At 34.8% G+C, this 72,089-nt stretch overlaps 3 protein-coding genes across 4 annotated transcripts; 1 reads left to right on the top strand and 2 right to left on the bottom strand.

The window, feature by feature from the left end:
- Positions 1–6,102: 6,102 nt before the first annotated feature.
- LOC137826312 (serine/threonine-protein kinase OXI1-like) lies at positions 6,103–8,192 on the bottom strand. The gene is made up of 2 exons (XM_068632240.1): positions 7,562–8,192; positions 6,103–7,203 (listed from the first exon to the last, which is right to left on the bottom strand). The coding sequence occupies exons 1-2, from the start codon at positions 7,966–7,968 to the stop codon at positions 6,318–6,320; spliced, it is 1,293 nt and encodes a 430-aa protein (XP_068488341.1). The 5' UTR covers positions 7,969–8,192; the 3' UTR covers positions 6,103–6,317.
- Positions 8,193–32,983: 24,791 nt separating this feature from the next.
- On the top strand, positions 32,984–37,950 carry LOC137824200 (adenylylsulfatase HINT3). Of its 2 annotated transcripts, none has more exons than XM_068629721.1 (7): positions 32,984–33,407; positions 34,038–34,093; positions 36,069–36,126; positions 36,472–36,556; positions 37,151–37,206; positions 37,327–37,380; positions 37,483–37,950. In XM_068629721.1, the coding sequence occupies exons 1-7, from the start codon at positions 33,219–33,221 to the stop codon at positions 37,615–37,617; spliced, it is 633 nt and encodes a 210-aa protein (XP_068485822.1). In that variant the 5' UTR covers positions 32,984–33,218; the 3' UTR covers positions 37,618–37,950. The 2 variants fall into 2 exon arrangements, with proteins under 2 accessions (XP_068485822.1, XP_068485823.1); XM_068629722.1 differs by having other exon boundaries at positions 32,993–33,407; positions 36,472–36,538.
- A 1,382-nt stretch (positions 37,951–39,332) lies between these two features.
- On the bottom strand, positions 39,333–43,965 carry LOC137824199 (pentatricopeptide repeat-containing protein At1g74600, chloroplastic). The gene is made up of 3 exons (XM_068629720.1): positions 40,681–43,965; positions 40,353–40,508; positions 39,333–40,132 (listed from the first exon to the last, which is right to left on the bottom strand). Exon 1 carries the CDS (start codon positions 43,787–43,789, stop codon positions 41,075–41,077), a length of 2,715 nt encoding a protein of 904 aa, XP_068485821.1. The 5' UTR covers positions 43,790–43,965; the 3' UTR covers positions 39,333–40,132; positions 40,353–40,508; positions 40,681–41,074.
- Positions 43,966–72,089: the final 28,124 nt, after the last annotated feature.

The raw sequence follows: 72,089 nt of genomic DNA, 5'->3' as shown, positions 1-72,089 counted from the left end.
TTCCTAATCCAGGTAATACATAAGAATAACGTATGTTTCCATGTGATAGTTATAGACTTATCCTTATGTTAATTGTATAATTAAGTGGTTAATTTGATATTATTATAGTACCTAAGTATTCATTTTAATTAATGGGATTAGTATATCAATACTTCATCTTAGTATAGGGATTCTATAATATCTAAAAAATAGTTAAATGTTACTTACCTATAAATAATTAACAACTGACTTTAAAGGTAAAAAAATATTTAATAATAAAATTATTTTTAAATAGTTTGAGGTATTATGATCTCTAATTGGTCACACGAATTATATGTACGTTGGTCATAAACTACCTAGGAATACCCAATCTCCAAACTCAAATTGACTATACAAGGAGACTTAAATCCTAAGTTCAAACTCATCCACTATCTTATAGGAATAAATGTTTCATCCATGGTCGATTAAATAAGTTAATTTAGGTTGATTGAGATTCGTCTGAGGTTCCTAAGATAGTCTATGTTCTATTGGTTTTACCTTTCTCAAATTTCCTATCACTAGCATTCACTTTGTTTTGATTATTCAAACATTCAATTATGACATGTCCTTATTTTCTACGATCAAAGCATGTAAAAATAGAAAAATTTGAATGAAAATTACACACATTTTTGCGTGAAGGTTTGTCCTTACTTCTCTTCCTCAGAAACTTTATGACAAGCAGGTTCAGGTTTTCTAAGTAGTTGCATTCCTCTGGTTCTCATTCACTTACGTATTTCTTTTGAACAACAAATTTTTAAGGCAATGCTTTTGCTCTTTCTTTCATTGCTTTCTTACTCGTTGAGTTTTTTCATATCTAGCTCATGCTCTCTTAACTTTCCTGTTCATGTCGATTGACTCAATTGCCTTCGTAGCTCTAACGACGATCACACACCCAATTCTCTGCCTTGGTTCGTGCTTTCCTTGGATCAAACACTCTGTACCTGCAAAGACAAAGGGGTGCCTTAGAGGTCATTTGCACTCCGACACTCAAGTCAATACTGGGGCAAAGAAATAGAAAAGTGTGTAATAATTCTAGTGTCAAGAATTGCGTACCTTTGTGAGGTTTCTTACTACCCTTTATATAGTCTAGGGTTTCCGCTATTTTCATTACCCGCATTTAGGGTTTCTGAGGGCATGCCTTAGCGTCGTTATTACCCAATCTTAGAGCAATCTAGCGTGTAAGGCTCCCTTACTGGAGTGCAACCTCTAACGGAATGGCCACTTGTGTACCAACTTGTGCACCTAATCTCTGGGGTCATCCGTTCTGGGGTGACCTAACTGTTCACATGCCATGCATGCAGCCTGCCCCTGGGAGACGTAACCCTAATGGGCCTTAGCGCCTCCAGCGGTTCTTTACTTGTGTCGTGCCTGAATGCGCTATTCACACCACACGCATGGACTCTTTGTAACCTAGGGCTTCTCCTTTAACTCTAGATGATTTTATTGATAACCGGTGTGTTTTCTAAGACCCACCTCTCGTGGTTCAGTTCTGTTTTTTGAATCACCGATGCCCGATGTCACATCCCTCACTCTGTTGTCGAGGACACATCGGCACACCCTGGTGATCGACGTCTGACAACTCATCGGCACCCTAGCGCACGCCGCTTGTGAGACATTGGCGCATGCCGCTTGTGGGACCTAACTTACGTGGCCCACCGTCACTAGCAGTCAATGACGTCTGAGGACTGGTCGGTACATTTCCAAACAGAGAAGCAATTGTCATGGTTGACAAATCCTTAGACTCTAATATTGTTGTTACCTTAGGCGGTCAACTTCTGCCTAGAAATTTCAAAATTTTGATATTTAGCTCCCCCTTATCAAATGTCTTTCCTAAGCCTAATAAGATGTTTTACAATATGTGTAAATCATTTATGCACATCACTTATGATTTCTCCCTATTGCATCCTGAAGAGCTCATACTCTTAGATCAATGCATGTTTCTTAGTTGATGGAGGACCATCCAACCACCACACATTTGGCTAAGATTAAAGGAGAAGATAACACATCACAGAGAAAGGATTTACATTGAAGAGTATAAATGAAAGGATTTTATTCATTTTTCTTAGTCTTAATATCCGACAACAAATATCACTTAATTGGATATTTTAGCGGCCCAAAATCCTAAGAATATAACTTCAGAGAATACTAAATTAAACTCAATACTTTTTTACTCATTTAATCACACTCTCATATCTCTTTAAGTTCTTACTAACTTGAGCATCAAATAATTTTTTACAAGTGGTCACTACTCAATCTTCATCAAGAACGTTTGTCAACCCTTCCACGAATAGGTCAATTAACTCATACAGCTTGGGCAGCTCGAACAATTCCAACTACAATAAAAACATATAAAAATATAACTTAATTCATTTTTATGTTCCCATGAATGTACTATTTAAAATTGCTGGAAGAAAAGTGAAGCCTTAACATTCCTTAAAAGAAAAAAACTCAAATTTAATCTGATTCTCTTCAAATTAATTTTCTAAATGAATACTTATTATCCTAAATTAAAATTAACTTATACATGATAATTTATTAAAATGTTCTCATATATATACTATTAAAAAATCATAAAATAAAAACCAATTTTAGATAAAAAAATAATTAGTTGTTATATTGACTAAATTAGATACTATTTTAGAGACTAAATTAGTTTATATTATCGATAAATAGTTTTTAAATTGGTATCTAATTAGCTACCAATTATTTTGATTCTAACACTACAAGAAAATTGTTAAATAGAAACTAATTTTAGAGAGCAAAATAATTAGTCACTATATTGACTAAAAAACTATTGGTATCTAAAGTAGTTTTTATTATTAATAAAAATTTACAAAATAGTTTCTAAATTTGTTTCTAACTATTAGCTACCAAGGTTTTAGCTACTACCTTCTTATGTTCTAAATTAGTCTCTATTAGTCTTTTAGAGACTAATTTAGAATCTAAAATATTAGTAGTTAAAATTTTGATAGCTAATTTAGATATCAATTTAAAAATTATTTTATAATATTTTATTAATAATAGAAATCACATTAGATGCTAATAATTTTTTAGTCTCTAAATTAGTATCTAATTTAGTTAATATAGTGACTAATTATATTTTGTTTCTAAATTTGGTTACTATTTAATGATTTTTTTCGTAGTGTAAAGTTGGTAGGTAAAACATTGGTAGCTAATTAGATACTAATTTAGAAATTATTTATCCATAATAGAAACTAATTTATATACCAATAATTTTTTTTAGTCTTTAAAATAGTATCTAATTTAGTCAATTTAGCAACTAATTATGTTTTGTCTCTAAAATTAATTTTTATTTAATCATTTTCTTATAGTGATATAAATTAATTATTTTTTAGCATTTAAAATACAAGAAGGTAAAATGTTAAGTCAAACATTTTTTAGAATTCTAAAATATATTAAGAAAGTTTAGACAATTTTTCAAGAAGCTCGTATGTCTTTCTTACAAATACTCTCTTAAGTTTTATTCTTTTTAGAAAGTTAGTTCTTTTTACAAGGCCTTTCCTTCCACATCATTTACACTATTTTCATGTTTCATATATACTAATAAGATTATATTAGATAATGGGAAATGACAATTGATGTTTTTATCTTTTATAAATGCTTAATCTATGTTAATCTTTGGATTTGTTGGTGTTTGTTGCAAATTTATATACTACTTTTACAAATCTTCTTTTAGAAATTGCCCTGGACCAAGGTACACTCTCTCAAACTTATTTTTTTTGGAATTTTATATTTTAAGTGGTAATTTTAGAAATGTTATCATTAGGGGTGACAATGCAGGATGGTATGTCCGTACTAGCCTACCCCGCATTGACTTGCAAAATACGGGTTGGGTTAATTCGCTTCGCTTAAATAAAACAAACTCAGTCTATTAGCCCGCCCCGCATAAGAGTGACCCATTGCTCTACGGACCAACCCGCATAAAAAATTAAAATTTTATCAAAGATAAACAAATATTAATTCACTTGTAATATATATAGAAAATAAAATTTGGATGAGGCAATGTTTTTTATTAAGATGTTTCTTCTTGCACCCCATCAAATTTCTGCATCTTATCAATTTTGAAATTTATTTCCATAACATAAAAGTTAATACCTTAAATGAATTTTTAAAAGAGAAAAAAAGATATTCATAGATAACATTTCCATAACCACAACCTTTTCGAATCTAGAACAATTATACTGGCTTTTGAAATTCGATTTTTGAAATTGATAGGGTGTAATAAGAAACATCTTTTTTAATATTATGTGGACTGCTCTGACCCGTTATTGACCTGCACGAATTGTGGGTTATGCTTCATAGATATAAGCAGGTTAGCATACCAAAATAATGAGTTTTTTCCCCATTACCACCCGCTAGTTATCACGTCTAATAAAACTATACGCTTCCTAAGCTTTCTACCAATATAAACTTTATTAATTCTGGAAATCATAAACTATGTTAAATTGAATATTCCTTTAAAGTCAAAATCTAAAACATTAAGAGTGTGTTTGGATTGGGAAGAGGATGTGTGGGGATTTGAGGCAATGGATGTGTGAAGATTTGAGAGGAAAGTGTGAAGAAAATGAGTGTGTTTAGATTAGGATATGTTAAAGTGGATGTATGAGGAAAATTTATTGAAATTTGTAAGTAATGTGATGGTTGTGAAGAAATTTTAATTTTTTTAAAATATGTAAAATGTAAGTTTACAAATTTACCCTTGTTTATAAAAATATTTGAATGATGAAATCTGAAATATTTTTGTGTAATTTGTGTGATTAAAATTTTAATTTTTTAATTAATAAAAGATTAAGATTACAATTTTTTTTTTTATATTTTAAAAAAATAATTAATTTATTTTTTTAATTAATAATAATAATAAAAATTTATATAAATAACTATATTTAATTTTATTATATTATAATTTATTTTTATCATTACTAAATAAATAATTATTATTAATAGTATTATTAAATATTTGATATAAATAGAATAAAATAAAATAATTTATTTATTTAATAATTTTATTTAATTTATATTATTAGCATTATTTTAATTAATATTATTATTTATAATTTTATCATTATTTTATAAATTATTTTTATATATCATTATTTAAATATTTATGTTATTAATTTTTATAATATTTTTTATTATTATAAATATATAATAGTTTTATATTATTATTATTATTATTTATTTTATTATCATATATAATCAAATTTATATACTAAACTATACATAATCAATTATGTATTTAATTTTTTATAATATTATTATTTTACTTTTATTAATATATATAATATTTTTAATTTTATTATAAATATAGAGAATATTTATATTTTATTTATAAATATACTTAATATTTTTATTTTATAATATAATCTTATAATATTTTTCTGCAACATTGTGTATTTGAGAAGGACATAGTTTTCACTGTTCGTAAAGATTGTCTTCCTCACACATATCTCTGGATTCAAATAACTTATGTTACTGTTCATCCTCTTTTATTAGTGTTCATTCTCTTTTATGAACAATTTTTCCATTATTGAAACAAAGAGTTTCCTCTAATGTATGATTTGTTTTATTATGTTTGTATAATATGGACTAGGATGGAAGAAGACTACTTTCCTCTAATGCATGATTTGTTTTATTATGTTTGTATAATATGATGTTATATCTTCTAGTACTAACTTATTGAATATTGAAAACATTTAAAATTAATTTTAATATAGTTTTAATTTGCTTAAAAAGTCATATTCTTTAGTTTTCATCTAAAGTAAGTTTTAAATGAATATTACACTGAGGCAATTTTAATAGACTTCTTATTTTGAGTTGTTTACTTCAATTTGTTTCTTTATTCATGTGGTGAGTATTGTGTAATTATTCCTCTATAAACATTTCTTTATAATTTTTATTATGATTTTACTTTTGTAATATATTCCTTGTTAAAAAAGATATAGATAAAAACTATTTATGAAGAGGAGTTGAATATTTTTATGAGACATAAAAATAAATGATTTAACTATAGTAATTGAGACATAATTATTTTTTTAACGAGATGTAAGAATTTAAGGATTGGTGTCTCACAAAGATACTAATAATTTGATTGATATAAACAAGAGATACCTTCAATTGATGAAGAGAGTATTTTTGCAACTAACTATAGTTTATCTAAATAATAATCTTATTTTGAATAGAAGGTAGAGAGAGAGGGGGGAGAAACAGCAATGTTTACAGAAGTTTTACATAAGATATAGATGTAGGATGAGGAAAATGAGGTGAAGAAAAAGATGAAATCAAAAAATTAAAAAGTTTTCATCTTTGGCAGAATTTTGATTTAACTTGTCAACCCAGGCATTTTTATTAGTTTCCTCCTTTGGGGTTTGGTTTTCATTGTTTTTTGGTTCCTCTTTACTCTTGGGGAAAAAGATTCCATGAACAAATGATTCTACATCCTTTTGAGAAAACCCTACTGAATCCTTTATCTCATTTTGAGGAATATGAGGTGGACGTGAAATTTCCAAGATTGTGTCCCACATCACGCCTTTAAAGAAATGGTGGTTCTTGATCTCATTTACCTGGATCCTACGGTTAGGATCCTTGTGAAGCAAGCTTTGAATCAAGTCCCTCAAAGGCGTTGTTGCACCTGATAAATCGGCCTCCTTCGTTATGATACGATGAAACGTTTCTTTCCTATTCGCACCCTTAAACGGCGTCGCTCCGTAAATCATCTCGTACATAACAACGCCTAATGACCACCAATCAACGGCGAAGTCGTGTCCTTCTCCGGAGATGACCTCCGGTGCCACGTAATCTTCCGTTCCCACAAAGGAGTTGGACTTCTCCACCGAGTCCGACATGCTTCGACGCGTTGGGATGCTGCTGAGTTGGTTCGACATATCTGACTCGTACAAGGATATCCCTGAATGACAGTAACAGTTGAATCGTGATAATCGCCGCTTCCTCCGATCCTTCTCCCTCGACGACTCAGAACCAGAACCCGGTGATGAGTTGCAACTCGACTCGGTTGACCTAATATTTAACTTCTTGGAAAGATCAAAATCCACTAACATTATGTGACCTGATTCTTGGATCATGATATTCTCTGGCTTTAAATCCCTATACACTACTCCAAACTTGTGCAAATACTCCAATACTAGAACCAATTCTACTGCATAAAACCTTTTACAAAAGTTCACGTGTTATCATCATCATCATAATAATATTATAATCATAAATAAGATAATATAATCGTCATAAAAACATTATTTAAAACTGTTTCCGATGGTTAATTAAGTTAAGTTTATAGTCATTTTTATATGATATAAAAATATATTTTTTAGTTAAAAGTAATTCCAAATTATTTCTTACAAAAGCACAAAACTGTTTTTTTCTTCGATTGAAAATATAAAAAAAAAATTTCAATTAAGTCTGCAACCCAGATTAAAATAATTGTTGCATTTTCTTGCAGAGGGTGAAGGTTGGAGAAGGAGGTGGATTGAAGATGAAAAGTAAAAATAGAAAAAGACGTGGGTTGTACCTTACGGTTTCTTCGGAGAAACACTTCTCCGATTGCTTCATCCGGAGCGAATGGAGGTTTCCGCCGTGGCAATAATCGATTGCGAAACCGGTGAGTTGGTCGGTGTCGAAAGCGCCTCGGAATCTGGGCAATAGCGGGTGATGCAGACGACGGAGTATGTGCCTCTCGAACGACACCCTCTTGCACCTTCCCCCGTTCCTGTTCTTCACCCTCAGCAGCTCCCTCGACACCACCTTCAGCGCTATCCACTCCCCGCTCCCTTCACCCTCCACCCGCGCCAGGAACACCACGCCCTTCGCGCCGCGTCCCACCGCCGACACCACCTTCAGGTTCTGGAAGTCCAGGGTCTCCCTTCGCCGCCCCCGCTCTCCGTTGTCGCTGCTGCTGTCGCTCTCACAGCTGGACATCGTGAGCGGGCACGCCGAGAGAAACCACCCGCTGCGGTGTCTCTCGGGTGACCTTGATTCTGGTTTCTGCTCATGGGAGGTTTTTATAGGGTGCGCTTCTGTGTTCCCTTCTTCTGCTGACGTGGCGGGTTTTTATTGGGTGTTAAACCGGTTTGTTTGCTAGGGTGGACCCGACGTGGCTGCTCTAGAAGGGTGAATGAGGATTACGCGTGAATCATCTAAAAGTGACGTTCGAAGTTGAACACCAGAGGAGGCTATTTTAAGAAAATGGTTTACCCAAACAAGGAAAATGCAAAAAGGAACACTCTCAACAACGTCACATTCCTTAAAATGCATTTTTCAAATAAGTACTTTTTTCAAAAGCATTTTTATTTTATTCTGCTTAAATATCATTCATTCAATTCTACTATGATTCTTTAGATAAATACAATAATTTTTTTTACAAAGACTAATTACTGATAAATATCCTATGTTTCGCACAAATGTCCTAGTTTTATTAACTTATTTTACTATAAAAGTCATTAATTATTTTCGCATTTGCTTTGCTTTTACCCACCAATATTTTGCATCTCCATCAACTTTTTTATTTAGCTTACCAAGATATATGATACATTAATTTATGCCTTTTTCAGTCCATTATTGGATGAAAGAAGTGGCTCACGGAGAGCTGGGTTTAGTGCAACTAAATTTACATGCATTCACAAAGTCATTATATTTGTAATTTCCTCATCAAAAATTATATTTGTAATATACACCATATTATTTAAATTTTAAATCTTTGTCTTAACCTTCTTTTAGTAAGAGAAACCAAATGAGTTATCTCATTTGAAATTTTTTAGTAGTTATTGAATGTAAACTATATAGATTTATCATTAAAAAAACTTTCTAAATATTATTTTTTTACTTTATGTCGATTAAAGAATTTATATAAATGTCACCTATATAAAAAAAAGTAGTAACCGTTTATCTTATATCTTAATTGATGTAAAAAGTTATTTATATAAGATCCCTATCTCCTAAAATATACACATTAATATTACCCTCAAAACTTTTCTATATAAGTTAAAACTTCAACAAACATAGAAAAAACTCGATTATGTGAAACATTGATTATGTGAAAAAACCGATGTTATATGTACCTTCTTATATTGGTTCAAGTTTTAATCAATGTAGTATATGATTTTCTTAAAAGAAATTGTTTTCCTTTGTTTCCTAACATGTGATTAAAATCAATTTGAACCAATCTTAACAACTATATTTTGCCAGAAAAATTAATTTTTAATATCTAAAATTTACTAATCAATACCTAAGTATGACAATTAAATAATAAAATTTATAATTGAAATAATAATTAACATTGATCTAATCTATAAAATAAAAAATAAATATTATAATTACTTGAAAGTTATGATAGGAGAATGGTGGTGACAATAACTCCTTCTTGTAGGTGGTAGCGAAGGTGCAATGGGACTTCGGGGTGGTGATCACGACGCAACTCCTTGCATGTAGGCGACGATGTAACAATTTGAAGGTGAAAATGTGACGAATATAAATTCTTGAAAGTAGCAACGACACACAACTTGCAAGTGGCAGTTACGACGACAGAGTATGGAGAAACAAAAGAAGTGGGAAAAAAAAGGCAACAATAGAATGATAGAGATGCGAAAAAGTGAAACGCTAGAAAAAAAGAGAATGATGTAAAATGAAAAGGAAGTAAAGGGAGTGTACGCTAACAATGAGACATATTACATTGATTGCTTTAAAATTGATGTAGTATCTAACTTATTGCATCAATTGTTAAATGAATAGATGTAATAGAGATATAATACATCAATTTTAAAGAAGGGTTATAGTATTTGACATACATATTACATCATTGCTTAAGAACTAATGCAATATGCCCCTATTACATCAATTCATTTAACAACCAAAGTAATATGTGACATCATAATTACAAAATTACCACAGTGCTTTATTTTACAACATGTTAACTTATTTATGAAATTTTTATATTTAAACTTTATTGTTTTAAGTGCCATAAAAATGATGAGATTTTTAGAGTAAGGTCCAAGAGGTCCTTATTGATTTTAATTAAGTTTTGTTAAAAAAAAATATAAACACGAACATGTTTCGTATGTAAAATGATAGTTTTTAAATAGATCATGTAAGACACAATGTGATTCGTATGACAAAGCTTTTGCTTCATCTAATGTGATTCGTTTGACAGATCATGTAAGACACATGCTCTTTTGCTTCATCTAATAGGTAAAGCTTTTGCTAGACGATATGCACACAATTTATAAGCTAAAGTTGCACCTGTGAAAAATAGGGAAGTCACAAGAAGAGATGGTTGAATTATGATTTAATTTAAATTTAAAAACCTTTCACAAATATCATTTGAATATATGATTTAGATTATCAAGCAGTCAGATTGTGACCCATCTTTTAAAAATGTCATATCATCTCACTAGCTCCACTAAATTACTTATATGTAATATTTAGTTACTGATGATCATATTGTAATTCTAGCATTTGATAGATTGCACTTGATGAGTGTTTAACTTAAGCCGATTTGTTGAAAGATAGATTCAAAAAGATATATATCTTCATAAATATTTTTCAAGAAGTTTTTTCTGATAAAATATCCTCAAGATCTCATAACAATTATGGTTAAACAAACATATTTGAAGGATTGTTGTATCCTTAACTTTTAAAGTCTAACCAGTCACACTAGACACAAATTTTGTAACACAACTGAATAACATGATTAGCATACTTGCATGTTTGCTTTACCAGTGACCATATCATAATTCTTACATTTTACCAATCAAATGCAGATGCAAATCAAATACTTAGTTTAAAACACACTTTGATAAAAATTCTTAGATTCATATTCTCACAATAACTCTCTTTCTTAGGGGATATGACCCAATTTTATAAGAAGCTAACCACGAGCTCAAAGGAATATTCAAGGCTAGGTCAAACATCTCAGGCGGAGACACAGGGCCCCACCATCTATCAGAAGATCCTCAGGAGAAGAACAATTAGGCATGGACCAGATATCAATTATTTTTCCTTCTAGTCTTTCTAAGACAACTTTAATTTGTAATCAGTTGGGCTCACATTTGCCCAACTAGAAGAAGAATAAGCTAGTTTAGGCTTCTAGAAACCCTAGTTTTTAGAAGATCACCCATGTGCCACCCATGTGCTCACATTTGACCTAGATTTTAAAAGACTCTCTCATGTGCTCACATTTGACCTAATTTTTAGAAGCTTTACGCCCATACCCTTCCTCTTTTCCTCTCCAAGGCACTCATATCTATAAATAAGGTGTCTCCCCTCTTGTAAATCACATTGAAATTTGAGTAAAAAAACATTGTCATGGTGATTTCTTGAGTGTTTTCCAACTTCTCTCTGAGTCTTATCTTGAGCAGAGATTGCTTCAGGTGGCGACTCACCCCTCACTCATCTTGGAGCTCCCTCCCCGAAGTGGCGTGGTTCACCACCATCTTTATCCATATCCATAAGCTTCTTTTTCTTTTTACTCTTTTCCTTTGTCTTCTTTTCCATTCTGCCATTATTATTTATTGCTTTGTCTATTTCTTTTATTTGTATTTCGTCAATTATCTCTTCCTTACCTTGCTTTTATTTTCGTGTTCATCATCATTCATCCTTTTAATTGTGTTTCCTCCTTACTCTTTTGAAGAAAACCTTCACACTTACTTAACCAAGTGTTCATGTCCATTGACAATCTTCATTGAGTTTCACCTATTATTGTTAATCAAAATCATAATCCAAGTGAAAATTCTAAAAACATGTGCAATTATAGAATCAACTCACATCATTAGGTTAGTAAGATGATAGTAAAATGCAAAAATAAATTAGATAAGGAAGAGTTAAAATACTCATAAAAATTTATATTGGTTTGTCTGTCACAATAAACTACATACATAAATCTTTACCAACAAGCTAAGTTCAACTAGGCAGATTAATGTTGCAAAGTTACACTGGAATATTCTCAAATCCACGTCTACACTTCACATCTACTAAGAAGATCTCACAAAACACATGTTAAATTTGTTTCATGCCAACGTGCATTCTAACACGCCTCATGTTAACTCTAGAAAGACAATCTATCTTACACGGTCATATGCTTTACTCCAATTTAGTTGAAAGCTCTCTAACATAGGTATGCTAAGTCATTCAAAGATTTCGGTGTAGGCCAATTTTGAATGGCCATCACCTTTGTTTTGTCCACATGGACCCCTTTGCAACTCACAACAAACCCTAGGAATTCTATATGATCAAGAGCAAACATACATTTAGAAATATTAGCATACAAATGTTCCTTCCTAAGGGTTTCTAAAACTTGCCTAACATGCAACCTATGTTCATCCAAAGATAAGCTATAAATGAGAATGTCATCAAAGTAAACAACAACAAACTTACCAATGAATGGTCTAAGAACATGATGCATGAGGCGCATGAAGGTACTTGGTGCATTAGTTAGACCAAAAGGCATAACTAACCACTCATATAAACCAAAGTTGGACTTAAAAGCCGTCTTCCATTCATCACCCGGTTTGATACGGATTTGATTGTAGCCGCTTTTAAGATCAATCTTTGAAAAGATTTTAGAACCATGTAATTCATCCAACAAATCATCTAGTCTAGGGATGGGATGCCTATACTTAATTGTGATGTTATTGATGGCCCTACAATCGGAACACATTCGCCATGTGCCATCCTTTTTTGGCACTAAGATGATAGGCATAGCACAAGGACTCATGCTATCTTGAACCCACCCTTTCTCAATCAAAGCATCAACTTGTTGGCGAATTTCCTTGGTTTCACTTGGATTGGTCCTATATGCTGGACGGTTTGGTAAAGAAGAGCCCGGTATTAAATCAATTTGGTGCTCAATCCCTCTCAAAGGTGGAAGTCCATTTGGAGGATCTTGAAACACATCTTGAAACTCTTCTACCAAATTTTCCAAGCAATGAGGACTATCAACAAGTGCTTCTATATTAAGAGTTCTAGGGATGGCTAAAAAAAGAGGATGATGAGCCACTATTTCCCTTTCAATCTCACGCCTAGACACAAGGAGTGTAGGCTTAGAACTCTTATCTTTTTTTATCTTTTTTATCTTTTTCACTCTCCCTCTTTTTCTTCATGATAACTTGGTCCTCATGGACTTCTCTTGGAGAGAGATTTTAAAGTAACCTTGTGACCATGGAATTCAAAAGAGAGTTTTTTGGTAAAGCCATCATGTAAAACTTTTCTATCAAATTGCCAAGGCCTTCCCAAAAGAACATGAGTGGCTTCCATGGGCACAACATCACATAATACCTCATCTTTGTATTTTCCAATTGAGAAATGGATGAGGACTTGTTTATTAACAACTATTTCTCCTACCTCACTAAGCCATTGTAATTTGTAGGGCTTTGTATGAGAGATAGTAGGCAATCCAAGCTTATCTACTACTCTTGTACTAGCCACATTTGCACAACTACCCCCATCCACTATCAAAGAGCAAATGTTGTTTTGAATAAGACATCTTGTATGGAAAATATTTTCCCTTTGACTTTCATCAAAAGGTTGTGAAACTTGTCCAAGAAGTCTTCTCACAACTAACAAATCCCCTTCAAGTGGACATTTGCTCTCTTCCTCACTAGATGCATGAGAATGCAATGAATGCTTAGGAGAATCCGAATCATGCTCACTAACTACAATGCCCTCATGCATGTACATACTTCGTTTAGAAGGACAATTTGCAGCTATATGACCATAACCCATACATTTAAAGCATTTAGTATTAGACGTTCTAGTGGGAGATTTAGGCCTAGAAGTAGATGACTTAGTTTCCTTGGGTTTGAAAGAAGAGTCTTTGGAAGGAAATTTAGAAAAAGAATTTTTGTTTCTCCAAGACTTGGAGTAGTATCCATCATTGGAAGTATTTTTGAAAGAGTTTTTCTTAGCAAGTTGGGCTTCCACCTTCATTGCAAGATGAACTAAAGAGCCCAATGATGAATACTCTTGTAACTCAACAATGTCTTGAATATCCTTCCTAAGACCACTCACAAACCTAGCAATCATAGCTTCCTCACTTTCTTCTAATTCAATTTTAAGCACAAGCGTCTCTAGTTCCTTGTAATATTCATCCACATTTAGCGTGCCTTGTTGAAACCGTTGGAGTCTCAACATGAGGTCTTTCCTAAAATGTGGGGGCACAAACCTAGCGCGCATATGATCCTTTAAAGAGTTCCAAGAGTCCACGGGAGGACCCTTGTGATAGATAATGTCCTTTACAATTCCATGCCACCATTTCATGGCATAATCACTAAACTCTAGGGTGGCTAGCTTAAGCTTATGCTCATCTTGGATCTCATGGATCTCAAATATTTGTTCACACTTAGCCTCCCAATCTAAATATACATTAGGATCACTAGAGCCATTAAAACAAGGAAGCTTGATCGAAGGAAGCCTAGACTTTGCATCTTGATAGAAGCCATTGTCGTAGTGATGTCTTTCCCCTTGATGATGATGTCTTTGTCCATGGAATTGGGGTGGAGGTCTCCTTCTCCTATGCTCATCTTCACGGCCAAAATCATTTGAAGAGGCTCTTGTTGAAGGTCTATGTGAATGATGCTCATCATGGATTGAAGGAGATGGTCTAGCTTGTTGCACCTCCATCTTTTGCAATTTCTCTTCCAAGCGTCTAATGGTTCTTTGTGCTTCATGTAATTCACCAAGGATTGAAGCTTTGGAAGGAGAATTCTGCTTGTAGGATGCATCACTTGAAAAGCCAGCCATTTGTAATTCAAAAACAGCAAACACACAAAAACAGTAAACAAGTCAAGAAACAAAAAAATTAGCAAAAACAGTGAGTGTTTCAATGCAAACTGCCGAAGTGAATTTAGGCAGAAAAATTTAGGTCACTCTCAAAGAAATAATGTCCTTGCACCAATCTGATCTTGAGGCCTTGGAATCCTCAAATGAAAGATGTCAAAGCAAGCACACCAATCTCAAAGTCAACCACCACAAAACCAATGAAGCAATAAAGACAAACAAGAAAAAGTATAAGCAAAGAAAGGCTAGAACAAAAGGAATACTAGATGTTTGACAAACTCAAAGATTAATGAACAAAAGACAAGCAAGAAAATTAAAGAACTCAATGAGAAAGTAGGCACACAAAAGAATACTTAAAGAAAAGCACTAGAGTAGATGAAGAAAACAAAAATTAGCTACTGGAATTTTATTTTTTTTATGCAAACTGTGCTTGATGTTCACTGATTTAACTGGAATGATATAGAGCGAACTGGATTATGAAATTTAAACCACAGAAACTTCAAGATGTTAACTCAATAATGGAACTGGAATTACTTAAAAATAGTAAGCCAATTAATTGAGATAAATTTTTCAAAATCGCTGCCAGATTACCGTATTCTTTTCGGCAGAATTGTACACTTTTTTTATTTTATTTATCATTTTTTGTGTACTTTGAATTTTTGAGTACTTCTTTTTTCTATGCTTTTATAACACTTTGAATAACACAAATCCAGAATTTCAGAATTTTCCAGTGAGTAAATCAATTGCAATAAGGAAAAACAGTAAGCACGTTTTCAGAAACAGAGGAATCCTAATAGGAATGAAAAACAGAATTATGAACTAGCAAAGACATAATGGAAAATGATGTATAGGAACTTGTATAGGTCTAGAATACAAGTATGAACTCAATCTAAAACAGAAAATGCACAAAGGATCAATATCAAATTCAGAAAATTATATGACACTAAAGCAAGAAACAACAAAAGCAATAAAAGTACTACAAGAAGTGATGACAATTATGGAAAAACAAGACTAAGACAAAACTTGTATGTGATTCCAAAAAGGAAAATACTCAAACATATGATAGGCACAAAAATTAAAACAGCAAGCAATACTCAAATAAGCCTAAAACAGAACCTTAAATTGCAAGAAAATGAAAGAGCTCTTGAAATTAAAGTGCTACACAACTCAAAAATTAAACAAGAACACACCTAAACTCTTGATACCACATGATGTGATTCCAATAGAAAAGAAGAGAATGATTCTTGACATTCTTAGGAATCAACTTGAGTTGGACAATAGTTAGACACTTTTTCTTAGAATTGGATCAATGTTCTAAGTCCAGAACTCACCAAAACTAGCACCAAATCCAAACTCACATGGAAGTTCCTCATATTGTCAAATTGAACCAACAAAAAGAGGTAAAAATCAAAAGCACCGAATAGAAATGGCTAAGAACAGAATTGAACCGATTAAAAATGAATTAAAAGGCAAGTGAACTGAAAAGGAGTGCTGGAAACAGAAATGCACCGAACCAAAAACAGAGAAAAGAAGAACAGCTGTTGGAAACATAAAATAACCGAACCAAAACTCAAGAACACAAGCTAAACTTGAACAATTGAAAGAGAAGGAAGGAAGGAGAAAAGAATGCTCATGAAGATGGATGTAAGGTTGGATGATCACGCCACTAGAAGGATGGTTGCTTCTAGATGAGTGTGCTGCCGCCACTTGAGGACACCATGGATCCTTCAAGATAAGACTAGAGAAGAAGGCTCAAAAGCTCTCCAATGCTCTCTCAAAAATTGAGTATAGTTTCTTTAATCTAAATTCAAATTTGAAAAATACAAAGGGAGCACCTCTATTTATAGCCTAAGGTGCTGAAATGCAAGCTACACAAATTCAAAAACTCCCTCCTAAAAGCTACTAGAATCGGCGCCTAAAACAATGCATGAGGAAGGCGTGACCTCTTCCTTCACTTTGGCACCTCCTATTCTACTCCTACACCTATCTACTAACACACCCCCTGATGAGAATCAAATAAAGGAGGCTTTTATTAATGAAGGGAGAGGTCATTCACCTACACATTTGAAGTTCTTCCTTCTAGTCTTTTCAAAATTAAAAGAAGACATAAAATAAAGAGAGGATCAAGCCTAAAGCCAAAGAAGTCTACAAGTTTTCAAGAATAGGCTTCATTTAAATATCTCTCTTTATAGTTTCTTTTATAAATTTGTAAATAATATAGAATGTTTAAATACATAGTTTTTAGGAAAGGTGCTTAGAGGGAAACCTTAGATACCTCTTTTGTAAAAGCATCTTTAGGCATTAGTTTAGAATTTTCTAGAAGAGTACTCTTCATGCTTCATTTAGGCGCTATTAGTAAGTAGCATATGAAGAGTCTTTTGGTTAGCTTATGTTGTAAGCTTCATGACCAGCCCTTGCTCCTATAAAAGGAGGGCTTAGGTCATTCACAATTCAGATTTGGAATTTGTAGTAAAGAAACTCTCCCAATTTGTTGATTGAGTGAGTGAGATTTGATTTCTCCTCTTCCTAGTCTCATCTTGAGAGCCTTGGTTCCCTCAAGTGGCGGCAATTCACACTTATCTTGGAGCAATCACACTTCAAGTGGCGTGTTCATCAATCAAGTTCTTCATCCACATAAGTTTCCTCTCTTCTCCATTTAGTTCTTCCATTTCCATGTCCATATGAACTCTAAAACAAGTGTAGTTTCTTTTATTCGGTTCATCTTCCTTTTCTTGCATTTTTGTTCGGTTCTTTTCAATTTCTTACTGTTTTAATTTAGTTCAGTAGCTCCTTTTCATATTTTGTTCGGTTCAATTGCTTTCTTTAGAGTTTCAATCGGTTCATTTACTTTCTTGTTCAATTTAATCGGTTCAATTGGCAAGAAATGGGTCTTCCATGTGAGTTTGGTGTTTGGTGCAAGTTTTGGTGAGTTCTTGAAACATAGAACATTGATCCATTTCTATTAAAAGTGCCTATTCATTCTCCAACTCAAGTTGATTCCATAAAATGTCAAAGAATCATCTATATCTTGCTATTGGAAGCATAAACAATGCATGAGGAAGGTGTGACCTCTTCCTTCACTTTGGCACCTCCTATTCTACTCCTACACCTATCTACTAACACACCCCCCCTAAGACTCCTAACTAAAGACTAAAAGATGCTATAACAATAGAGGTTTCTAATGTTTCCCTCTAAGCACCTTCAACCAAAGAAATTACAAAAAGAGAAAATAATTGTCCCCTAGCTCCTAAAGCTTTGAACATGCTTCTTGTAAGCCTTTGAGGTGGGCTTTGACCTCCATGGGCGTCCTCTATTTGCGCCTCTACCTCTTCTTGATCTTGTTGATTGGCCTCCATGTCCACTTGAGCTTGATCTCCATCATCATCCTACCTGTAGATGAACCTCTTCATAATTGGGATTCAAACCCCTCTTGCTCATCCTTCAAAAGTACTCATATACAATTTCAAAACAACATTATTTACATACTATCAAATAAAAACAAATGGAACTTTTATAAATTATTAATTTATTTACATGTTAAAGCGTGGAATAACCACCCAACTACTTCATTTAAGAAAAAAATGACATCTCCTAGCTAGTCATATGTGTGGGTCAATGTTGTAGCTCCTGATAAATGTCATATTTCAATAATATTTCATATTAAAAGACAAACACTTATGGATGTTTATTGATAAAATAGCTATAATTCAACTCTTAATTTATTAATATAAACCTTTTTTTATATATATTTTGTGATTATAATACGAATAAGAACGATTTATTTCCAAATTTGTGTTAAATTCAAGATTCTAGGGCAAAATGGAGATGAAAGGGCTAAAGGATAATAAACAAGATGAAAAGGGAAATTTGGAACATTGGAAACTCACTCAAAACTCGCCCAAACTTTTCCAAGCAAGATCACTCCATAGGAACTCTCCTAGGCGAGTTTACTCCAGCGAAGTTGGGCTTTTTTCTCGTCAAACTAACCCAAGCAAGTATTAACTTGCCTAGGCAAGAAGTCATTTAGCCCAAGCCCAACTATGTTAAATATGAGTCATGAGGCATAATCTTAGACAATTATTGGGAGAATAGAAAGAGATAGAAAATTCTAAAGGAGGCAATCGTCAAGGAGAAACATCTTGGATCTTCTTTTCTTTCTTTCCATGCTTGTAATTGCCAACATGAGTGGCTAATTCTTCCATTTAGTATTGGGAGTAATCTTTTCAAACTCTTATGTATTGATGTGATATTTATCTGTAATATTTCATTTATTGATTGATGATTGGTATTATCATTTTATTCTCAAAGCTTGAATTATTCATGATTTTGGTCCTTAGATATGATTGGAAAGTATTTCTTGTTGATCAAGAGTTATCAAGAGCTTTGAAGAATCCAAATCCAAGGTGTTTGATGAAAGGCTGGTGTTGCTGTTGTGTGTGGGTGGGATTTGGGTAGATTAAAGTGTGATCCACTCTTTTGTTGAATCTAAAACTGATGTGAATTGAAACCTTTTTTGAATTAGATGTTTTTCCAACTAAGTGAAAAACAACCTTTTATTTTGTTGAATCAACCGGTTGTTTTGCTCTTAGAGGTTTTGAAAATGGTTGAAAGCTGTTTGACTTGGTTGACTTAATTGTCAAACCCAATCAATCGGTTGTTTCGTGTTTTCAACCGATTGTTTCTTTGAAAATCCTAACATAATTCAGTTTTGAATGGTGAATCTGTCTTAAATGTTTTCTAACTTAATACGCTCCTTCATTAAATGTTTTAACCAATCTTTAGAAAATATAAATAGTTTGTTATATGTTTTTGAAAGGTAAGAAACAGTTTTGAGAAATTCAGTTTGACAAATTTGATCTCAAGTTTTCAAGATTCACATTAAGCTTTGGATTTTCAAGTGAGAGTGAAATAGGATTGCAATTGTATTCGTTTCAGTTGTACTTTGATCAGGTGTAATCCTTTTCTCAATCTTCTGTATTTCTGTTGTTGTTTTGCCAATGAGTGTTGTGTGTTCTTGAGATGTTCAAGATCAATACTCTTGGTGTTGTTTGCCAAAGGTAGTGTATTTCTTGAGGGGTTCAAGGTCACTACTTTGGTGTGTGGTGTTTGTAATCTAGTTTGATTGCTTAGTGGATTACCCAGTGGATTTTGGGAACTAGATGTAGCTCTTGTTGTAAGAGTGAACCAGTATAAACTGCTTGTGTGCATTTCTCTTTTTCTGATCTCTTTTAAATTCTGTCTTTAAGTTGTTTATAATTTTACGGGTACAAACAACAGATTGAATCGAAGAAACAACCGATTGTTTTTCTGTGTTTCTCTTTAAAACAAATTGTGTTCTTGGCTAACTTTGTTCCTCTTCTGGATTTCTTCACTGAGTTTCATTAAACCTTCAAAAGTTTTCGAAAATCTCTTATAAACAATTCACCCCCCCTCTTGTTTAAGGTCATATATTATAACATTTCTAAGAATCTGACCTAAATGTAATGATTAACATATTTGAATGCTATTTGAAACATTAATTGGTTTATAACATCTGTTTGTAATGATAAGGAGTTTTTATAAATATATGAGGAATCGATATTTAGGAGACTCTCTTAATTTTGTATGCGAGGAATCAATATAATGATTTTTATATGTGCATCAATATCAATCAAGACTGAATATTATAATCTTTTGTAAATACAAATGAGTGAGAAGGATGAACCCCAATCCCAATTTTTCCAATTGAATCACACAAATATTTTTACTTTGCTTTATTTACATTATTGCAAATTCAAACAACCTTTTCCAACAAACTTTTACATATTGTTTTCTATTTACTAAATATTATACTTGAGAATTCAACTACTCCTTATGGGTTCGATATCCGTCTTTAGGGAGAAATTTATTACTTATGACACGATACACTTTCCGTAAAATAGTCACTAGCTCCCTATGAATATCCACCACACATTCATAAATCACCGAAGAGTTGCAAGTACAACACACTTATTGATGTTACCCTTTTGGCAGCAAAATTATGCATCCCACAAGATGCAACAAATAAGTCATTGCATCACAATCCCATATCCGGTGGACACAACACTCTTCATACACCTCATAGAGCTAACTAAGCCTTACGTATGCGTCATGACACTACCTCATCTCTACCATGACATCACTCATGTCCAAACCTATCAACTCAACCAATGTTATTGTAGTTGCAATGGAATCCAATGTTACATATGTGCATAACTGTCCCACAAATGAAGTAGTGTCGAGACATCATCCAGGGTGATCGTCATCTCACAAACATGAAGGTGGAAATTGTTGGTGTCTTGGTGCCACCTCTCCAAAAAGTAATATATCAATTCGTTATTAATCATCCCATAACTAATGTTGCACGTAAACAACAAGCCAAAGTTAGACACCTCAACCTCGATCTACCAATAAGGGATCCCAAGTTTATTTAACTTCCGACCATAGGAGACCAACTTCAATTTCCTTCAATCCTAACATAAAAAATATATGGGTGAATGAGCATATATTTATTCACACTCAATAGCCTTAATCATAAATTATTGGACTATAATAATAAATAAATCCATTGTTTTAATTAATATTCTTATAATTGGGTTTATTTGGGCCATATATATTATTATTGTTAATTTTGTGTTTTTAGGGTAAATGATCTGAAGCATCTACCCTTGTGAATGGGCCAAATATGCAAAAGTCCAAGTTGCTTCTTTGAATCAAAACAGAAAACAAATTCTGAGGAGAAGAAAGAGAAAATAAAAGCTACAAGATTCCAGAAACAGAATTGGAAGCAAATCTTCTGCAAAATAAAAAGAATTAAGGAAAGTGGAAACTGTTTACAAAATATAAACTGCAATATTTTCCCAAGATCCTTGGAGCAGAAAAGCCTATAAAAGGACACAAGCATCAAGGAGAAAAGAGGGGGCTTCATAGGGTTTTCTTAGTTTCTTTTCTTATTTGTAATTCTTTTGCCTCCGCATGGAAAGCTAAACCTTTTGGTTAATTCCTTTGTGATTCCCCATTGAGTTCTGAGGTTTTGATCAATAAAAGTTTCTATTTTAAATTCTCTATAGCAGTTGTTATTATTGTATAATCTCCTGGAAAACTAGTTATTGTGAGAGGTTGTACTTGAACGCATGATTGAGAGTCTTCCTTATCTTAAACTTTGGTTTCTTAGTTAGTTCGTATTGTTCTAATTAATTTCTTGGGCGCATGATTCAAGAGAGAGGAGATAAGCATTCCCATGGAGTATACGCATGGAACAAAGTGGGTATTGATTAAACCGGTAGACGCATGCTTTACTGGTGAGCTTCAGTTGAATTAGGTTTGGCGCATGTTCAATCTAGTTTAGCTCTGCTGAGGATTGAGAAAAGAATAATCTTTAGAGAGCCTGTGAAGAATTCATTGGTGGAAGAACTTGGGAGTCAATCTGCATTCTTTACTGATTCAAATCATCATTTATATTTTCTTGCTAAACGATCACAACCCCTGTTTCTTTACCATTATTGCTAATTTTCATTGTTTGCAGATAGGTTTTGAATTCTATTCACTGAAATTACTATTGGATTCGTTGGGAGACGACTTGGGGTCATCTGACCACAACTATATTATCATCTCTCTAGTGTTAGACAAGTCTACGCTAGAATCATATAAATTTGACAGCAAAACGATAGCTATCAAATTTGGCGTCGTTGCCGGGGATTCCAATTTGATTTTGGTTATCAGGTTTTTCTTCTTATCTGTATAATTTTTTTTATTTTTTTTTCCTTCCTAATTTTATTTTTTTTGCATATTTAAATTTTGTTTTCTTCTTATTAGTTTTTATTTATTTAGTACACCCTAAAAAACAAAAAAAAATTAAAACTAAAAAATCTAATATTCAACTTTTTTTTTTCTTATTTTTTTTATAAACGAAAAAAATAAAAAAAAAAGGAAAAATTAAAAATTAAAAAAATATAATATTCAGAACATCTTTTTTTTATTTATTTTATCTCTTATATCTCCTATCTTTATTTTGTTTTGATTTGTTTTATATTTTCTTTCTTTATATCTTGTATCTTTATTTTGTTTTGATTTGTTTTGATTTTATTTTCTTATATCTTTTATCTTTATTTTGTTTTTTTTTATTTGATTTGATTTTGTCTCCTATATCTTTTATCTTTATTTTGTTTGTTTTTATTTTCTTTATCTATATATATTCTGTTTTTAGTTTTTTTTTGTCATTCTTTATTTATTTCTGTTTCTGTTTTATTTTTATTATTGATCTTTTTATTTTCCCTATTTATTCATTTTTACATTTTTTTTCCTTGTCATTTTTTTTAAGCATTAAGTGTAGCAATTACATTAGTTTTTTTAGAATCTTGCATTTAGGGTAGACACTTCCGTTGCTACTCTTTGTTTTTCTTTAAAAAAAAAAATTGAAAGCAATTCAAGGAAGACTCTGGCTAGGAAAGACTTGGTATTTAAGTTTGTCCATTTGTGACTCACCTCTCTTTCCTGGGAGTTGACTTGGGTTGTTTCCTTTTTTTAAAAAAAAAAAAAAAGATTTTGCTCTGATAGGTCTAATAGAATATTCAATTGAAATACATGTCTAGTACAACCTCGTCTTCTAGTTCATCACCAACTACTGTCGGAAGCCCTAACTCTGGAATTATGGACGAACGGACCCTTAGAGAACTTGCTGCTCCAGATGTTTCCTTCCAAACTATGTGTATCCAATACCCAGATGAGCAATGTGAGCTTAAATCTGGTTTGATACACTTGCTGCCTAAATTTCATGGCCTTGCAGGTGAAGACCCGCATAAACATCTTAAGGAGTTTCACACAGTGTGCACCACCATGACGCCAGCTGAGGTCACAGAGGAGCACATCAAGCTTAAAGCATTCCCTTTTTCACTCCAAGATGCAACTAAAGATTGGCTATATTATTTGCCGGCAGGATCAGTGACTAATTGGGAAGGGTTGAAAAGAGTGTTCCTTGAAAAATTCTTTCCAGCATCCAGAGTCACATCAATAAGGAAGGAAATATGCGGGATCAGGCAACAAGATAGAGAAAGTCTCTATGAATACTGGGAGAGATTCAAGAGGCTTTGTACAAGTTGTCCATACCATCAGATTCACGAACAACTTCTAATACAATATTTTTACGAGGGTCTGATAGCTATTGATAGACAAATGATAGATGTTGCTAGTGGAGGAGCTCTAGTTGACAAGACACCAGCCGCTGCAAGACAATTGATTGAGATCATGGCTTCTAACAATCAACAATTCCAAACACGTAGCAACTCTGCAACACCTGTTCGTGGAGTTCATGAGATGACAACCAATTATGCAGCTGATCATGCTCAGATGAAGGTACAACTAGACGATCTCACATCCATGATGAAGCAACTAACTATGCCTCAGATGGTTGCAAGGGTATGTGGAATTTGCACCGCTAACCATGCCACTGATGCTTGCCCCACTCTTCAAGAAGTTGAAGGAGGAAACAATGTTGAATGTCCTCAAGCTTATGCTGCAAACATCTTTAATAGTGGTAGACAGTCTACTAGTTTTCCCTTCAATAGTAGACTATCTAACCCACCTCAGCAACCATTCAACCATGATTTGTCCACCAATAAGTATAATCCAGGTTGGAGGAATCATCCGAATCTTAGATGGGGTAACTCACAGCAACAACCATCCCCACCACCAACTTTTGTATCAGAAAAAGGTGGATCTTCTCTAGAGGATGTAATAAAGCACATGGCTGAAGTTAATACGCAATTCCAACAGAGAACAAGTGAAATAGTACAAAGAACAGATGAAAGAGTACAGAGAACAGAGGTAAGCATTCATAACTTGGAAAATCAGATTGGTCAGTTAGCCACTCGTATGAATGAGATGAATTCCAAAGGGTCTGATAAGCTTCCCTCCCAGACAGCCATCAATCCACATAATGTTAGTGCCATCACTCTGAGAAGTGGTACACAGTTGCAAGCACCTGTGCAAAAATCCACCAAAGTAGACGATCAACTGAGATCGTCTAACACCTCCAACATTACTACTCCTCCAGAAAATGATGATCAAAGAAGGGTCAACACAAGGAATAATGACATGGATGCTCCTCCTAGACCGTCTCATGAAGTTGATATACAAGGAGAAAATGTTAGTCTCGATAGACCATCTATTCCTCTTCCTTTTCCACAAAGAGTTGTTCAGACGAGCAGAAAAATGGAAAAAACTGACAAGGAGATTCTCGAGACATTCAGAAAGGTTGAGGTGAATATTCCTCTGCTAGACGCTATTAAACAGATTCCTAAATATGCAAAGTTTTTGAAGGATCTATGCACACATAAAAGGCGTCTTAAAGGGAACGAAAAGGTAAACATGGGAAGGAATGTTTCTGCTCTCATTGAAAAGCCTGCGGTAACAATTCCTGAAAAATGCAAAGACTCAGGCACTTTCACCATTCCTTGCGTAATAGGCAATAACCTATTTGAAAATGCGATGCTTGACTTGGGAGCATCTATAAATGTTATGCCTTTATCTGTGTTTACTTCTTTGTCTATTGGTCCTCTTAAACCCACAGGCATAGTCATTCAGCTCGCTAATAGAAGCACAGTCCAACCTGCAGGGCTTATTGAAGACGTCCTTATTCAAGTAAATAAACTTGTTTTTCCTGCAGATTTCTACATTTTGGACATGGGTGGAGAAGATTCAAATTCTGGTTCAACAACCATCATCTTGGGCAGACCTTTCTTGAAGACAGCCCACACCAAGATTGATGTTCATGCAGGCACACTGACTATGGAGTTTGGAGACAATTTAGTCCAGTTCAATATCCTAGACGCTATGAAACACCCAATTGAAGATCACTTTGTGTATCATATTGACATTTTAGATGATATTGTGGATGATAATGTGTTTGATTTTCTCGGTTTTGTAACTGATGTAGATGTTGTTGATTCACACTTAGCAACATCAGATGATATCAACCATGAAGAATTGCAGGTTGCGAAGGTTTCTCTTAGCACTAGACCAGTACCATCCATCATCCAACCGCCATCACTTGAACTGAAGCCACTTCCGGATCATCTTAAGTATGCCTATTTGGAAAAAGGGGAGCAACTTCCAGTGATTATTTCTACTTCTCTAACTGATGAACAAGAGCAGAAACTGTTGCAGGTGATTAGAGAGCACAAGAAAGCCATTGGTTGGACGCTGACAGACATTCCAGGTATCAGCCCTTCTATTTGTATGCATAGAATTCTACTAGAAGAAGGGACAAAACCTGTGAGACAACCTCAACGCAGGCTTAATCCCCAGATTCTTGATGTGGTGAAGAAGGAGGTCACTAAGCTGCTACAAGCTGGTATCATATACCCTATCTCTGACAGCACTTGGGTGAGTCCGATTCAGGTTGTTCCCAAGAAATCTGGGATAACAGTGATAAAGAACGAGCATGATGAACTTATTCCTACTAGAGTGCAGAACAGTTGGAGAGTTTGTATTGACTACAGACGCTTGAATCAAGCCACCCGGAAGGACCACTTTCCTCTTCCTTTCATTGATCAAATGTTGGAACGTCTAGCAGGTAAAACGCATTATTGTTTCTTGGATGGTTTCTCTGGATATTTTCAGATATGTATAGCACCAGAGGACCAACACAAGACCACTTTTACTTGCCCATTTGGAACCTTTGCATATAGAAGGATGCCATTTGGCCTATGTAATGCTCCAGGAATGTTTCAACGATGCATGATGAGCATATTTTCTGATTTAATTGAGCATTGCATAGAAATTTTTTATGAATGATTTTAGCCTGTATGGTTCTTCTTTTGATGATTGTTTGGCTAACCTGGTCAAAGTACTTGATAAATGCATTGAGAATGACTTAGTATTAAGTTATGAGAAGTGTCATTTTATGGTTACACAAGGTACAGTTTTGGGTCACATTATCTCTGAGAAAGGTATTCAGGTAGATCCTGCTAAACTGAATGTTATCTCACAACTACCTTATCCCTCTTCTGTGAGGGAGGTTAGGTCTTTTCTTGGTCATGCAGGATTCTATAGACGATTCATCAAGAATTTCAGCAAAATAGCATTACCTTTATCTAACTTGCTACAGAAGGATGTATTGTTTGATTTTGGAGAAAGATGCAGAGAGGCATTTGATGCCCTTAAAGCAGCACTTGTGACACCTCCAATTATAAAAACTCCTAATTGGACACTCCCTTTTGAGATCATGTGTGATGCCTCAAATTATGCACTTGGAGCTGTCCTTGCACAACGAGTAGATGGTTTGTCACATGTGATCTATTATGCCTCTAGAACTTTAGACGCTGCTCAGTCTAACTACACCACCACGGAAAAGGAGTTGTTGGCTATTGCCTTTTCCTTAGATAAGTTCAGATCGTATCTCCTAGGATCCAAGGTGGTTGTTTTTACTGATCATGCTGCCCTGAAATATCTCTTAAAGAAGACTGACTCAAAACCAAGGTTGATTAGGTGGATGTTGCTGCTCCAAGAATTTGACTTGGAGATTAAAGATAGGAGTGGGGCATGTAATCATGTTGCAGATCACCTTAGTCGAATTGAGAAGGAACAAGATGCAGAGCCCATCCATGATGATTTCCCAGATGAGCATCTTCTTCTTATAACGGAATCAGTAAACGGTCCAACCAGAGCATCTAATGCATATTCTAGATTATCTAGCACATCTGAACTTATACCTTGGTACGCTGACATAGTGAACTACCTTGTTGTTTCTGTTTTTCCATTATTGGCAACTAAGGCACAGAGAGACAAACTCAAGAGCGATGCCAAATACTATGTCTGGGATGACCCATACTTATGGCGTTTCTGCAGTGATTAGATCATACGCAGATGCATTCCTGACCAAGAGATCCCATCTGTGCTAAATTTTTGTCATGCTTCATCTGTTGGAGGACACTTGGCTGCACAACGTACTGCAAGAAAGGTACTGGATTGTGGGTTCTTTTGGCCAACCATTTTTAAAGATGCATGGACCGTCTCATCCACATGCGAGAGGTGTCAAAGAGCAGGCACTGCCATCTCCCAAAGACAACAGATGCCCCAGCAACCCATGCTATTTTGTGAAGTCTTTGATGTGTGGGGTATTGATTTCATGGGTCCCTTCCCTATTTCTTTTGGATTCACTTATATCCTTCTTGCTGTGGACTATGTCTCCAAATGGGTGGAGGCAATAGCCACAAGAACTAATGATTCCCATGTTGTTGCAGCTTTTATTCGATCTAACATCTTCTGCAGATTTGGGATTCCTAAAGCCATCATCAGTGACCAAGGCACACATTTTTGCAACAGGATACTCGATGTCCTATTTCGGAAATATGGGGTGATCCATAGAGCGTCCACACCATATCATCCACAAACAAATGGTCAAGCTGAGGTCTCTAATAGAGAAATAAAACGCATTTTGGAGAAGATGGTTAAGCCAACAAGGAAAGACTGGAGTAAACGTTTAGACGATGCTCTTTGGGCCCATCGTACAGCCTATAAAGCACCTATTGGGATGTCTCCCTTTAGGGTTGTCTTTGGAAAAGCTTGTCATCTACCTGTGGAGATCGAGCACAGAGCTTACTGGGCAATAAGGACATGCAACATGGATTATGACAAGGCAGGAGAGCAGAGAAAACTTCAGCTGCAAGAGTTGGACGAGATCCGTTTGGAGGCATATGAGAACTCCAAATTCTACAAGGAAAGGACCAAGCATCTACATGACCACTTCATCACTGGAAAGGAGTTTGTTGTCGGCCAGCGTGTGTTAATGTTCAACTCCAGATTAAAGCTCATGCCTGGAAAGTTGCGTTCAAGATGGATTGGACCGTTTTTGGTCACCCATGTCCACCCTCATGGTGTTGTAGAATTGCAGAGTCTAACGTCTACCAATACATTTAAGGTGAATGGACACTGTCTAAAGCTCTTTCATGAGATTCCTCAAGACAAGACGGTGGAAGAGATTACCTTGCAGCACCCCAATTACCCTCAAGCTTGAGGAGGGATTATTTCTTCCCTTACTTTTATCATACACATATATTAATTGTTTTTACATTGAGGACAATGTATGATTTAAGTGTGGGGGGAGAATTGTAGTTAGGATTTGTTTTACTCTTTTATTTTTTTTTATTTTTATTTTTTTACATTTTCTTTTACTCATTATTTATGTTTTTTTTTTATTTTAAAAAAAAAATATTTTGAAAAGTGATCCAGGGAAGACTCTGGCTAGGAAAGACTTGGTATTTAAGTTTGTCCATTTGTGACTCACCTCTCTTTCCTGGGAGTTTACTTGGTTTGCTTTCAAATAAAAATTCCTTAATATTTTTTGTTTTCTTCTAGCAAACATTTAGAGCATTTAATACAAGCATTATGCATGTTTCTAGATAAATTTTGAGTTTCTTGATCTTTGTTGTGTGGATTTCTTAGAAAAGTTTTGAAAAATAAGTTGGTTATGAGAAATTTAGAGTTGAATCTTTTGTGATAAACTGTCCCAGGTGAGATTTTGAGCTTCATTGACAGATTGTCTAATATTCTTTTTAGTGTGTTTTCACTTGTGTCTGCTTATACTCTATAACTTAGCTTGATTCTTTGTTTTACAACTGTAATTTATGTGCATGAACTGATATGATAGAGGCATTCTTTGTTTAAATTAACCCACTAGCCATATTAGCCTACCTTTATGATAATCCATTTGTTAGCCCCTTGAGCCTATAACCTTTTTCTTATTTTTAACCCTCATTACAAGCCTCAAAACAAGAAAAACCATGTTTGTCCCTACCTTAGAAGATAAAGGAGCTTTGAAATTATTTGGGAATAGATTTTTGAATAAGTGTGGGGGTGTATGTCATTTTCATAGTTTACCTCTTCAGTTTAAAAAAAAAAAGATAGAAAAAAAGAATACAACAAGAAAAAGAAAAGCAAAGCAAAATAAACAAAATAAGAGTAGATCTTCTAATACATTGGATTGACTATCTACTATATGAAAAAAAAATTATATCTTGAAATAAAAAGAGGAGTTGAGTTGCGATAATACTTACACTTGTTTTTAGACTTATCCTTCATTGCTCCTTTGTTTTTCTATGGTTTTTAAGCCTATTTTCCCACTTTTACCTACCTTTACCTTAGCCCCATTACATCCCTTATAAAGTCCTCTTGATCTTTGATTGCATATTTTTCAATGGTTGTGAATATTAGAGTCCTGCTAAGCATATGGTAGTGTTTGTCTGCATGGGTGCTGAGTGTAAATACAAACCTAAACACTTGAGAGTTAGAGAGCATATCAAATTTTGATTCACCTTTGAATTCGATTACCTACTTGTAGTTCAATTCATAGGATTCCATTCACGCTGGTTTTGATTCCTTGATTGTCTTGAAAATGTATCATGCTGATATAGTTGTTCTGGTTTGCTGCATTTTAGTTTTCATTATTTTTCCTTTTAGCTTTCTAAATATTTGTAGAGTGTTTTTCCCAGGAGTGCAAAGAGGATAAGTGTGGGGGTATTTGATGAGCATATATTTATTCACACTCAATAGCCTTAATCATAGATTATTGGACTATAATAATAAATAAATCCATTGTTTTAATTAATATTCTTATAATTGGGTTTATTTGGGCCTTATATATTATTATTGTTAATTTTGTGTTTTTAGGGTAAATGATTTGAAGCATCTACCCTTGTGAATGGGCCAAATATGCAAAAGTCCAAGTTGCTTCTTTGAATCAAAACGGAAAACAAATTCTGAGGAGAAGAAAGAGAAAATAAAAGCTACTAGATTCTAGAAACAGAATTGGAAGCAAATCTTCTGCAAAATAAAAAGAATTATGGAAAGTGGAAACTGTTTATAAAATCTAAACTGCAATATTTTCCCAAGATCCTTGGAGCAGAAAAGCCTATAAAAGGACACAAGCATCAAGGAGAAAAGAGGGGGCTTCATAGGGTTTTCTTAGTTTCTTTTCTTATTTGTAATTCTTTTGCCTCCGCATGGAAAGCTAAACCTTTTGGTTAATTCCTTTGTGATTCCCCATTGAGTTCTGAGGTTTTGATCAATAAAAGTTTCTATTTTTAATTCTCTATAGCAGTTGTTTTTATTGTCTAATCTCCTGGAAAACTAGTTTTTGTGAGAGGTTGTACTTGAACGTATGATTGAGAGTCTTCTTTATCTTAAACTTTGGTTTCTTAGTTAGTTCGCATTGTTCTAATTAATTTCTTGGGCGCATGATTCAAGAGAGAGGAGATAAGCATTCCCATGGAGTATACGCATGGAACAAAGTGGGTATTGATTAAACCGGTAGATGCATGCTTTACTGGTGAGCTTCAGTTGAATTAGGTTTGGCGCATGTTCAATCTAGTTTAGCTTTGCTGAGGATTGAGAAAAGAATAATCTTTAGAGAGCCTGTGATGAATTCATTGGTGGAAGAACTTGGGAGTCAATCTGCATTCTTTACTGATTCAAATCATCATTTATATTTTCTTGCTAAACGATCACAACCCCTGTTTCTTTACCATTATTGCTAATTTTCATTGTTTGCAGATAGGTTTTGAATTCTATTCACTGAAATTACTATTGGATTCGTTGGGAGACGACTTGGGGTCATCTGACCACAACTATATTATCATCTCTCTAGTGTTAGACAAGTCTACGCTAGAATCATATAAATTTGACAGCAAAACGACAGCTATCACATATGTGCATAACTGTCCCACAATATGGATATGAAGTAGTGTCGAGACATCATCCAGGGTGATCGTCATCTCACCAATATGAAGGTGGAAATTGTTGGTGTCTTGGTGCCACCTCTCCAAAAAGTAATATATCAATTCGTTATTAATCATCCCATAACTAATGTTGTACGTAAACAACAAGCCAAAGTTAGACACCTCAACCTCGATCTACCAATAAGGGATCCCAAGTTTATTTAACTTCCGACCATAGGAGACCAACTTCAATTTCCTTCGATCCTAACATAAAAAATATATGGGTGTTTGTAAGTACAAAGAATACCACAAATCCAAATATCACAATTAAGTGTAGTCTTTCTTTCTTGCCTCACCTCACCTTACCATAGTCTGAAGGCAATATGATCAACATAATTGACTAGTATAAATGTATCATCAACAAGTCCTCCGAGAAATCTGTTTTGGTGAGGAACTGGTTCATGATCTCTCCTACGAATCGACATCGTAGGTCTATATTATTACCTCTTGTCCTAACTATAACTTTGCTTATTAAAATAATTCATATATTATACAAATTAATAATTTCAAAAATCACCCAAAGAAAATTTAATACATGTATTTTTAAACAATATTTTAGATTACACAATCTGGAATATATTTTTTAAAAATGAAATACATTCTAGATTATGCTATTCAAAATGTGATATCAGATATTGAAATACCTTCCAAATTGCATAAACCACAATGTATTTAGCTTTTGAAAAATACATTTCAAATTATGCAATTTAGAATATTTGAATTAAACAATACAAGTGGTATTTTTTAAAAATGAATAGGGCACAATTTATAATATTTTCAACTTTTTAAACTATATTCTAGATTATGCAATAAAAAATATAATTTCAGATCTATAAATACTTTTCAGATTGCACAATTCATACTGTATTTCATTTTAAAAAAAATAAATTTTGAAATATATAATCTATAAACTTCCCATAACAACCAATTTAAAATGAAATTAAACAACAATAACATTATAAGAGAAAAAAAAATTCAAATTAAATGTTTTCTTAAAAAATAATAAGATTTTATTTTAAGAAAGGAAAACAAATAGATTGATGGTAATTCGAAAGGGTGAACATTCTAGATTCTTCATTTTCTCTTCAAGCATTAGAAAAAAAAAACATATTATATCATATTTTTATTGTGACGAAAATGTCATACATAAAAATATAAAAATATAAATAGATATAATAACGAGTGATATATTTAAGAATATTGAGTTAGTAAAACAATGTTAATATTCACTAATTTATATTATACATTTTTTTCTTTATTATTAGCATATATCTTTCTTTTAAGACTATAATTAGATACTATATGAGAATAGTTTTAAATTTACATAAATATTTAAAATAAAAATAAAAATAGGATTAAATAATAGTTTTGTTGTTGTTGAGGGTGATGTGAAATGTAAGAAAGACATTGACATTGGAGATAGGAGGAGGGAGAATGGTTTGACCAATGACCATTGAGGCACCACAACACATCTATCGTCCCCGCGTGTGGATAAGCCACACCAGCTCAAACCCCATCATGTTCGTTTCTTTGCATTTTCTTCTCTCCAGTTTCAAACACCACTCATAGAACACGCTTAGCCTTTTTCTTCATTCATAAACCCACGCCACCATGTCCGTTCAGGCAAGACGGCTTGCCGTTTTCTGCGCCCATCTTAACCCCACCCGGTTTCCTCCGGATCCTCCCGCTCCACTTCTTTCGCCTTCCGTCTGCGCCGCTGATTCCGACACCCAAAACCGCTCTCTGATAAACGATTGCGTTTTCTGCAACATTATTCGTGGCCAATCACCAGCTTTGAAGGTACAGGCTGTTTTTATTTTTTTGGAAACTGCGGTCAACGATTAGTGTTTGAGAATAAATCCTCGTTGAAAGTTTTTCAGAATCTACGGAGTTAATGCCATCGATTTTGTTTGCGGGATTGCAGTGGTCAAAACTCCAAAGTTACTGGTTCCTTGCAATGAATTGATTTTAGTTAGTGACGTAATTATTGTTTAAGGAGCAGTTTGATGTTATGAATCTTAAAAGGCTGGAGCAGATTAGTGTAAAATGAGGTTTCCAACTTCATTAGTGTGGTGGTTTTGTTTCTCCCACGTGTTATAAATGATTCTGCATTTACTAAAGCTGCTAAGCCACAACTCAGTGAATCACTGTGTTGGTTAAACATACATGAACAGCACTCAATGTGTTCACTGGCTCATTTTGTTGTCAAAACATGGACAAATAGAGTTTGATAAGGTCTATGTTGCTTAAAAAAAATGAAAAGTAATAGCTAAGCCTTATGGTGCAAACTTTATATGTGCTAAGAAATCATAAATAAATGCTTAATTGATGGAGTGAAATATTGTGTTTATAAATTGTTATAATCAATATATTCTTCAAACATGTTTTCTCATAACTTTGACTTTTCTTTATATTTTGTCAAACCAACAGCTTTATGAAGATGACATGTGCCTATGCATACTGGATACAAGTCCGCTGAGTCATGGGTAAGGTGTCATATGTCTCAAGGTGCAATTCCATATAGGTATATCATAAGGCATTGTATTTTTGTTATTTCACTATTTTATGGGCATGTAATATTTACACACATCACAACTTGAGAATAAGGAGCATGTCTTTTCAGTTTTATATTTGAGTTGTGACATTGAATATCAATATTGCTTCTATTAGTCAATATTTGATGTCTTCAATCCTTTTCCATTGCATTTCCTTTACATCACAAATGCAATTTTGAAGTCATTCTGGTGCACAATCTAAGTTAACACGAAAACTACTTAGCCTGGTAAGCCAATCTACCATAATACATAAAGCAAAATAATATCCCAAAAATTGTGTTTTAGATTTGCTGAAAATTTCAATAGTTTCCCCTCTAATATTAGCATCCCAAAAATGATAGCATATGGTAAATAACACACACACGCACACTCACAACATGCCAACAACCACCAACGAACAACAACAAGAAACAACAAATATAGCGTTTGTAGAATTAAAAGATCTAGTACAACCCAAGATAATTTCCAAAAAGTAATCTCCTACAGATGCAGTGTCAGATTCCCAAGAAAACAGGAGACCTACCCAAAGTTAATGGGGAGAACTACAAGTCCAACTAACCTTGTACTGAACTATCTCGTAATCTGATTAAAAAAAATAAAAGAGGTCAGTCATTCAGTTTCATGGAGGGAATCATAATAACCAAAGTTAAGTTAATTGGAAAAGGAAACGACAACGAGGTACTAGTGGTTCCTTTTAGGGAATGAGTAAGAAAAATCTAGTGAAATGAAGGTGAATATAATATAAACAAAATAAATAAAATATGCACATGGATAAGTATTTAGGAATTTATAACTTAATAATTGTAAAGATAATTTTGTTTATTTAGCAAGCATAAAATAATATGTAAAGTTGATGATGAAATATAACCATTTCCAAAAAGGTAAAGTTGTAGGTTTTTTTAATATTACACTATTCACAGTTGTGACAACCAAACCTGGAAGTTTTCATCTCATTGATGGCCATATCCTCCAATGACGATGCCTCCCTAGGGCGATATCATCTAATGGATAATTCTTTACTCAATCACATTATATGGTCTCATGATGTGGGGCATGGCTTCATCTTATTGATAACCCTTTCTGTATACAGGATGATCCATCAAATGAATAGCTCTTTTTCTCTTGGAAATTTTAAAATATCCTTATTCATGACTAGATGTTCTTAGGACGTTATCTGTAGTAATGACTATGAGATTCTAACATGGACCCCGGAAAATATGCAAATATTATTATTTACTTGTTTTATACCAAATTAATAACATGAGATCAAGTTAGGCACTGATAGATACATCTAGTTTGCATTGCACAATTCCCTCTGTTTCCAACCTCAAGTCTACAAAAAAAAAAAACACTGGGGTTGCAATGACTACTTCTTGCGTTGTTTTCTAAGAGGAGAAAATGAGAGAATGAAGAATTAGAGGAAGAGAAACAAAAATTTAAAGCATTAGGTTAATGGGGTATGTGATACAATACAAGTATAGAATCTGTGAACAAAAATTTGAAGAACAGAGTAGGGATAGAGATTTTGGCTGAGGGGAAAGGAAAAAAGGGAAGAAAAGTAAAAAAGTGGGAGGTTTTTATTTCAAGTTAATTACAAAATTGCTATGCAGCCTTTTTCTTCTTCTGGTGATGCATTTTAGAACAAAATATTCTTAACGGTGCAATTCAATTTGGAAGAAAAGTGACTTAAACTTTTGTTTTTTTAGAGGAATTCTGAAACAATATTTGAATGCCATGGTTAAATATGATGATTGTTGGATAATTTCTTAGTTTGTCAATGGCAAAGTGTTTGATCTGGTAATCATCTTTGCCTAAAAGTTAACAATTCAATTCCATTTACTTTTTCAACTATACTGCACGGTGTTTTTTGTTTATCTACTTCTCACTTCTACGTTGTGTTTTGTAGGCACTCCCTCATTATCCCAAAATCTCATTTTCCTTCACTGGATGCTACTCCTCCATCAGTAAGTAATTTTCAATAGGTACAAGAAGATTTACTTTATTATTTTGTAACTTCTTTACTGACTTTACTCTATAATTTTAAGTCGATAATAAACTCTTTCTCCACGAGGAAAGTCCTTCTGTGAAGTGCAATTGAGACAAAATGCTCCTGTTTATTTACCCAAAATGCTCCTCGTTACAAATATGAATTTGTACATACCTGTCTTGAAACTTAATTGGTTATGTTTTGATAGGTCAGCTCTCTCTAGTTAATTAAGTGAAAGGTGTCGGGCCTGATTGATTTATTTCATTTTTGTCAAACGTGTAGCAAAGCTCTTATTTACCTAGCCTGATTGGCGATGATACAGGTGGTAGCTGCAATGTTTTCAAAAGTTCCCTTCATTAGCAATGCAATCATGAAGGCTACGGGCTGCAGTATGTACTTCAATACTTGTACATTTATCTGAACTCTACTATGTTTTGTTCTCTTATATGGCATAGATTTAAAAAAATTCAATTGAAAACCCTGCTGGTAGATATTGAGTGAGTTGTTTAAGATTACAAATAAAATGCTTTTAAAAAAAGTGATGAAGAATAAGTGATTCTGACAAAAACAGAAATTACTTATGTTTGGATATAATTGTAAAAAGCTTTGTTCTTTCATCAAACATGTCTTTCCGTGTTTTTGAAAACCGATTCTGCACTAGCTTTTTCTTGACTTCTGCTTCTTTAACAAAGTTTAAACAAACATAAAAAAAAATGTTTTTTTCTATTAAAAAATGATTTTCTTTCTAAAAAAAAAAAACTCAAACAAACTCACCCTTTGTATGGATACCTCACAAGGCTATGAATCTTTAGAAGTTTACCAATTTTCAATGAAAGATATCAGACTTTTATTATTGTTATTTGTTTGGGGAAAATTATAATTACCTTGCATGTTGTTGTTTTCGTATCAGATCTGTTTATCATCTACTCTTTTGATAGTTCTACATAATATTATATAATCTCACGCCATGTAGTTTCATAGGATGTTTTGAATTCCTGCAGGTTCATTCAACCTGTTGGTCAACAATGGGGCAGCTGCTGGTCAAGTAATATATCATGTAAGATTTTAGATCTTCTATAATGTCACTTGCACTTTTGTGGAACATACATTTACTTGGGTCTCGAAACTTGGCAAGTTTTGAAATGTAGCTAATTTTGCTATAAAACGTGCTTTCCAGACACATATTCACATAATTCCTCGTAAAGCATACGATTGTTTATGGGCTTCTGAGGTAAAATTTCATTTCCCTTTCAAAGTTTGATGGGATATGGATATGTGATATTATAACGATGTTATGGGAGTACTAATAAAAAACATAATTCCTTGATTTTAGAGTTTGCTAAGGCGACGCGTTAATTTAGATGATGAGAAAGTTTCTCAGCTTGCAGCGCGTATTCGGAAGCAGTTACTGCCATCTGACATGAGCCAGGAAAGCAAGAATGGAAATTTTTGTTCAAGTAAAAGTTAAATGGATTATTCATCTGTTGTAACTTATAAGTTTCTATTTTCATTCAGAAGAATAATGTATGCGCATAAAAATTATTTGATGTAACACTCAAGTTCAAAAATTGGGTAGTTGGGATTTTTTAACCATTGTTTTAAACCGAACTCAAAAATTCTCAACTACTCAACTATGGAGTATAAGGGTTATGTCAGATGTTTTTTTTACATGCATTATTTTTCTTTTATGCATGTGCTTATATGTACAGTCAAATTTGTAATTTATCGGTTATATATTTTTAAAGATTTACTAAAAAAAGACATTTCTATCTTTTTTATGCTAATATTCTTTAGCTCAAAATTGTGATATCAAAGACTCCATGCTTTTCTCTGAACACAAACGCAAGTATCAATCAACTTCACTCCTTGAAGCATCTCTAATTGAAGTTAATTTTCCGATGAGTATTTTATTAATAAAAGTAATATTTTAATAAGAGTCGTGTACGTATAAGTTTTTTCAAATTAAAGAGTTCTTTATATAAACAATTGTTTTAGTTTTAAGAAATTATTGTTTATAACAGTGTGCGTGACAGAATTTTGCACATGCAAGTAATTATTGATCGAAACACGATAGACACATCCCACAAGTTATGAGTGAAGTAACCACTTTGTAACATATACAGGTCTTCTCGTAAAGATGATGATAAATAAATCAAAATTCAAATTGCAAAATCCAATTCATACTTATTTAAATTTATATTACTTTTAAATCCATTTAAATGGATTTATTTCAAATTCATATTTTTAAATTTTAAGTATAATTTATTTAATTGAATTTGGATAAAATATAGATGGGATAAATTTTTGAATTATTCAACATGTGTTTTGGGTTCGATTTTGAGTTGGTCCGAGTCCATGTCGAGCTGACTCGACTCGGCTGAGTCATGTTGGTCCGAGCCTAGGTCGAGACGTAGGTGAAGTCGAGTTGGCGTGGGTCCATGTCAAGCTGAGTCAACTCGAGCCCAAGTCGAGTTAAGTCAGCCCAGGCCCAGGTTGTACCGAGTCGGCCCACACCTAAGTCGAGTCAAGTCGACCTGAGCGTAGGACGAGCCAATTAAACCCAGGTCCAGGTTGAGCCAAGTTGGAATGGCCCAAGTTAAGCTTAGTCGGTTCGGGCTAGGCTGAGCCAAGTCGGTCTGGGCTAGGTCGAGTTGAGCTAAGTTGGCCTAAGACAGCTCGAGTCAGTCGACTGGGGTTGAGTTGAGTTGATTCCATATCAGGTCGATCCCACATGAAATTTAATCTAATTAACAAAATGGATTTAATCTATTTTAAATGAATTTGAAAAAAATCTAAATAAATTTTGTCCTGACCTCTAGTTCGTTGAGATAGCATCTGATGGAAGAGGGCCAAGTACACCCTTCCATGAAAGGCAAGAGCCAAGTCAAGAACGTCTAGACCCCAAGGCAAGAGCATCTAGACCAAGCTAGGAGCGTCTAAAGATCAAGCTAAGAGCGTCTAAGACCAAGCTAGGAGCGTCTAAGACCAAGCTAGGAGCATCTAAGACCAAGCTAGGAGCATATCAAGCTAGGAGCGTCTAAGACCAAGCCAAGAGCGTCTAGAACAAGAAGACTTGGATCAAGCTATGAATGGAAAAAAGGCCTAATAGCACATATTCCGTGAAGGCCCATCAAGTGTAGTTTAGCTTTAAATGAGGTGTAAATAGCATAACCATGTGGACAATTGTTTAATTTTCTGCACATTAGAATTAAGGAAGCATTAACCTTGATTAGCTAAAGGTTTCTAGAAGCCTTTACTAATAAAGGACCATGTGCACCCATGTGCTTCACATTTACATTTCATTTGGCTTACATTTGTGTAGCATTTAGGTCATCAAATCTGGTCCTCCTTAGCCTATAAAAGGAGGAGCCAACCTCATGTATTGCAAGATCATTGTGAGTAAAGTTATGCTGCCAACATTGTGTCATGCTTTGCTTCTACCTAGTTTCTAGGCTCTAATCTTCATCTTCCTCACTTACCATAGGGCTGGCCGAACCTCCCTACTTCCATACATATCATGCACCTTCAAGATCACCATAGCTCCTAGGAGGATCTTGCACATACACATCCATGGCTTCCGCACCATCTTTCACATGATTCTAAGAAGAGTTTCATGAATTTGCCATCATTTGGTATCATGAGCATAGGTTCTTCAAAGATGAGTTGTTCTTGGTCTTTTCATTTTTAGTTCTTCTTTATTTCATGACAATTATGGAAACAAGATGAACAACATTTGGGGATCCCAACAAATCACTATAAATTTGATGCATCCTATGGGTGCAAAATTTTGTAAGATTTTTGCAGTTGCTAGACTTGCACCCACACTACAACAACAATCTCTTCATTAGAAGTTGCAATCTTTCAGGCAATGTAGCAGGAGATTCCTGGGTGGCACAGCAGAACAGCCACCAGCATAGCATCATTAGCATATAGGAATCAAGGCTTTTAGGCCCTGCTAGGGTCACAAATAGTTGCAAGTAGGCCTGCAAAATATACAAGGACTAACTAGTTATGAGCTAAGTAAAAGCTACACAAAAGATCTTTCCTACAGTTTTTACATTTGATATGATTTTCCTATAGTATTTAAGGTTCGTAGCTCTTCAGTGGAACAGCTGAAAAATTTACCAAATCTAGATGAATTCCCGAGATCGTATTCATATCGAAGTTTTTATATGAACTTAATGCAGTTGGTAATTTTGGTACCTTGAAAGTGTTTCCATCATGCTCCTTAGTGCCATTAGCATTGCGCCTAATAATCACCAATTACTTAATGACTGTCACATTAATAAGCACCAAAATCATGGGATAATTTTAAACCCAAAATCCAATCAGTGAAGCTATCTGACCTTGCAATTCCACCTGCAAGTTATACAAGCAACAAAACCATTATACCCCGTAGGCCCACATAATAATCAATGAAAACTTAAAGCGTATGTTCATGGAAAATTGACTACTGCAGATAAGAACAGCAATCCTAAAACAGTTAGATAAGAATCCTAATATTCTAACCGTATGCTTAATATCATTTCACCTGCATTATGCACCATAGAAACTCTCCAGGCAATGTTACAACATAGCAGTTTTGCACAACAATTTGATCATTTTGCATATGATGCCTCCCAAGTGCAAAAAGTCGGTTCAATGTGGCCATAAAATGGGATACAAATGCCAAGTTGTGTTTCCTTGCATATCTATGCATCTGGATTGTAAAAGTACTTGCAATTGAATATAACATTATGGCTGTATCAGTATATTTTGACATTTCTTAAGATGAAAACTGTGCATCTAGCATCATCCAGAATGGTCATTCTAGTCTTCAGATGTCAAACTCACCATTTTTTTCCCACATGTTTATGTAAGGAATTCAACAGACCAGTTTAGTAGCAATTAAGAGTCACCAATCATGACATAATATTCATAGCTCTTCACAAAAGGCTCCAACCTAGCTCCTTCTTCATCCCTGTTCTCTTCAATGAGTTTCTAATCTTTGTGACTTCTTCCCACTGTCCTACATCTGCACAGATATTTGAAAATGACACATACACTCCAGCATCACTTGGCCCCAATTCCAATATCTTTTTGGCTGCTAGCTGGCCAAGCTCAAAATCACCATGGACCTTGCAAGCAGCAAGCAAAGTTCCCCATATTAAAGCATCGGGCTCAACAAGCATTTTGTTAATGAAACTTTCAGCCTCCCTCAGTCTACCTGATCGACCAAGAAGATCAACAAGACAAGCATAATGACGATAACCTGGCTTAATATTGTAGTCTTGACACATTGAATTGAGATAAAAGAAGGCTTCTTCAACCAGCCCACTATGACTACATGCTAACAGAATCCCAACAAAAGTAACTGCATCAGGTTGGACGCCTTCTTTTCTCATAAGTTCATAAGCAGCCAAAGCCTCTGCACCCTTACCATGTTGAGCATAGCTCACTATGATGGATGTCCAACCTATAAGATCAGGCTTCTCAGCGTCAACAAATGCTTTCTGACAATCCTCGATACTTCCACATTTTGAGTACATTGTCACTAGTGAACTACCAATAGATACATCTGCTTGTAAGCCCAATTTTTCAACGTAAGCGTGAAGTTGTGCTCCAATGTCTGACCGATACAAAACTGCAGCAGCCCCAAGAATGGATGAAATTGTGAAGGCATCAACTGTTATATCAGTTTGGCACATATCACAGAATAACGAAAGTGACTCTTCAATTAGACCCTTTTGAGCATAACCCGAAACCAAGGAAGAAAGAGCAAACGCATCCTTTTGTGGCAGCATATCAAACACTGTCCTTGCTAAGTTCAAGCTTCCACATTTTGAATACATGTTTACAAGTGCTCCACCAATAACTATGTTTGTTCCTATTCCTAAACGGAAAGCATAACCATGAATTTCTTTACCTGTCTTTAAGAAACAAAGATCAGAACATGCAGCTAGAGCGGAGGTTAAGGTTATGTTATCAGGTTCAATTTCTTGATATAGCATTTCTTTAAATAGCTGAAGAGATCGATATGCACACCCATGCTCTGCAAAACCAGAAATCATGGAGGACCATGAAACATTGTCTTTGACAGGAATTTGCTGAAAAACTTTATAAGATTCTTCTAAACAACCACACTTTGAGTACATTGTTAAAAGTGAACAGCCAACAGAAACATCAGCAACCAACCCAGACTTCAAAGCGTAACCATTTATCTGTGACCCTAGACATAAGCAGTTCATAATACTTAACACACTACTAATGCAATACTCATCAGGTTTCACGCCTTCTCCTAACATTAAAAGGAATAACTCAACTGCCCTTTTAGAATTTAGGTTCTGTGCAAAAGAATACAACATGGCTGCCCATGTGCACTGATCCTTTATATTTTTAATCTCACTAAAGGCTAACTCGGAAAGTCCAAGTTCTCCTACTTTTGCATACATATGGATCAAAGCAGCTCCAACCTTAGGATCCAAATTCATTCCTAATTTTAATACCAACGAATGCATTTCGCCTGCCTCCTTAATCATCCCAGGTTTAGCACATGCAGAAAGTACACTAGTGACAGTATAGCTATTTATTTCCTGCCCTATTGCTCTCATATTTTTGAAAAGCTTTAGTGCAAAAATAATATCATCCTCTTGCACAAATCCAGAAATGATTGCAGTCCAGGAGACCACATTGTGAACTTGCATTTGGGAAAATTGACTAAAAGCTTCACTCATACATCCAAATTTTGCATAGAAATCAACAATAGAAGTCTCCACAAAGACATCTGTTGCACCACATTTGATTGCCCGCCCATGAACTCCTCTCCCAATATGCAACTCTTTAAGAGCACCACAGGCTATTAAAAGGCTTGGAAATGTATAACTATTTGGCATAACAGATGCATGGTGCATTTGGCGAAAAAGGTTCAAAGCAACCCAGCTTTCTCCACTTTTAATTGCCACGGAAATAATAGCATTCCAACATGCCACATTATCACGCGAAGCATCATAGAAAAACCTTAAAGCCTCCTTAAAGTTGCAATTTTTTGAAAACAAATCCACCATTCGAGTCTGAACGTAACCACTGGAAAGAAAGCCATTCTTCGTTACAAGTGAATAAACTTGCTTGCCAAATATTGGAGCTCGCAGAGCACTACAGGCTGAAAGAACACTTCCATAGCTAAACTCATCAGGCTCAACACCACGAAAATGCATTCTACGAAACATCTCCAATGACTTCTCAAACATTGAATTATGGTCATAACCTGAAATCATGATATTCCAAGAAACAAGATTTGGAAGAGCAATTGTATCAAACAGCTTGTAGGCAATAAACATGTCATCAGATTTGCAGTACCAATCGAGCAAAGAGTTCATCGAGAAGATATCGGATTGTAAATCACAAGTTTTAAGCAAATGGGCATGGAAGATTTCCGTGTTCCTAACACTGTGCTTCCCTGAAAACTTGTAATCACGTAAGAACCCAAGTGGGTTGGAAAATGAGGACTTCTCTTCATGTTTTGCACATGAACCAAATGGGTATTGTACAAAAGCGAGGGAAGAGGAGAATCTGTAAGCAAGTTGTGAACTTTTCCAGTTGAAGTTTTTATGGATTAGATAATTCATAAGGATCATACGTGAGGGGCAGAACATCATCACCATATCCACTATAATGGCAGAGTCTCTTCCTGAAATTCTAGTTTAATGATCTGAGAAATTTACATTCTCAGTAATTATCAAGCAAACAATGAATCAAAAATTCAAATCCAAAACTGAAAAGCATGATACGGTTAAACATTCCAATGGCAAATCATAAAAGCTAGAAATAGGATTAGAACAATTCTTTATTTGCAATCTATACAATTTATGAAAGCTCTCAAAGGTGCATTTCCCGCTCAAATTTTAGCTTCCAGAAAATTTTCTATATTTTAGTTTAGCGTTTAGGGCTTTAACAATTGTATTTCTTTTTAGTTACAATTTGCAAATATGTATTCACATTTTCATTATATTAAACCATATACAATTTTATGATTTTTATAATTTTATTACTTTTGTAATTTTATTACTTTTATAGTTTTATTATTTTTGTAATTTTATTATTTTGCAAATAAATAATTAAAAATAATATAATTTAATAAAAATAATATCAAAAAAATTATATAATTGCTACTTTTAAAAAAAATAAATTACTTAATTATTTTGAAATAAAGAAAAACTATTCAATTATTTATTTCATTAAATAAAAATTATTTTTATTTACTAAAAAATTTATTCAATTAAAAGATGTACTAAAAAATTTATTCAATAAAAGATGTACTAAAGAAATCTAGTCAACTTATAATTCCACTAAATTAGGTATTTAGATTTTTTATTGTTTTAACTACAATTATTAATAACAAATAGTTAGGATTTGTTGGATACGATTTTTAGTGTTTTATTCACAGTTTATAATTTAAGTATTAAATGCTAGAAATTTAAACGGGTTGTCCATTAATCTTGCTTTGTAAACAACTCATTTTTTTTCTAATCTTAAATTTTAGAAACGTATGAGTTATGACCCTTTCTTTTGTGTTTAGTTTGAAGCAGTTTTTTTTTTTTTACCACCGTTTGATCTCAAAAGTTTTAATTAATTTTTTATTTCATTTATCAAAATCGGTATAACCTCACAATCCTATTAAATTGTAGCATTTATCTTTGTTCTCGTTAAAGAGTTTAATGAGAAAAATGTCTCCTCCTATTTCCTTTCAACATTGCTCCTCGCTAATGATTAGTCGTTATTCCCGTAAATATCATTAAAATTAAATGAGATCATTCAAGAATTGATTTGTCCCAATTAGCAGGTCTTCCATGGATCGATTTGCTCCAATTATCCATTAATAGTTTATAATATTAAATGATCTCTTGTTTACAATTAATAAATATAATTAAATATTAAACTAATTTCATGTTAAAATATTGGTTTACGTGTGTTTAAAATATATATTAATTATATAAACTAAGTTTGTGAAATTGTGTAATTAGAGAATTTTCAATAAGTAAATTTGATTAGATAACTTAATATTCATAATGTATATAATAAAGAAATTTTGCAATTCTTAACCTACAAAACTTTCAAAATCTTCTGTAAATTTTGTAAACATGTTCAAAATAAATAAAAAATATTTATCTATTGTTCTAGTTAGAAATGATTATGAAAGTGAGTTTGAAAATAAAAATGTAAAAAAAAATGTTTATTGTCCTAATTAGAAATGATCATGGAAGTGAATTTGAAAATAAAAATGTTCAAGCATTTTGAGAAAAACATGACATTAACCATAAATTTTCAACTTCAATAATACTTAAACCAAAATGTTGTGGAGAAAAGAAATAAATTTTTAGAGTTTAAATCTTTACAAAAAATAGTTCAAATGATAAACTTATGCCCTAAACATTTATGGGTTAAAGTAGTCGATATGACTTGTTATTTTGTAAAATAGATTTTATTTTGAACTGTTTATGAACTGTGGAAAGGTAAAATATTAAACATATCTTATTTTCATCCTTTTGGATTTTATTGTTTATCTTAAATACCAAGAAAAGTTTTGGAAAAATTGATTCAATAAGTAATATCTTGCTTGAATATTATGAAATATTTTAGGCTTGCAAAATCTATAACTCTAGAATATTTATTGTTGAAGAAGTCATTCATGCAAGATTCAATGACTATAATTCTAATAGGAAATTATCGAAACCTATTACAAAATAAAACAGAGATGAACAAAAGAGAACAGAGATGAAAAAAAAAGTAAACTGAAGACGAAGACAAAGGATATGAGAATGAATATCTCTTCTTACATGTTATTCAAATCAAAACAAATGGTCTGAATATATCAAGCAGTACACTCATTCTAGGTTTAACTAAAGAGGAAAAGAATTAATAATTAAATACTAGAATCATAACACACAAGACAAAATAAAGGTTATTCACCTCTATAAAGAGAAACAACTGATAATTAGAAAAGACATACAATTAATATTAGGATCCTACTATAACTCTGGTATCCGTATCCTTTAATACCCCGCCACAAGCTGGGGAGCAAATATTGATGAGACCCAACTTGGAACAAATATTCTTAAAAGATTGAGGACTTAAAGCTTTGGTATAAATATCAGTCAGTTGCTCGGTGGTGGAAATGAGAAACAAATGGATGAGACCCTTCTTTAATTTTTCCCGGACCACGTGACAATCTATTTCTATATGTTTTGTATGCTCGTGAAACACTGAATTTGCTGCAATGTATCTTGTTGAGTCATTGTCACAGTATAAAAGAGATGGTTGCTTAAAAGGAACTTTGAAATCTTGAAGAAGATAAGTTAGCCATTGAATTTCACATGTAACTGTGGCCATTGCCCTGTATTCAGCTTCACAAGAACTCTTTGATATTATTCCTTGCTTCTCTGATTTCCAAGATATGAGAGAATTCCCAAGATACACACTAAAACCAGTCACTGATTGTCTTGAATCACTACAGGTGCCCCAATCACTATCACAAAAGGCTTTCAGATGAACAGAGGTAGTGGAAGAGAAAAATAGACCAAGACTTGGAGCCCCTTTGATATATCTGAGAATTCTAATCGCTACATTATAGTGAGCAATTGTAGGCTTAGCAAGAAATTGAGAAAGTTGTTGCACAGAAAATGTTATGTCAGGTCGGGTATTGGTGAGATACATAAGTCTTCCAATCAATCTTCTGTAGGCTTGAATATCTGTGAAAGGAACACTTCTAGTAGAAGAGAATTTCTCATATTATCAATAGGAGTGGGTGCAGGTTTGCAGGCTAAAAGACCTGCATCTGTTAATAATTCCAATGCATATTTCCTTTGATTTACCATTATTCTTGTCTTACTTCTTGCTACTTCTAGACCAAGAAAATATCTTAAATTCCCAAGATCTTTAATCTTGAATGTCTGATCCAAGGCTTGTTTGATTCGAGCAATCTTTTCTTTATCATTTCCTGTCAATATTATATCATCCACATATAACAATAATGCTGTAAAAGATCCTTCAGAAGAATTAATGAACAAGGAATGATCATTCATAGATTGAGTATATCCCATAGAAAGCAAAAATGATGACAGTTTGGCAAACCATTCTCTGTTAGCTTGCTTAAGACCATATAAAGCCTTTTTTAGTTTACAAATTTTTCCTGGTGGAATAGAAGTCAATCTAGGAGGAGCAACCATGTATATATCTTCTTTCAAATCTCCATGTAAAAAGGCATTGTTTATGTCTAATTGTTTCAATTCCCAATTATAAATAGAAGCTAAAGAAAGAAGCAACCTTATGGTGGTCATCTTTGCTACTAGAGAGAAAGTATCAAGGTAGTCAATGTCTTCTGTTTGTGTATATCCCTTTGCCACTAACCTTGCTTTATACCTTTCAATTGTCCCATCAGCCTTATATTTTATTTTGAATACCCATTTGCAACCTATGGCAGCTTTGTTCTTAGGTAGAAGAGCAGTCTCCCAAGTTTGATTTGACTCTAAAGCAGATATCTCACATTGTATAACTTTCCTCCAACAGTCATGTTTCACAGCTTCAGAATAAGTGTTTGGCTCAACATGTGAAGAAAGAGACATAACAAAAGATTTGTAAGAAGGTGATAAATTGCTATAAGACAAAACAGAATTCAAAGGATATTTAACTCTTGAAGATGTACTGGAAACATTAAGATTACAATGATAATCCTTTAAATACTCAGGTGGTCTTTTTATTCTTGTGCTCATTCGGACAGATGGATCTGATTCATAACTTTGTTTTATATCATGATTTTCATTGAGGTTTTGGTCTATATGGGAACAATCTACGTCTGAAACCTCAATTTGTGACTCACAATTATTATCACTGCTATTTTCAACATTATAACAAGGTGTATTATCAGAAGGTTCAAGAATGACTTGTGATGGCTGACTTAAGACAGATTGATCTTCAGCAAACAAAATTTGATCATCAATATCGGGACTGTTAGTTTCATTAGTAGTATTTTGAACCCTTTGGTATGGAAAAATATGTTCATAAAAGACAACATTCCTAGACACAAAAATTTCTCTTGATTGAATATTCAACAAAATATATCCTTTTGTCCCCCTTGGACAACCAATAAAAACACATTTTGATGCTCTTGGATCAAATTTTCTTCTATTTGTTGACAAAGTGATAGCATAACATAAAGAACCAAACATTTTTAATCCATTAAAATCTGCATCAGTTTTGAAAAGCATTTCATGAGGAGAAGAATAGTTTAAAACAGGTTGGGAAGCATGTTTATAATATGCGCAACATGTATCACAGAATATGACCAATAAATTTTGGGTAAATGAGATTGTATAATAAGAGCTCTTGCTACATCTAATAAATGACCATGTTTCCTTTCAACTATACTATTTTGTTGTGGAGTATTGACACATGATGTTTGATGTATTATTCCTTTACTGACAAAAAAATTAGTCATGACAAACTTAGTTCCATTATCACTTCTTATTATTTTTATTGTTGTCTCAAACTGTGTTTGAACAAAAATAACAAAATGTTCCAAAACCTTAACAACTTCAGATTTTTGTTTCAAAAGAAAAATCCATGTGTACCTCGAATAGTCATCAACTATGGTCAAGAAATATTTATGGCCATGAATTGATGGTATTGAGTATGGTCCCCAAATATCTACATGAATCAAATCAAAACATTTTTCCGATTTAGATGTACTAATAGGAAAAGAAAGTCTTTTTTGCTTTGCAAAATGACAAACATCACAAACAAAATATTTTTTATATTTAACAAAAGGAAATTTATTCTTGATAACATCAATACATTTATTTGAAATATGACCTAATCGAAAATGCCCAAGGGTTTCTAGATCACTAGCACTGATATTAACAGTATTGATGATGTGTGTAGATTCAAGGGGTTTAATTTGAAATTTCTGGTAAGATGGGATCCTGAGTATATAAAGTCTATCTTGCATCTTAGCAGAACCAATTATTTTCAAGGAGTTTTTGTCTTGAATGTGACAACCATTAGAATCAAAGGTAAGAACACAAGATAGTCTAGCAACCAATTTTGTTACTGAAAGAAGATTAAAAGTGAAGCAAGGAATATACAAAACATTGTTTATGACATGATTTTGATTGAGAAAAACACTTCCAGAATAATTGGCAATGACTTGATTTCCATTTGGTAATTTGACATAAATAGGATCAATTTGATGATACGAAGTGAAGTAAGTTAAGGATGAACAAATGTAATCAGTAGCACCACTATCAATAATCCAAGAACTAGAAGAAGAATTAGAGTTATTACCAGTTTGTGTTGTCATGTTGGAAGGAATAACAGAGACTTGACTAGAAACATTGTCACTGGATTTGACCTGTTGTAAAAGAGCTAACAATGTTTGATACTGCTCAAGAGTAAAACCAATTTGTTGAGACTCCACTTCTGACTTTGAACCTTCATGATTCTGCTCATTATTGTTAAAATTTGTATTGTGAAAGGCTGCATGACTTTGATGATGGTTCTGATTTTTAAATTTGAAATAAGGTGGAAAACCACACTTTTTATAACATGTATCAATGGTATGCCCTGTCTTTCCACAATAACTGCAAATTTTGGAAGTATATCCTCCTCCATAACTTCCTCTTCCATATCCACCACCCATGCCATAGGTCGTAGCATTGTTATTATAACCTCCTTTGCTAGTAGCAATCATTGCCTTGGATTGATCACCAAAAACTTGTCTCTCTAGTTGTGTAATGAGAGAGTAAACTCTATTCAAGGATGAATTATCTGATAAACTAACATGGTAAGGTGAACAAAGATCTTGGGAGGGATCAACAACTTCACCCATAGATAAATGTAGCAACCAAAGCTCTAATCAGAGCTCTGATACCATATTACAAAATAGAACAGAGATAAACAAAAGAGTAAACTGAAGACAAAGGATATGAGAATGAATATCTCTTCTTTCTTGTTATTCAAATCAAAACAAATGGTCTGAATATATACAAGTAGTACACTCATTCTAGGTTTAACTAAAGAGGAAAAGAATTAATAATTAAATACTAGAATCATAACACACAAGACAAAATAAAGGTTATTCACCTCTATAAAGAGAAACAACTGATAATTAGAAAAGACACCCAATTAATATTAGGATCTTTCTATAACTCTGGTATCCGTATCCTTTAATAAAACCAAATGATTATTTTTTTCATAAATTAATTTGTAGGAAAGCACAAAAAATAAGAAAACACCTCAATACAAAAAGGAAATGTTTGTAGGCCCAGAAGACGATTTAATAGTAAGAACGATAACCAAATGGACAAAACTCACACATAATAAAGAATCACCCAATAGAAGTTATCATAAGTGACCTAAAAGAAGGTCTAAATAATATCATCATTCCATCAAGATCAATCAACCTTCATTTCCAATATACAACCAAAGAAGGTCAACTAAGCATAAAACAACAAGAGCTAAAAGAAGGTTATATAAAAAGAACTAGATTATATTCAAGAATGATGAATGAAAGCTTGTAAGTATGCAAACAAACAAGTCTATAATAGGAGTGTGAGTTTTTAGAAACAAGCTCAATAAAGAAGCTAAGTTTGTGAGAAATAAGGTTAGATTTGTAGTCAAATGTTAGTCACAATAGGAAGGTATGGAGTACAATGAAGCTTATACTCATGTTATAAGACTATAGGGTAAGTGGACGTAGAAAAGAGCATTCCTCAATGTTCTAATAAAAGAATAAGTCTATGTACAACAACCTTCATGTTGCAAGACTAGAGGACAATACAAATTTTTCTTTCATTTATTTCCTACAATAAAAAGAAGTTATATCAAATGGAGGTAAAAAAAAGTGTATTCTTCAATATTCTAATCAAAGAATACATCTATGTACAACAATCATTTAGGTTTTCGAGTGCTACATTTCTAAACCATATTTTTAAACTAAATAAAACCTTTTATGGTTTAAAGCAAACTTGGTATGGACATTTAAGTTCCTTTATTACAAAAACAAATGATTTTACAAGAGGAGAAGTAGACATAACTTTGTTCCGCAAAGACTACTTCTTTGATTTTATTATTATTTAAATTTATGTAGGCAATATTATATTTGATACTACTAGTGAATCTTTTGTGTGAGAAATTCTCCAACTAGTGTAGAATGAGTTTGAGATTATCATGATTAGAAAAGTGAGATTCTTTTTGGGTTTGCAAATTAAACAAGTAAACAACTTCATTTACATACACCAAATGAAGTACATCAAAAAGATTCTAAAGAAGTTTAAATTAGATGATGTTAAAGAAATGAAGATACCAATGCATCTAACAACCTCTTTTGGAACAAAAAGTGACTCTAAGGAAATAGTCAACATTGTTTACAAACAAAAATGATTGGTTCTCTTCTATGACTAACAACGTTAAGACCAAATATTATGTTTGGTCTACCTTTATGTTCTCTTTTTTTAAGGTGATCCGAAGGAAGTACACATAACAATAGTTAAGAGAATTTTTTTTGTTATCTTATGTGTATTACTAATCTTAGCTTATGCTTAAAGGAGAAAGAAACTTTCAAGTTAACAATATATTAGAACACAAATTATGTGGGAGATAAGATAGAAAGGAAGAACACTAGTGAAAGATGTCACTTAATGGGACGAAATTTAGTTCCATGGACAAGTAAAAAGTAGGGAAAAATTCATTTATCTTTAGCATAAGTTAATTACATATCAATTTCTAGTTAGTGTTCACAATCTTTATGGATAAAGAACCAATTGCAAGATTGTAATGTGTACGATGATGGTTTTACAAAATCCCTTGTAGAACAATGATTGATACGCATATGAATTCAATTTGGCAAGAAATTTGTTAAAGAATGATTAATTAATATATTTTCTTGTTATATGGTGTTTATGCCTTATCCATCATAAAGAGAGTTTAAGGGTTATAAGACCATTAAATGGTCTAATTTCATCACATGAATAACATAAACATATTATATTAGAAGGTGAAAAGTTTGTAAATGTTGAGTTTCAATTTTGAATCTCTTTACCCTTGGTGTCTTTTAAAAAAAACAAAGCTTAATGATTTTCTCTTGAACATATGAAAATGTAACTTTTATAAAAAAAAAATGATAATCATTGTCTTTAACTAGAAGAGAAATTACTCCTTGCAAGTTGACCTCTTCAACCTGTCTAAAAAGTCACCTTTCTATGCAAGAACTAACATTTATGCGTCAATCACTAAAGACAAGATCATAGTCAACATTTTCAATCGTACAAAGCAAGAAATCATTTAGTTTAACATCGAGTACTTGATCAATGTTGACAAAGGAGACAAACTATGATCTTGCTACAACTATTGTGAAAGTAGCAAAGCAAAAGCAAAGGAAGAAGTTGTTACTTCCAACACCATTTGTGACCTTTAAGTGAAGGAAATTTAGGACCAACCATCCTTATAAGAGCATTCTCATACCAATTGTACCTATTAGCATTGCCTCTTAAATTGCTATCATTATTGACAATGTCCAACTCATAGTCAAAGATGTCATGCAACTACAAAGAGAAGATATAGAAAGTTTTTATCTTAGATCTTGAACAACATCAAAATGCAATCATTGACTTGGTAACTTCCACCTTTTCCTTTCAACTATAAATGTCCATGTCAAAGCTTCTAAAGGCCATCACTTGACCATAAGTAATAAACCAACCTCAATCTTAACCTACACCACCCCAATAAATAGAACAACCTCTTACCCAAAAACCACAACCATGATGGTAGACCTTCATTCAAACCCTTTGTTACTAATGACAAAAGGGAGATAAATTCTACAAGCTTTTAAATTTCATTTACTGTATAATATGTTTGATAGTTGTTGTTTAGCAATCAAATTAAAACGATTTCAGTAGAAACATTCTAATGCAATGTTAAACCCTAACACAAAAGAGATGATAGTATAGAAAAAGTCAGATGACCCCAAGCCATCTCCAACGAATCCAATAACAAATTTAGTCAATTAGATGTCATAACTTATTTGTAATTCATAAGGATTAGAAATAACAATAAAGATAAAAAATGGTTTAAGATTGTTATGCACAAAATTAAAATAGACATTTATAAAATAGTAAAGGAACCAAGTTGACTCTCAAGCTTTTTCAACAATGCATTCTTCATCATGCATTCAATCATCCAAAAAGAATTGAATTGACCAAACATGCATAAGCTAAAATAGTGGAATCGAATTAATGAAGCATACATCCACAAATTTATTCAGTACCTTACTCATCTCCATGTAAAACACTCGTAAGGTTTTTAATCTTTTACTTTTTTGAATCTTGCGTCCAAAATATTGTTCAGAATAATGCAAACTAAACAAGAGTTCAATTAAAGAAAAAATTGAATCATCAATATGCATTCAAAAACAATTCTCAAAAATGAAATTAAAACTCAAAGAGACAAAATTGTCCAATGCAGTCAGATAATTGAAGCATAACATTTTAATTGCATAGAACATCATAATTCATTATGAAATTACAAGAGAATCAACTCAAAGGAGTTTATCCTTCCTAGCATAGTCAAGACGTAAGAAATACAAAGAATAAAAAAGAGAAAACTAAGAAAACTATGATGCTCTTTTTTTTCAAATGTGTTTCGTTGTGTCAAACTCTCATTTCTCCTTGAGTCTTGCATTGCTTTTAAAGGTTTTAGTCTCTAAGGATTTCAAAAATATAATGTGTCCCATATATTCTTTACAAATTTCTTAGTTTCCAACTTTCTAGAAAATTCAGATTTTGTTGTGATTCTATTTCTTCACAATTTTGAAAAGGATTTGCTTTCAATTTTATCTCTGAGATATTATAGATTTTATTCTCTAATTCTTTAACTCATATTTTCTTTCTCGTTTCAATTGAGAGAAGTTACTTGGACTTTTGCTTGATCAGGCCCACACAGTGGTAGACGCTTCCTTCAGACCGTCTACTCCATGTAACCACTAAATTGTCTAGTTAAATCGTCTACTTTGGGAAATATTAGACTGTTTATTGCGATTAAAATATAAGATTAACATAAATAAAAATTAAAACTCAAATAAACCCAATTAGATGAATCCTAATTAAAATAATATATTTATATATGATTACATTCAAATAATAATTAAAAATAATTAAAACTTTAAATTGTTAGTAAAATTGTGTTTATCAATGTTGTTTCTTTATATACTAGTGCAGAAAGACGAATGCGGCTATTTTACATTTATAAGGGCGGCTATATAGTCGCACTTGATCAATACGCATTCTTAAATCGGAGATTTACAAGTGCGACTATTTAGCCGCATTCTTATTTAATTATTTTTAAAAAAATTAAAACCCTAAACCCTAAGGCAGCAATTGTGGTGGCAGCAGCAACAATGAAGTAGATATGGTATAGCAATAACCCAAACAGCAGACAATGAAACAGTGGTAACCTTCGTCAATACAAGAAAAGAAATAGATGAGAGAAACGAAAAAATATATATATAAACCAATGGTACAAAGAAGAGAACTCGAAACGAACTTACAATGACACAGAGAAGACAATGAAGGCTCGTAGAAAACGAAAGTAAGCACGAGAGCATAAACAAAAGAAAAAATGAAGCATCAGATAACCCTTCGCCAATGCAAGAAAGCAAACAAATAAGTGAAACGAAAAAAATTTATAAACCATTGGTGAAGAAGAAAGAGAGCAAATTGAAACAAACTTACAATGGTACGAGAACACAATGAAACTCGCAGAAAAAGAGAGGAACACCAGAGCAGAAACAAAGAGAAAACGCGAAGCGCCAAAAAGAAAGAAAGTATGAAAGCGTAAGTGGCGCGCTTCAAAATTAGTGAAACGAAAAAAAATTATAAACCCTTCGCCAATGCAAGAAAACAAACAAATAAGTGAAACGAAAAAAATTTATAAACCATTGGTGAAGAAGAAAGAGAGCGAATCGAAATGAACTTACAATGGTACGAGAACACAATGAAACTCGCAGAAAAAGAGAGGAACACCAGAGCAGAAACAAAGAGAAAACGCGAAGTGCCAAAATGAAAGAAAGTATGAAAGCGTAAGTGGCACGCTTCAAAATTAGGGTAAAAATTGATTTAAGAATGCAGCTATTTAAATAGCCGCATTCGTAAATCATGTGTTTTGATTTAATAATGCAGCTATTACAAATAGCTGCATTCGTAAATTAAATTAATTTAAAAAATGTCACCGCGTTTTGAATGACAGCAGCTAACCCTAAAACCGCATTAAATAAATAGTTGTTTATACATTTTGTGCTAGTGATAGTCTCAATACAATATTACAATATGTTGTCTTATGCATATCTACCATCTTTATAAGCTCTTATACCTTTACATATAATATATATTTGCTCTGATATTTTTTTTATCTGCCACCATGTTTATATCATGTTATAAATAACAAAGTTTTTTATATGTTATATTTTTTTAGTATAAATAACCAATTCAAAGCTTAGCGTATAGTCATCATAATAAAAAAGAGGAAGGTTATTAATATCTCAACAATCTAATGTCTAATAGTTTAGAGGACTAGACGACCTCTTGTTTACAGAATTTGATTATAGTAAATGTGTAACGGTCAAATAAATGGTTTAACGTTTATAACACAATTAGTAAAGAAATTCATTAAAGCACATTTGACTTATTTCTACTTGTAAAAGAAATTATTCATAAAAGCACAATTGACTTATTTCTATTTGATTGAGAAATTCAACATAATAAAAATAATATCTCAAATAAACAGTGGATAATAATTTCTCCAACTTGCAAGAATCTCTGAGTAATAACAAATAATGGCAACAAAAAAAAACACTTCAATAAGATACAAGAATTTTAACGTGGAAAACCTTCTGAATGTGAGAAGTAAAAATCACGGACACAAACCAGTCAATCAAACTCCACTATGATCAATGGTTACAAGAGAGTCTCAAATCACAACATAGATTCAAGAACCAGCCAAATAGCAATACAACATAGATGAAACAAAGAACAAGAAACCTGAGAAAATTCTCAAAACTGCAGCTACCGAATGCAGCCTATATGTCACTGTTCCGATAACTTTTGAATAATCCGAACGGTCCAACTGAAGAACCACGAGGTATGAACCTGTTGACAAAAATTCAGCCCGATCCAACGGTGAACAAAGAGTCGGTGGCGGCCGGAAGTTGCTGGGCGAAACTTTCTCTCTTTACTCTTTTCTCACACTCTTTTCTCTCTCTCTCTCTCTGTCTTTTCTGTTGACGGTTGTCTCTGTGTTTGAAAAAACCCTAAAGGTTAATATTGGACTGGGCCTCCACATAGGAAGTGCCCACAACCCAACAAATCTCCCCCTCACAGCTATGTGGAGATGATCGACAAACCGGCAATCTGACAACAAGTTTCAAATTTGCTTCTCAGTAGCGTCTTAGTCATCATATCGACACATTTATCATCTGTATGAACTTTTGCCAACTCCAGTAACCTAGCTTTCAAAGCATCACGTATCCAATGATACCTCACATCAATATGCTTAGACCTAGAATGGAAAGTTGAATTCTTACCAAGATGGATGACACTCTGACTATCACAAAATAGCAAATACTTGTCTTGAACAAAACTAAGGAATTTCTTCACCCAAGCAACTCCTTGCATGCTTCTGTAATGACAATGAACTCTGCCTCAATAGTGGACAACGCAACACACTTCTGCAATCTAGATTGCCATGCCATAGCTCCCCCTGCAAATTTAATCACAAAGCTTGAGGTAGACCTTCTAGAATTTATGCCATACCTGGATTAGTCAAAAATCTACTAAAAGTACCAACAACATGTGCAATATCTGGTCTTGTACACACCATTGCACACATCAACCTAACCACAACATATGCATAAGGAACCCGTTGCATATATGATTTTTCAGTTTCATTAGAAGGACTTTGTTTTCCACTCAATTTAAAATGAGTAGCAAGAGGAGTGCTTACTGCCTTAGCATTTTCCATCTGGAACCTCTGTAGCACTCTTTTAACATAGTGCTCTTGTGACAACCAAAGCTTATTCTCTTGCCTATCACGCATGATTCTTATACCAAGAATTTTTTCAGTAGCTCTCATGTCTTTCATAGCAAATGACTGACTCAATTGCTTCTTCAACCTGTTGATCATGGAAATATCTTTTCAACAATAAGCATGTCGTCAAACAACAACAGGATAATGAAATCATTATTAGCAAACCTTTTAACAAATACACAATGATCAGAAGTAGTCTTCTTGTAGCCATGATCACACATAACAAACTCAAACTTCTTGTACCATTGACGCGGAACCTGCTTCAAGCCATATAAACTTTTTCTCAGCCTCCACACATGATCTTCCTTGCCTTCAATAAGAAAACCATCAGGTTGCTTCATGTAAATCTCTTCCTCCAAATCACCATGAAGGAAAGCAGTTTTAACATCCATTTGCTCTACCTCTAAATCAAGAGTAGTAGCCAAACTCAGCACAATTCTAATGGATGACATCTTCACCACAGGAGAAAAAATCTCATTGAAATCAATGCCCTTTTTTTTTTGTCTAAAACCTTTCACCACCAATCTGGCTTTATACCTTGGAGATGTAGAATTGCTTTCTTGCTTTACCCTATAAATCCACCTGTTTTCCAGAGCCTTCTTGCCTTTTGGCAATTTCACCAAGTCAAAAGTGTGATTATCATACAGAGACTTCATTTAATCTTGCATTGCATCCAACCACTTTTTCTTTTTCTCACTCTCTATGGCCTCAATATAACACTCAAATTCTCCTTCATCTATCAAGGTAACATAGTCATCAGAAGAATACCTGGTAGATGGTTCCCTTTGCATATTAGACCTCCGAATTTGAACTTGAGGTGGTTTAGGAGCATCACCAAGATCTTCATCTTGTGACATCCCATGTTCCTCTTCAACGTCATCAATAGGAACATCAAAACCATCTCCAAGTTGTTGATCATCAACATCATCATGTTGCTCATCATTCTGAACATTATTCTCAATAGTATCCAAATCACGTAGAGGCATTCAAACTGGATCAACATTAGACAATCTATTATCTATCTTAGATGTCGTCTTCTCTATCCTGTCAATATCTTCAATGGTTTGATCTTCCATGAACTTCACATCACGGCTTCTAATTGACTTCCTCTCAACAGGATCAAAGAACTTGTAGCCAAATTCATCTTGACCATAACTAATAAAGATGCACTGCCTTTTCTTCGCATCCAACTTGGATCCCTCATCCTTTAGAACATGCACATATGCTTTACAACTGAAGACTCGCAAATGATCATACCTGACATTCATGCCAAACCAAATCTTGTCTGGAACCTCACCATTCAAAGCAACTGCAGGACTCAAATTAATAACATGCATTGCAGTGTACAATGCATCACCCCAAAAATGCTTAGGCAACTTTGCTTCAGAAAGCATACACCTAACTCTTTTGATCAATGTTATGTTCATCCTTTCAACTAAGGAGTTTTAGGAGGAGTCTTTTCATGTTTAATACCGTATTGCTTGCAATAAACATCGAACGATCCGCAATACTCATCACCATTGTGAGTACGAATGCATTTCAGCTTCTTGCCTGACTGTCTCTCAACCAAAACATGAAATTCTTTGAATTTCTCTAGAACTTGGTCCTTTGTCTTCAAAGCATAAACCCAAAGCTTCCTGAAACAATCATCAATAAAGGTAACAAAATAAAGTGCACTAGTAAATGACTTTACCTTCAATGGGCCACAAACATCAGAATGCACCAATTCAAGCAACTTTGACTTCTTTGAGGGAGGATGCTTCTTCAAGGATACTCTGGTCTGCTTACCAGCCATGCAATGAAAACATTTCTCCAACTTTACACTCTTCTCAATCCGAAAGCACATCCTTCTTAGCTACACAATTCAGCCCATTCTCACTTATATGACTAAGCCTTTGGTGCCACAAAGAAACATCCATATCCATAGTGTTCACACTATCTTTAGCAACCAATGCTTTTGTCCAATACAGTTTACTAATTCTCTCCTCTTTGACCACAATTAGATTACCTCTAGAGAGTTTCCACTTTCCTGAACCAAAGTGATTTTCATAAAGCGGATAAAATTAAAGCGGATATATGGAGCATGTTTGACTCCTATAAGCAACAACTGCATTCCCATATTGGTTTTCAAGCAAACATCACCAATACCAACTACCTTAGTCACACCATCATTACCCATCTTCAACACTCCAAAATCACCAGAAGTGTAAGATGTGAAGAACTCCTTCCTTGGTGTACCATGCAGTGTAGCACCACTGTCAATTATCCACATGCTCTCATCTGATACAAGATTAACAGAATCATGGTCACGGAGAATAATAAGATCGTCATCACAAATAGCAGTAGTAACACGATCATCATTGTCATGATGATTCTCCTTTTGCTTCCCTTTCTTATCCTTGTTCTCCTTTTTCCAAAGAAAACAATTTCTCTGAATGTGCCATGTTTTGTGGCAATAATGACACTCCACATTTTTGTATCTAGACTTGGACTTACTTCTGTTGTTCTGTTTACTCCCTTTCGGTTCCTTTTTCTGACTTCTCCCCTTATTTTCAGTGACAAGTACCTCAGAATGAGATGAAGTACCATGAGCCTTCCTTCTCATCTCCTCATTAAGAACACTACTCTTAACATTTTCCAAGGAGACAATACCATTAGGAGATGAGTTTGTAATTGAAACCCGAAATGTTTCCCAAGAGTCTGGTAGAATATTCAGTAGCCATAATCCCAACACTTCATCATCAAATTTGATGCTCATTTGTGACAATTGCTCTCGGAGCCCTTGAAAGTCATTTAAGTGATATGAAATAGAAATCCCCTCCTTGTACCTCAAATTCATCAAGGAATTCAACAAATATAATTTATTGTTTCCTGTACTAGAAGCATACAAAGTCTCAATCTTCTTCCACAATGATTTTGCATGTTCCTCATTAGCAATGTGATTATAAACATTGTCTTCAACATACTGACGAATAAAACCACAAACCTGTTAATGCTCAAACTTCCATTCCTCACCAGTCTTGTCTTCTGGATTTTCAGTAGCAAACATAGGAAGATGCAATTTCTTCACAAATAACATATCCTTCATTTTTCCCTTCCATAAGTAATAGTTAGTGTCGTTCAGACAGACCATCTAATTTGTGTTCGCCTCCATCATTCAAGCAGTCAAATAGCTCCAACCAAGGAGCTCTGATACCACTCTGATGGGAAATTCAACACAATAAAAATAATATCTCAACAAGAGCAATAAGTAGCGGATAAAAATTTCTCCAACTTGCAAGAATCTGTGAGGAGCAATAACAAATAATGGCAGCAACAAAAACACACGTCAGGAAGACACATGAATTTTAACGTGGACAACCTTTTCAATGTGAGAAGTAAAAACCACGGGCACAAGCCAGTCTTATGGTTACAAGAGAGTCTCAAATCAGAGTACAAATTATGCTTAATAACCATCCAAATAGCAATACAACAGAGAACAAGAAACCTGAAAAATTCACAAACTGCAGTTACCATATGTGGCCTATATGTCATTGTTCCGGTGACTGTTGAACAATCTGAACGGTCCAACTGAAGAACTACGAGGTAAGAACCTGTTGACAAAAATTCAGCCTGATCCAACGGTGGACGAAACATCAACAACAGTGTTAGATGAGAATGTTGCTGCAGTGTTAGATGAATTTCTCTCTACTCAAAAAACTTATTCAAGATCCGAACTGTTAGATTGAAGTCACACAAAGGATGAACCTGCTGACAAAATTTCAGCCCGATCCAACGGTGAACAAAGCGTCGGTGGCGGTCGGAAGTTGCTGGGCGAAACTTTCTCTCTTTTCTCCTTTCTCTCACTCTTTTCTCTCTCTCTACTTTTCTGCTGACGACTGTCTCTGTGTTCGAAAAAACCGTAAAAGTTAATATTGGAGTGGACCTCCACATAGGAAGTGAGCCCAAGCCAACATATATATATATATATATATATATATATATATATATATATATATATTACATTTGTACACAATTTCCATTTTTTTAATTAAGCATATGAGCAAAAGGAAACGCACACTTTCAAAAGAAGAAACGAGTAAGTTCACTCAAACTAATTTTAGTAATTTTGCTCAATAAAATTAAAGATATATAAAATCAAAATTACAACGAAGATATCATATGAAGATTGCTCTTTAAGATTCATATTTTGAGCAAATATATAAAATGGAGACACGTATGAGATACCTAAGACATTATACTTTACAATAAAACTTGTAAACCCTATAATTATATGTACCTTAGTGTTTTGTACTGGTGGAAGAGAAACATTCACATATGCTTCATTTTTTTTGAAGTACACCCTTGTAAGGCCTTTATTGTATATCCTCTTCCTACGAGAGTTATTCTTTTTGTTTACTTTTAGTTAGAAGTGACTATAACGAATATTTAGAGTTCTTAGTTATAGAGAGATTAAGAAAAAATAGTTAAGAATTACTTGTTTACTTGTGTTTGCCAAGAGTGACGTCAAATAGTGAAGTATTCTCTTACTATTAGTGTTTGATGATACTAGAATACTTTAAGAGTTCTTAAAAGAACTTAATGTAACTTAATACTTTGGGTGAACGAGAATGCAATTTTCGTTTTATTTTGTGAGATGTATTTTAAGGATAAGATTGTTATAAAGTGCTTAACTCAAAAGTAGGCAATACCTCATATGTGTTGATTGACTCTAACGATGTTATCTTAACGAACTTGTGGTCATAACTTTGGCCCCACCTGTAGGGACAAAAAAAAAGGTTCCAAAGATGGAGCTTCGTTACCTAATGTAATGAAAAAGTGGTTATAAAGATAAATCCTCATTCACTTAACCCTCAACTGGGGAGAATGGAAAAAGTTCCAAAGATGAATCTTCGTTCCCCTTACACTTCGATTGGGATTCTTGTTCAAGTAAGTCCAATAGTCTCACATCACCTAGGTCTCAAGGTAAAGGAAGGGAAATTTAAATATGTCTTCCTCCATTAACCCTCAAGGGGCCTTTTAAGGACAAAAAAAGTGATGAAGCTCCAAAGCACAGAATACCTCGATGTGGTAATTAACTCTAACGATGTTACCTCAATGAATTTGAGTTCACGAAATTGATACCATCTATGGAAATGGAAAAGTGATTCCAAAGATGAACCATCATTTTGTTAGTCCTCGACTGAAGGGAATGGAAAAGTGATTCCAAAGATGGACCCTCATTCTCCTTAACTCTTGACTAGGGTAAATGGAAAAGTGATTAACCCTTTTCCCCTTAAACCTCGACTAGGGGCTTATTTCAGTATACTCAATAGTCTCACATTACTTAATGAGTCGAGACCAATGACAATTTAAATACACCTTCCTCCTTTAACCTAACTATGTACCTTTTAACGACAAAACCATAATGGAATTTCGAGCTCCAAAACGGAAAATACAATGCGGTGATTAACTATAACAATGTTATCTTAATGGACTTAAGGTCACAACATTGACACCATTTGAGGGAATTTAAAAATGGTTCCAAAGATGAATCATTATTCTTTTAGCCCTCGACCAAGGGGCTTGGAAAAGGGGGGCGTGGAAAATTGGTTCTAAAGACTAACCTCATTCCCCTTAGACCTCGACTTGGACTTGTTTCGATACACTCAATAGTCCCACATTTCTTAGTCATGGAAAAACCTTTTCGAAAGGACCAACAACTAGTGTTATGGTCAAAAGAATACAAGAAGAATGAGAATCAACTTACTTTAATGGGCCCAAGATCTTATCAACACGGATCAAGCCTTAGTCTTTCCCATGCCACTCCTAACTCAATACGATATTCTTTCATAAGTCACTCTAGTTGAATACAATATTCTTTCTCAAGTCACTCCTGGCACAATGCAATATTCTTTCATAAGCCACTATTGGCTCAAGATAATTATTGAATGTGAGTGATCAACAAATCATGGTTTTCTCTCACTATAGAGAGTAATGCATTTTAACATATACAATGTTTAAGCTCTCTCTACTAGTTTGCTAGAATGAACACAAATTGTATTCTTACAAAGCTTTTAGGGCACATGAAGATTTTAGTAGAGTTTTAGCACTTGAAAATCATGACTATTCTTCTTGTTTTTCTCTTTGATGTATTTATGTAGCCTTAAAGAAAATTTTTGTTGCATTCCCTTTTCTAGTCGTTGAGTAGCCTTGAGCTTTCTTGATTTTCTTATCCTTCTTTTGTTATCATCTTATGAACTTTTATGTTGAGAAGCATTAAATGTCTGGAGGAGCATTAATTTCTCTTCTCTTACTCACTCAATCTTTCTAATAGCTAACAATACTTATCTTCCTTAGTAGCATAATCGTTTACACCAAATAATGGTAAAAGTGCACATTATGCAAGACAAATAGTTGAGCTAGAGTTGAAAATAACTTGTATCAAGAGAGTTGGCAAATATTGTAGATTTTACTAAAAAAGGAAGACATCTTTGAATGATGCTTTGTTTTGGTGCGATCGTTCTTAAGACAAACATTTGAAGACATTCTCTGAGCAGTATTAGAAGATGGAATAAGTTGCACTGAAAATGATAGTCAAGGTAAGATGACTTCGTCGTTACTTTCAAAGTTGTACCGACCAGCTCTCGGACATCGACTCCAGTGACAAACCTCAGACATCGCACACCAGTGTCTGATAGTAAAGATGGGCCACGTAAGGTAGGCCCCAGATACACATATCAAGGTGTTGGTCAGTCTTTGGACATCGGTACCATAGACATCAACGTCAGGAATTGACATCGGACCTCGCCAGCAGAAGGAGAGATCGGACGTCGGTGGTCGTTATATTGGGCCACATGAGGTGGGTCCCAGAATTATACTAGTTACCAGTTAAAATATTAGATATGAGAGGAAGTCCCAAGACACGAGAGATCCATGCAAGTGGTGTGTATAGCGCATTCAGGCGCGACACAAGTAAACAGTCATTGGAGGCGCTAAGGCCCATTAGGGTTAAGGTTTCCAAAGGAAACTGCATGCATGACACGTGAATACTTAAGGCACCCGCAGAACAGATGACCCCAGAGATTTGGTGCACAAGTTGGTACCCAGGCGACCATTTTGTTATTCGTTGCACTCTAGTTAAGGGAAGTTCCATGCGCTAGATTACATTAAGATTGTGTAATAGCAGCGCAAGGACATTCTCTAAAGAACCCTAGACATGGGTAACGGAACAAAGGTAAACCCTAGTTTCAACCTATATAAAGGGTGCTAAGAACCCTAACAATGTACACAGTTTCTAAGACTGAAACTACTTTATACACTTAGTGTTTCTTTTGCCCTAATACTGACTAGAGCGTCGGAGTGCAAACGATCGTCAAGAAGCCCTTTGTCTTTGAAGGTGAGAGATTCTTCAACCAAAGGAAGTTCGATTCTCAGGCAGAGATAGGAGGGATAGACACTACTGTTTGAGTCAACCGGCGAGCGAGTCAACCAGCGACAACATTTGGTGCCCCGCCCGATAAAACAAGGTCCCACTTGTGATCGTGTTAAGAGTTTACCAGCGATATGAGGAGTACGAGGCAAGGATCTGTTGCGGCCTCAGGTGTCGTGCTCCCTGGAGGGGACAATGTCACCATGCAACACAGGCGGACAATGAAGATTTGCGCAGAACCAATGAGGAACTGCACAGATATTTGCAACAGGCAGGGGAGCGCGCGGTGGATGAGTGTGCCCCACCCATACCACTTAGGGCACGCCTAGGGCCAAATAACCAACCTGTATATTGTTAGAATTCCATTTTTTTATATATATCCCTTTTGAGCCAAGAAATTTTTTGTTAATATTGCACCTTAACCTTTATTGATATAATTTCCTACCCTTTAGCAAGTCTAAGGAAGGAGAACATAGATGCAATACATATAGAAAAGGGAATGGTTGGTTCTTATTGTGAAAGTTCAAAAAGTTGTAAATAGGAAGAATTTTTTCCTATTATTGAAAAAAAAGAAAAAAAAAAGAAAGAGAAACAAAAGAAGAAAAATAAATAGAAAAGAAAGAAAAAAAATCATGAAAATCATGAAAAGACAGAAAGAAAATGAGGAAAAAGGTGACATCGAAAGAAAGTGGTAATTAGATAACATATATGTTCTCTATAATTGAATTGTAGGTATGTTCTTCTTCTTTAAGATGTGCATTTTGTTATCTAAGAAAAACCAATATTTTTGGAAGCCCAACCTCATTAGAACCCTGGAAAAGACCTCAAGATTCATGTTTCTAATATGTTTGTGATTTGAAGATGAAATGAAAAGCAACTGTGATTTGTTATGATTCAGTGAAAATAGAGAGAAACACTTATCTGTGAGCATATGAGAATATATTCCTGGATGAATTGTCATTTGTTTGTTTTGATTTGATCATGGAAGTTGATTGTGTCTATATTTTTCTATATTTGAATATGGAAGCATTATAAGTTTCTAATTTGATCTGTTGTTTAGTGAATTAAGTTGTTTGATATTTAAATTCAAATATATTCATTTACTTTGCTTGAGGACAAGCAAGATTCTAAGGAGAGTGATAAATGCCTAATTTCAGTAATATTTCATATTAAAATATAGGCACTTATAAGAATTTATTGCTAATTTACATATAAAATAATCCCTAATTTATGAATTTATACTTTTTTACATTTTTATGAGCTTTATTTGAATAAGAGCATTTTATTCCCAAATTTGGTGTTAATTACAGATTTCTAGGGAAGATTGAAGATTTGGAATAAAGGAGAATAATTTGAGCTAAAAAGATAAACCCGGAAGGTCCCGAATGATAAAAAAGATGCAAAGAAAGATTGGGCCTTTTTTATGTTTTATCATTTAGCCCATTAGCGGGACACAGGAAGCAACCTAACCCTAGAAAACTAGGATAAATAGAGGGTTAGAGGCTCAACCCTAGTGTGCCAGATTGAGAGGAAAACACCATAGAGTAAATTGTAACCAATTGGGAGAATGAAAGGTGCTAGAAGTATGCGTAACTAATTCTACCCTTTGAGATTGGGAGTAATCTGCTCAAACTCTTATGTATTGAGGTGATATCTTATATATTAATATTCAGTTCTTGATTGATTATTGGTATTGTTGTTTTACTTTTAACTTTCCGTGACAAATTGAGAATCTTAAATCTGACCGAGAGGTATTTTTAGGGTTTGGACCTAAACATCAATACTTAGCATATTTGAGTGTTAATGATAGACTTGAAATGTTAATTGTCATTAACGTCTGAGTGTGATTCTAAGTTGTTTTTATAAATATGCGAGAGATCGATATTTAGGAAACATTCTTAAGGATTTTATATGCGAGAGATCGATATAAATGAATTTTCTACGGGTATCAATTTCAATCAAAGAACTCAATATTAACATGCTAATCAAAATACATGAGAGTGCGATAGATGAAACCTAATACCTATTTTTCCAATTGAAGAAACTAATTCTTTGTTTGTTTTATTATTGATCAGTGCCAACACAATCACTTATAAACTCTTTTTATTGTTATGCTGTTATATTTAGCGAATATTGTACTTGATAATTTACTGTTCCTTGTGGGATCGATATCCGTCCTTAGGGACAATTATTACTTCTGACAAACGTGGTGCACTTGCCGTAAATAGTCATCAATAGCGAAGTACAGGTTAAAGCTGAACCCAGAGAAGTGTGTGTTCGAGGTAGAAGCAAGCAAGTTCTTGGGGTTCCTACTCACTGAACGTTGGATAGAGGCGAATTCTGAGAAGTGCACTGTGATAATAGCAATGAGAAGCCCGATCTCAGTTAAGGAGGTGCAGCAGTTGACAGGGCGCATGGCCACTCTGTCTAGATTCGTATTAGCAGGAGGAGATAAGGGGCATCCTTATTTCCAGTGCCTGAAGAGAAATAACAGGTTCGTATGGATCAGAGAATGCGAAGAGGCATTCCTAAAGCTGAAGGAGTATCTGGTCAGTCCACCAGTGTTGTGCAAGCCACAACTGGGTACTCCACTTCGTCTATACTTCGCGGTTACAGAAAATGAGATCATTTCAGTTCTGCTGCAAGAGCAGGACCAGGTGCAGAAGCCAATTTACTTTGTCAGCAAAGTGTTGCAAGGGCAAGAGGTAAGATACCAGGCCATAGAGAAAACAGCTTTAGCAGTAGTGTTCTCAGCGCGAAGACTTCGCCACTACTTCCAGAGCTTCACCGTAATAGTGATGACACACCTTCCCATTCACAATGTCTTACAGAAACCGAATGTGGCAGGAAGGATGGTGCGATGGGCAGTAGAGCTATCAGAGTTTGATGTACAGTATGAGTCCAGAGGCCCTATTAAAGGCCAAGTTTATGCTGACTTCGTGGTAGAGCTCTCCTTGGCAGCCACGCACCAAGAAGGAGCAAGTTTCAGATGGATACTCTCTGCAGACGGTTCCTCCAACCAACAGGGTAGCGAGGCTGGTGTCATCTTGGAAGGACCAAATGGGTTGCTAATTGAGCAGGCCCTGCAGTTCGCTTTCAAGGCCAGTAACAACCAGGCAGAGTTTGAGGCCCTGATCGCTGGAATGTTGCTGGCTAAGGAGATGTGTGCGAAAGGTTTGTTGGTGAAGAGTGACTCCTTGTTAGTCACAGGTCAGGTCATGGGGGAATACCAGGCTAAGGATCCTCAGATGGTCGCATATCTAGAGTACGTCCAGGTTCTGATGGAGATGTTTGAGGTGTTTGAGTTATTAGTCCACGTACCCAGAGAACAGAATGCCCGAGCAGACTTGCTTGCAAAGCTAGCCAGTTCGAACAAGGGGGCAGACAGATGACCGTCATTCAGGAAACCCTGAGGACACCTCGAACTACCACAGACAATATGGCAGAAGCCCAACAGATCAACACCTGGGAAGGGGCGAGTAGGAGTCATCGGTCATTAACGCAGAAGACGTTAAAAACGCCCAATATAAGTGTGTACCCAGTTGTTGTGGGAAAGGTTGTCGCAGGTTTACCATGAGGGAAGATTGCACGGGGTATGCACAGTGGTGCAAGCAGTGCCAACAACACGCTGACTGGCACAAACCGCCTCTAGAGGAGCTTAGGTCGATCTATAGCCCATGGCCATTTCATACTTGGGGGATCGACATTCTGGGGCCTTTCCCTTTAGCAGTGCAGCAGATGAAGTACCTCGTGGTTAACATAGAATACTTCACAAAGTGGATAGAGGCTGAGCCAGTAGCACAAATCAGAGCCCACAAGATCCAACACTTTGAGTGGAAAAACATAGTATGCCGCTTTGGAATTCCAAAACGGTTGGTGTCTGATAATGGTACCCAATTTGCAAGTCAACAGTTGGGCAAACTATGTACAGAGCTGGGAATAAAGCAGGTATTCGCATCGATCGAACACCCCAGACGAACGGGCAGGTCGAGTCTGCCAACCTAGTTCTGCTCAGAAGTCTGAAGAGAAGACTAGATAAAGCCAAAGGGACCTGGCCAGAAGAAGTTCCTAGAATTGTGTGGGCTTACCACACTACTCCCTAGTCCACAACCAGAGAAACACCTTTTAGCTTGGTGTATGGTTCAGACGCGATGATTCCAGTAGAAATTCAGGAGAACTCGCCACATTTCCAAAACTTCGTGGTCGAAGAGTCCAATGAAGAGAGAAAGGTGAACCTTAACCTACTGGACAAAGTAAGGGAGGAACGAAGGATCAAGGCTGAAGCCTTGAAGAGAAATCTGGAGTACAAATATAGCTCCAAGCTGAGACCTCGGCAATTCCAGGTCGCCGACCTGGTGATGCGTAAGGTCCACCCATACCAGCTAGAGAACAAGTTGTCCCCCAAGTGGACTGGTCCTTTCAAAGGGACAGAGGCCCTTGGGAATGGAGCATACAAGCTTGAGACATTAGAAGGTGGGGCTATCCCTCGTACTTGGAACGCGACCAACCTTAAGTTTTATTTCAATTAAGTTGTTTGCATTGTACATAGTTTTAGGAGACACTTTTTTTCCCTTATAAGTGTTTTTTAACGAGGTCACCCAATAAAATTTTAGTTATTCAGTTAAGAAGTATATTGTGCAGTGCAGTTAATGAACCTTTCCCTTAGATCGATACACCAAGATTGGGAATAGTACGGTTCCTCAGTGAGCCTCCCTCTTGTGTGAGTTCACCAAGGCTGAGAATAGTATGGTTCAACCATTAAAAACCTATCCATTGACTTCATACAACAAGGTTGCGGTTAGTTATTAAAAACCTGTCCCTTGACTTCATACACAAGGTTGCGGTTAGTTAATTAGACATGTCCCTTGACTTCGTTCAACAAGGATGAGGTCAGTTACGAACCGTTCACTTGGGTTAGAAACACCAAGATTGATAATAATATGGTTCTTCAGTGAGCCTCCCTCTTGCGTGGGAACTCCAAGGTCGAACAACATGGTTCGACAACTAAATCCTCCCTTGCCTTAAGTGGCGAGGACGAGGTCAGTTATAAACCGTTCACTTGGGTTAGAAACACCAAGATTGGGAATAGTATGGTTCCTCAGTGAGCCTCCCTCTTGTGTGGGAACGCCAAGGTCGAACAATATGGTTCGACAGTTAAATCCTCCCCTGCCCTAAGTGGCGAGGACGAGGTCAGTTACGAACTGTTCACTTGGGTTCGAAACACCAAGATTGGGAATAGTATGGTTCCTCAGTGAGCTTCCCTCTTGCTTGGGAACGCCAAGGTCGAAGAATATGGTTCGACAGTTAAATCCTCCCTTACCCCATGGGCGAGGACGACGTCAGTTACGAACCGTTCCCTTAGATTAGAAACACCAAGACTGGGAATAGTATGGTTCCTCAGTGAGCCTCCTTTGGGAATGCCAAGGTCGAACAGTATGGTTCAACAGTTAAATCCTCTCTTGCTCACCTAAAGCAAGGTCGAGGTCAAAAAGCCAACTCCCTTTTTGCTTGTAAGTCAAGGTAGAGGACAACTCAGTTCACCAGTATCACTACTGAGACATCTCCTTTGTCCTCAAAGGCAAGGGTGGAATCGTCAAGAAGTCTTTTCCCTTATCTTGCAAGACGAAGGTCAAAAACAGTAGGAAGGGATTTTCCTTATCCTCGTACGACAAAGATAAGGTCGTTTAAGGGTTTGTGCACATGTCACCAGTGCCTTAAAGACAATAAAGGTCGAGAGAAGTTAAAGCAGGTGGAGTGAAGCGCGCTACTTAAGAGGAAAATCTATGTTGAAGATGTTGTTAGCAAGTTTGACAAGACATACCGATAACAACTCAGACGTGGAAGTAATGCGAAGAAAGGCAAATTATATAAATAAAGCATATATATATATATATGAGGTACAAAATGTTCATCAAGAAGTTAAATTACAAACCAGAAGAAGTTACTCTCTGGGCACGAGCTGCCCATCAACGACCCACTTCGTCTCCGCGAATGGGGAAAGATCCACCTCAGGATGCACGCTGGAAAACTGAGCCATGGCATCTTGACACCCCACGCCATAAGCATCGACGACATCGTTGGTGAGCTCTTCTTCTGTTTTCCTGAAGAGTTCGACCTTTTGAGCGAGCTCCCCCTCCACTTGGCCCAGTTGGACCTCGCGTTGAGTGGCCCTCTCCTCCAACTTGGCCATCTTGGCCTGCGCCTCCTCTACCTTCTCCTCTAGATCAATCACTTTGTTGCAGAGAGGTAGGATCTTCGACTCAGACTGAAGAGCCTCCTGATACTTCTCGAAGAGAAGCCTCTTGGCTTCCTTCTCAGATTGTCGAAGGCTCATCAGCTCTTTATTTAAGGCGGCTTCACATGTGGAGGAGACCTTGGCCTTGAGAGCCAATTCATCCCTCAGCTTCGCCATCCCAGCCTACAAGTTTTGCACCTAGGACAGAGAGAGGCTGGATGCAATAAGATACTCCCCGAGACCTTGAGCCACGCGACCTTGAAAGGGTTCCTCGCTCAGGCTGTCCACCACCTCTTTGTTTTGGAAGTATTTAAGAGCTTGTTAGAGGATGGCTGGGAGCTCAGCGACAGGAGGCATCTGGTGACCTTCAGGAGCCCTCTCCTCCCCGCCTTCATGCACGATAAGGTTGCGAGAGGAGGAGGCGCTCGGAGGGTTGTCCCTAAAAGATGGTGCATGGCTATCAGAAGCATAATGTGGCGGTGCCTCAACATCGCCCACTCTTTTCCTCTTAAAGACGAGGTCCGATGAGGTATCCTCGTCTTCTGTGCCAGCGGCCACGACCACCCCCTTTAGCCTATTGTCACCAGGGGCTTGTTCAAAGGAGTTTGGACCAGACGTAGCAGGGGGAGGAGGGTTTGCAGGGGTTGAAGTACCCACGCCGACAGCAACAGCCCTGCGCTTGGCAAGCAACTCAACCAACTTGTTTTTCTTCTCCTCGTTATGGGTCATGTCTACATAAAAACAACAAAGCATAAGAAGCTGACTCCACACAATGTGCAATTAACAACAATGAACAGATAAAGGAAGAGACAAATATGAGGCAGAAATGGTAAAAGTACCAATGTATCTCTTAAGGGCTTTGGCGCAAAACTCGAGCTTGATCAGCTCAGCCGTGTCAAACACCACGCCCAAGCTTGAGAGAAGCCGACACGTCTCACAATCAGAAGGAGTCAAGTCCTCAAGACTTCTGGGTTTCTTGACTCTCGGTTTCTCTACCCAGTAAAGTGGGAAGCCATCTAGTAGGGTAGGATCGTGGATGCTGCAGCATATCTTCAAGAACTTCTTTTAGAAACCCCTATAAGATTGCTGAAAGAGAGTCAGGAGGACTCTCCCCGCCATACCGTTGAAGCTTAACCACAGCTTCTTCCCCGGATTCTTCGCCTTGAAAAAATAGGGGAAGACGTCCACG

The sequence above is a fragment of the Phaseolus vulgaris genome, chromosome 8, assembly GCF_000499845.2.
Source record: "Phaseolus vulgaris cultivar G19833 chromosome 8, P. vulgaris v2.0, whole genome shotgun sequence".
Lineage (NCBI taxonomy): Eukaryota > Viridiplantae > Streptophyta > Magnoliopsida > Fabales > Fabaceae > Phaseolus > Phaseolus vulgaris.
The sequence above is the reverse complement of the archived record's forward strand: the minus strand, read 5'-3'. Positions and strand labels throughout refer to the sequence as shown.

What these genes read in the sequence shown, in the direction of transcription:
- LOC137824200 (XM_068629721.1), top strand. Translation starts at nt 33,219, where the DNA reads ATGTCCGTTCAGGCAAGACGGCTTGCCGTTTTCTGCGCCCATCTTAAC. An exon ending in TGGATGCTACTCCTCCATCA is followed by an intron (nt 36,127 to 36,471) that starts GTAAGTAATTTT and finishes GCGATGATACAG; the next exon opens with GTGGTAGCTGCAATGTTTTC. An exon ending in ATTGTTTATGGGCTTCTGAG is followed by an intron (nt 37,381 to 37,482) that starts GTAAAATTTCAT and finishes CCTTGATTTTAG; the next exon opens with AGTTTGCTAAGGCGACGCGT.
- LOC137826312 (XM_068632240.1), bottom strand. Translation starts at nt 7,968, where the DNA reads ATGTCCAGCTGTGAGAGCGACAGCAGCAGCGACAACGGAGAGCGGGGG. An exon ending in TTCTCCGAAGAAACCGTAAG is followed by an intron (nt 7,204 to 7,561) that starts GTACAACCCACG and finishes CTTTTGTAAAAG; the next exon opens with GTTTTATGCAGTAGAATTGG.
- LOC137824199 (XM_068629720.1), bottom strand. Translation starts at nt 43,789, where the DNA reads ATGGTGATGATGTTCTGCCCCTCACGTATGATCCTTATGAATTATCTA.